The sequence below is a fragment of the Nothobranchius furzeri genome, chromosome 3 (assembly GCF_043380555.1).
Source record: "Nothobranchius furzeri strain GRZ-AD chromosome 3, NfurGRZ-RIMD1, whole genome shotgun sequence".
In the NCBI taxonomy this organism is placed as follows: domain Eukaryota; kingdom Metazoa; phylum Chordata; class Actinopteri; order Cyprinodontiformes; family Nothobranchiidae; genus Nothobranchius; species Nothobranchius furzeri.
The window spans coordinates 78,806,111-78,878,199 of NC_091743.1; the positions used below are offsets into that span (position 1 = coordinate 78,806,111).

Sequence of the window (72,089 nt, forward strand, 5' to 3'; positions counted from 1 at the left end):
AGAAATAATGTTTCCTCTATAAGGAACCCAGCAAATTGCATCAAGTCACTGACTAGTGCCAGTGACTTTACAGCAATCCTCATACTAAGCAAGCATGTAGCAACAGTGGAGAGGAAAACTCCCTTTTAACAGGAAGAAACCTCCAGAGAATCCTGGCTCAGTATAAGCAGCCATCCTCCAAGACTCACTGGGGATCGAGAAGCCAGAGCAGGCACACACACACACACACACACACACACACACACACACACACACACACACACACACACACACACACACACACACACACACACACACACACACACACACACACACACACACACACACACACACACACACACACACACAAGTAATGTGTCTATAGTTATATTGTGATGTCTTAGTAAATATTCTATTTGGTGAGAGATAAACTTTATTGTATTTATCCTAGTGGATCTATAATTAAACGGATAAACTAGTAGTAGCACATCCAACGTCAAGGAAAGCAAAAAGTTATTATCAGGAGAGGGAGAATGTTTTAGTGGTTAGCAGCAGTGTGCTAGTCGATGGCCCCCTCCATGAGGCCACCACAGCTCAGCAGAACATCGTTTTAGCTTCTTCTGGGGAGAAAAACACTTAGAGAAAATAAAGTTAACAGCTGAAATAGCAGGAAATAATACAGTTAAAGAGCAGATTGCAGAAGAAAGTAGTAGAGTGTGAAAAGTGGTCAGTGTGTCCTCCAGCAGTCTAAGCCTATAGCAGCATAACTACAGAGATAACTCTGGATAATCTATCCTATTCAGATGGAGGCATGTTGGAGTCAGGGCAAGGGAGAGCCATCTTTACCGACTGTAAACTCCACCTCCCTGTACTCACCCACTTGCCCAGATCAAGGCTAATGTGGCAGTGTGAGTGTCCTGTCACAGTGTCCCGATTGATCATGCGCCCTGGCTACTTGGCCAAGGGGATGTCCCTTTGGCTGACTGGTTAGAGCGTATGACTCTCACCTGGGAGTCTGGAGATCGAATCCTGCCCGGGCCCTCGTTTCTCCACCTTGCCACATTTGGCGTTGTTGGCAGGATCCATGTAGTACTGTCAAGTAGGTCCATGGATGCGAAGTTTGTGGCAGCCTGCGTGGGAGCACGAGGACGTGCTTGTGGAAAGAGGGGGGAAGATGTGGCAGTGTGAGTGTCCTGTCACAGTGTCCCGATTGATCATGCGCCCTGGCTACTTGGCCAAGGGGATGTCCCTTTGGCTGACTGGTTAGAGTGTATGACTCTCACCTGGGAGTCTGGGGATTGAATCCCGCCCGGGCCCTCGTTTCTCCACCTTGCCACACTAACATCAGATTTTAACCATAGGCCCTATCAAATAAAAATGTTTTGAGCCTATTCTTAAAAGTAGACAAAGTGTCTGCCTCACGGACTAAAGCTGGGAGCTGGTTCCACAGGAGAGGAGCCAACTAAAAGATCTGCCTCCCATCCTAATTTTAGATATTCTGGGAACCACCAGTAGACCTGCAGTCTGAGAGCGAAGTGCTCGGTTAGGAACGTATGGAACAATCAGATCACTGATGTATGATGGAGCTTGATTATTAAGAGCTTTATATGTGAGAAGAAGGATCTTAAAATCTATTCTTAATTTAACAGGCAGCCAATGTAGGGAAGCTAAGACAGGAGAGATATGATCTCTCTTTTTAATTCTCATCAGAACTCTAGCTGAAGCATTTTGGACAAGCTGAAGACTTTTAACTACATTCTGTGGACTTCCTGAGAGTAATGAATTACAGTAATCCAGTCTTGATGTAATAAATGCATGAACTAGTTTTTCAGCCTTCTAATCTTAGCAATATTCCAAAGGTGGAAAAAGAAAATCCTACAAACCTGTTCAACCTGTGATTTGAATGACATGTCCTGGTCAAAGATGACACCAAGGTTCCTTACTTTGTTCTCGGAGATTAATGTAATGCCATTCAGGTCAGGTGATTGGCTAAGCAATTTCCTTTTCTGGATTTCTGGTCCAAAGATGAGAATTTCCGTCTTGTCTTGATTTAAAAGCAAAAAGTTTAGAGTCATCCAATTTTTTATGTCAAGACAAGCCTGAATTGGTTGTGTTTTTGAAGCCGCCTACTGGTGGTTATGCGCAACTGCATGCAACGGGTCCTTCAGGCGCATTCACGGCCCCTCCCACCAAAGCAGTAATGAAAGCTGGTGGAGACCGTTGTATGCAGTTACAGCTCACACACACTGATAAACTATTGTGTGCTGGTTTTTATATCAGATCCTGCCAGTAAAAAGCTGTGAAGGGCAGGCCTGTGTCTGTGGCCTGATTGTATGTGTGCGGTGATTTGAGGCAACAAAAAGAAAAAAACTCCAGTTACCCTGGACGGACAAGAAGAGACGGTTACAGAAGCAGTACCTCGACTTGAAGCCTGAGCAGTGGGTGCTGCTTGACGAACTGAAGAAAGGGTTGAGACTGCTTCTGTTTACTTTAGTGGTCAACAGTACACAACCACTTCAGGTTTTCCACAGATCATCAAAGGTCTGGCATGGTCTGTAAACCACAGCCAGTTTGAGACGAGCGCAGGAAAAGATTTTATTGTGAATGCAGAAAATGGAAGAAGCAGAGATGGGGAAGCATGTGTACTGTTGTAGAAGGGAAAGAAAACAGTTGTTTCCTGCAGCTGCCCTGGATCTCAGATACAAAAAGTTAGTTGTTGTCACCTGAAGATGGCATCAGTCTGCAAGGGACCATCGAAGTGCTTGCTGTCAAAGAAGCAAAAGCTGGGACAGATAATCTCACACAACTGGAGAGTGCTGATGATTCAGGTGTAGGTAAGACCTCTGCTCTGGATGCCCTCCTTCAGTCTGACACAGAGCGATGATGAGAGTGAGCAGGAGGAGGAAGAAGATGCCCAGAACAGAAGGGTCCAGACAGTGAGAGGGGAAGTGCACGTGTATTTTGGTGAAGCTGCAATTTCTAAAAGAGATGATCCTTTCAAACGGTGGAGGGAAAGTCAGGGTCGTTTCCCCACTCTGTTTGCTAAATCCTTTCTGTGCATCCCTGCCACTTCCAAAGCCATCTGAACAAATATTCTCTGCAGCTGGGAACATCTGCTCTCAGAAGAGAGCAAGCTTTTCTCCTGAACATGTGGAAATGCTAACTTTCCTGAGTGTAAACCGGGACCTTGTGTGATTATTTAGATGGATACATTTCATGTGAGCTCAAGTCTTTTTGTATTTTAGGTTTTAGTTGCATACATGTGATCTGTTTGACATTGTAGCGTTTGTATTAATATGTCACAACAAAATTCATTAAAAGCAGTTTATAAGCTATTATCTTGTCTTTATTATTAGATGGCACATAACTGATCATCACATAGAACTAGAAGCTAATTAGAGCATCCTGGTGCAACAAACTGTACTTTTATGAATGACACGTAGGGATGGGTACCTTTGACATTTGAATCGATCCGGTACTAATTCCCGGTACCTACGAATCGATACCGGTACTTAACGGTACCAATTTTCGATACTTTTGAGTGTTTATTATTTTAATTCTCATTTATAATTAAATATATATTTTTCTCAATATATATCAATATTTGATATATATCACGATAAATAACATTCAACTGTTTGTATTTTAACATCGTCCTTGTAGTATTATAAGCTGATAATTAAACTAAAGCAAACATCTTTACTGTGAACTAAATTTACTGTGTATCTTCATTCCTTTTGCCGTCTTTTTTCATTTGATTTTTCCTACTGGGAAGTTAGAATTTCCGAGGAGAAAGCGAACGCACCATTAGCTGATAACATTGGTAGCAATGGAAGCTAGCATACCAAGCTAACATTATCTTAAACAGTTTATTTAGCTGCTGGAGCAGATTAAAACGATGATGCCACACTTAGATCGTTGTCACTGGTTTCGTCTTCACCCGTCACATTTAGTAAAGTGAAGCCAAACTTTAGAGCGCGTTCCTGTTCTTCTAGTCGGGGATTCGGAGTTCCGAGGAGAAAGCGAACGCACCATTAGCGAAACAGAAGCTAACATATCAAGCTAATTATATTTACCTACCGGAGCAGATTAAGATGAGGATGTCTCACTTAGATCGTTGTCGCTGGTTTCATCATCACCCAGTTACCCATCACATTTAGTGAAGTGGACCCAAGCTTTAGCCTGCGCTCTTTCTACCATGCTGCTCTGTTTACAACTGGTTCGCAGCGAGCGACAACATAAAGCTCTTGTGCATGCGCAGCTGTCTTGGCAAGTTCTCGCTATGATGGACGGGTACCGAAACGAGGCACCGTTTGAAATGACGCAAATCGGTGCTCGGTCGGTACTATGGAATTCGGTCGGTACCTGAAAAAGTACCGAATTCGGTACCCATCCCTAGACACGATTAGTCTTAATCGTCACCAAGCTAGCGACTAGTCGACTAATAAAATAGTCGTTTGTGGCAGCCCTAGTTAGGATGCCTCCTGGTTTTCCAGGCACGTCGAAACGGGAGGAGACCTAAAGGAAGACACTGAACACACTGGAGGAACTATGTGTCTCGGCTGGCCAGGGTATGCCTTGGGATTTCCCGCAGGAGTTGGTCCAAGTGGCTGGGGAGAGCGAAGTCTGGGCAACTCAACTTAAGCTTTTACCCCCATGCAACCCAACTTCACATAAGCTGAAGAAAACTGATGGATGGTTGAAATTAATTTATGATCAGCGCGGGCCCAATGTGTTTTCAAGCAGACCAGCAAGCTCTTAGAAAGAAAACAATCTTTTGTGTAGCGCCTCTCAAGATAAAAATCACGAGGCACTTCACAAGAAAAAAATACATTTAAAATATAAAATTATTTGTTTTTATTATTAAAAATATGATTAAATGGGAACGCCTGGCAGAAGAACCTGTTAAGACGGTATTCAACTCCCACCTCCGGCAGAGCTTTGACCGCGTCCCGAGAGCAGTGGGGGACATTGACTCCGAGTGTGCCTTGTTCCACTCTGCGATTGTTGAGGCGGCTGTTGCCAGCTGTGGTCGCAAGGTGGCCGGTGCCAGTCGTGGTGACAACCCCCGTACCCGCTGGTGGACACCAGAGGTTCGGGGAGCCGTCAGGCTGAAGAAGGAGGCCTACAGGGCGTGGCTGGTCTGTGGGTCTCTGGAGGCAGCAGACAGGTACCGGAGAGCCAAGCGGGGTGCAGCAGTGGCAGTTGCCGAGGCAAAATCTCGGGCGTGGGAGGAGTTTGGTGAGGCCATGGAGAAAGACTATCGATCGGCTCCAAAGAGGTTCTGGCAAACTGTCCGGCGCCTCAGGAGAGGAAGGCAGCAACTCGCTCACACTGTTTACAGAGGGGATGGGGAGCTGCTGACGTCAACTGGGGCTATAGTCAGACGGTGGAAGGAATACTTTGATGTGCTCCTCAATCCAACCTATGCGCATTCCGAGGAGGAACCAGAGCCGGAAGACCTGGGGATGGACTGTCCAATATCGGGGGCAGAAGTTGCTGAGGTAGTCAAACAACTACACAGCGGCGGGTCCCAGGGGCGGATGAGGTTCGTTCTGGTTATCTCAAGGCTATGGATGTCGTAGGGCTGTCATGGTTGACACGTCTCTGCAACATTGAGTGGTCATTGGGGGCAGTTCCTGTGGAGTGGCAGACCGGGGTGGTGGTCCCCATCTTTAAGAAGGGTGACCTGAGGGTGTGTTCCAACTATAGGGGGATCACACTCCTCAGCCTCCCTGGAAAGGTCTACTCCAAGGTACTGGAGAGGAGGGTCCGATCGATAGCTGAATCTCAGATTGAGGAGGAGCAATGTGGTTTTCGTCCTGGCCGTGGAACTGTGGACCAGCTCTATACCCATGCATGGGTGATGGGAGGGGGCATGGGAGTTCGCCCAACCAATCCACGTGTTTTGTGGATTTGGAGAAGGCTTATGACAGTGTCCCCAGGGGCACCCTGTGGGGGATGCTCCAGGAGTATGGGGTGGGTGGCTTTCTGTTAAGAGCCTTTCAGTCCCTTTACCAGAGGAGTGCGAGTTTGGTCCGCATAGCTGGTAGTAAGTCGGACCTGTTCCCAGTGAGGGTTGGACTCCGCCAGGGCTGCCCTTTGTCACCGGTTCTGTTCATTACCTTTATGGACAGAATTTCTAGGCGTAGCCGTGGTGTGGAGTGTGTCGAGTTTGGTGGCAGGAGAATCTCATCTCTGATTTTGCGGATGATGTGGTCCTCCTAGCTTCATCCAGCTCTGACCTTCAGCTCTAGGCAGAGTGTGAAGCGGCTGGGATGAGAATCAGCACCTCCAAATCTGAGACCATGGTTCTCGACCAGAAAAGGGTGGCTTGCCAACTTCGGGTCGGGGGAGAGGTCCTACCTCAATTGGAGGAGTTTAACTATCTCGGGGTCTTGTTCACGAGTGAGGGTAGGAGGGATCGGGAGATCGACAGGCGGATTGGTTCAGCATCTGCAGTGATGCAGATGCTGAGCCGATCTGTCGTGGTGAAGAGGGAGCTGAGCCAGAAAGCCAGGCTCTCGATTTACCGGTCGATCTACGTCCCAATCCTCACCTATGGTCATGAGCTTTGGGTAATGACCAAAAGAACGAGATTGAGGATACAAGCGGCCGAAATGAGTTTCCTCCGTAGGGTGGCCAGGCTCAGCCTTAGAGATAGGATGAGGAGCTCGGACATTCGGGAGGGACTCGGAGTAGAACCGCTGCTCCTCTGGATCGAAAGGAACCAGTTGAGGTGGTTTGGGCATCTGGTCAGGATGCCTCCTGGACGCCTTCCCGGGGAGGTGTTTCGTGCATGTCCTGCCGGCAGGAGGCCCCGGGGTCGACCCAGGACACGTTGGAGAGGTTACATCTCCAATCTGGTCCAGGAACGCCTTGGGGTCCTGCCGGAGGAGCTGGTGGAGAAGGCCGGGAGAAGACGGTCTGGAGCTCCCTAGTTGGGATGCTGCCCCCGCGACCCGGATAAGCGGAGGAAGATGACGACGACGATTAAATGAGAGAAAATAAACACTACACGTGGCAGGAATATCTGATAAGATAATCTTTAGAGCATCATCACATCCTGCCATGTGACCTTACTAAATAACCCGCCCTGCCACCAGAACCAGGTAGCAGAGTAATCCACCAACAGGGTTTCCCTCAGAAAATGAGTTAAGCCTGGCGGATTCGATCGTCGGGGGTGGTGGGGTTTGGTGGCACCGCAGCGCTCCTCTGACAGTGGGGGTGGGGGGTTGCACACGTTCCGCTGCTGTTTCTCACCAGTATCAGCTGATGGAGGGCTCTAGTTTCGTTGCGCCGTTCGGGTCAGCGGACACAATAGGGTGGGGGGTGGGGGAGGGGCATGAAGGTTAGCGTGGCGGGTGGCCAAGCAGGCTTATAAAGCGCTGGGATAAACCCTGCACCAAGGAAGTGGGCCACTCTGCTAGCCTAAGCACAACCATGACCTCTGACTTGAAGTGTCATTCGGATCATTTTACTTTCAAACGTAAAAAAACCCTTCCATTTTTAAGTGTGAATATTAGGACAATTTTACAAATGAAAATATATTTTAGGTAAATTTTATTGAACAAAAATGTTTTTAAAGATCATGTAGGAAATACATTATAATACAAATGTTGCACATAGAAGACAAACATAAGATCTAGAAAAAGGCATGAACATGACCAAGTACAGACCAACCAGGAAGGGCACAAAGACTTCATGAACATCAGAATCCTCTAAACAGACAAGGAAATCTGTAAGCTGGTCACCCACTGCTGAAATGGTCCAAGTTTAAAACAAGAAAACAGATATCTTTAGAGCAGTCAAAGGGTTTTGAATTCAATTATTTTCTTTTTTCCCATATTTTTTTGCTGACTTTGTAATTAAACAAAACTGATGTCTGACTAGAATTCCAATTTAGTGAAAGATATTTTCTTGGTTTCTGAAAAGACAATAGTTTATCAAATTGTATTGGTACATCTGGAGTTTGGAGCCTTTTCTTGATTAAAAAAATTTCAAGACAAACAAATGTTTTGTTTTCTCTCAAAGGCATTTAATAATGAGAAGTGGATGCTCCAGCAAAATGACTAAGATGGCTAATGGTTTAAATTTAGCCAAGCTACCTTTTTCTAAATATTAGTGCAGAATTTTTTTTTGTTTTAATTATGCTATGAAATAGGATTGTGTTTCAAAGAATGGACAGAAGTTTGTTACAAATAACATGAAGCTGGATGCAGGTTGTTTCTCACAGTATTAACACTTTGGAAAGCACAGAAGGCGGTATGGCATGCTCATTTCGACCTGCAGGGGGCAGCAGTGCTACCAATGCCTAATGAGAGGTTGCTGCTCTAAATGCACCAGTCTGAAATAGAAATAAGGGAAACTATGTAACATTCTGTGGCAGCAACATCATTAAGTTAGCACCCGTGTTAAAACCAGTCTGGACTAAACAAAAAAAAAAAAAGAAAACAATAGGGAAAATTTCACAGATGCTCTGAATGCTGCAGCAAAATAACAGTTTGTAGTTGGAAACAGAACTGCTAAACGCCTTTCTTCAAATTTTAAATGAGCCATATCAACTCTGCTTCTTTCTATCAATGTTTTGACAGCAAAAATGAGCTGGGCAAAACTTTTTCTGACATGGCAAAGTGGTCACAAAGTGAACCGTTTTAAGCTCACCCAACAAAAACATAACAGCACTTTGTTTAATGCTCACAAACTTAATCTAACGATAACCACTGTTTTTTTTTATTTGACGTGAACATTTTTACATTCCAGATCTTAGATTAGGCAAAATATCGGGATATGTTCTGAATCAAAAGACTGAAATTTGTAAAACACGGAATTACAAAATCTTAATCCGTAGTGGAAAGTTGTGTGAAAACCCAGAATAAAACATCCGTTTCCTTGAATTTCTGCAGGTAAGTAGGGCAAATATTCATTGCAGTCTTGCACTTTTGACTCATCAACTAAAGGAACACTTTGTGAATAACATTAGTTTTAACTGATCATTTCATGGGCAACAAAATCAATATTACAATAAAATAGTCCTCCTGATATTTACTGATGTTACAAAAAGGAAGACAAACTCATTAACCTTTCCCCCTATTTATTAAAGTTGCAATTTAATGGGGATTTTATACCTTCTTTCAACAATAGCTTCAACTTTCCTTCGGTCTACAAAATGATCTGGTGTGGCAGGAAAAAGCGCTGCAGGCAAAAACTAATAAAAAGTACTCAAATTCTTAACACTCTGCTTTAGTTTAAATTTTTAAACATCATCCTACACTTGACACTGGCTGAAGGGAAGGTACTTATCTTCTGTGAACATTGAGAGAAGCCAGAAAAGTCAAAGTAGATCTGTTGTTCTTATGTTTTGTAAACTTTATGTTAACAGTGAAAAACCCCTGCATTTGGCCAACAGCCTGCTAGGAAAAGCATCTTCCCAGATGTTTCTGTCAGGAAAAAGACTTCCATTTTCAACACCCAGCAGAGATCACAGAAACCCATGTAAGACATCTGCTAGGGACAAGAACACTGCCAGGTGGAGGCTAAACAAATGAAAAACACTAACTTCTGCTGAAGGAGAAGGTTATGAGTTGTGTGTTGGAGGCTTTCATTTCTTCTGAAACTTGAAGTCTCTCAGCAAGTGGTTAAGTGGTTGGATCTGAATCACAGGAGAAAGGTTCACCTGTAGAATTTTCTGTGCTTTTCTGCAAGCCTCGTCCACTGGGCGAGAGTCATCAATTTTTATCACTTTCTGCCGTAAACTTTTCTTGTCCCTCCAGCTACTTCTCTGTCGTGAAGAATTATTCATTTCCTTGGCTCCTCGAACATCTTGATGGAGGCCGTTCCCTCTCCAGCCATTGCTGGTCATCTCTGTGTGGGCCTGCGAGAATGTCCGACCATTGGCATAGAAAACTGGTGCAGAATCCCCGATAAGGGCGCCATCCAGCCTGATTGGGCAAGACAGGCTCTTCTGGCTGAACAAGGCCACAGCTTTGGTGGGTGCCCTGTCATCATTTTGAGAAGGCTGAGAAGGTATTCCTGAAAGCAATGGAGGGTGCTGCTGTGATGAGAACATAACAGAGCGTGTCTCGGAGTCCCAGACAGTTTGGATCTGGAGTCTTGCAGTGTGGAAGCCAGACAGGCCTTCAATATTAGTAAGCCTGAGGCATGGCTGCATGTCCGACTGCAATATCTCAACACTTCGACTAGGTGTCCTGTTATAGACAATGGTGTGGTGGTCTAACAACATTTCTGGAGGTCGAATTCCTTTAATCCTCGGATTGTTTCTCTCAGACGTGTTCCAGGATGGGTGCACCTCCCTCTTCTTGACCTGAGGCTTTCTCTTCCTTTTCTTGCTGGTAGGTCTAATATTCTTATTGGCCAACTTCAGCATATCTTCAGTGAGAGGTTGGCTTGTACAAGAACGGTACCTATAAACATCCTTGCTGAAGAGAACAGTGGGTCTGTGACCCTCCTCACTTAACTCCTGCAGAAATATTACAAGATCCTCTGTACTTGAGAGGTCTCGGGACATCGGGCTGAGGATCTTCAGAGCATCCAAGAGAACATTATGCCCTGCTGATGAGATCCGGGACCAGGTATGAACAGCCCTCTGCTCCTCATTGGCAAATGCCAATGGCCGTCTGACCATTGAACCTTGTGGTACATCAGCCATCTTTCCTGACCTGTGGGCAAAAAGACCAAGAATAAGTGTGTGTTAAACACAAAATCCACTCATTTTTAAGGTTTATTTGTATCAAAAAAACTAGGTGGATTTTTTATTTTGAAAGCAATACGCCATTTTCAAATAGGACAACATTTTGTGACGGAACATTAGCTTTCTCTTGTCAGGGGGAAAACCATTTTATAACAAGAACTGGGATGAAAACTAACAACTTTGAGAGACTTTATTGGGGTAACATCAATTCTTAGCTTTCGAGAATTGATGTAAGAAAAAAAAAAGAAAAAAGACCTGCATTTGTGTAGTGCCTTTCTGAATCAGAGGACTCCAATGCGCTTTACACTACAGTGTATCATTCATTCATTCACACACACATTCACACACTGGTGGTGATGAGCTACATTGTAAAATAATTAAAAGTCATCATGCTAGACCAGCCTCTCTCTGTGGTGGACCACACAGGGATCTGCGCGCTAGGAGCTGATACAGTTAATAAATGAATGCATAAAAAAAAAACATTGTCCAAAAGAGTTCAAATGATGGCAACTTGACTTCTTTCATTTCTTGAAGACAACAACACCCTCGGACAGAAATTGGGCCATCAAAACACCCAAACAGAAGCTATCATTGTGCATATACTATCCAAATTAGGACAGAATTAGCATTTGGTTTTTAAAGTTTCTCCTTTTAATCCCATCTAAAGAAACAAAAATATTCCTTGTAGTTCCACCTAAACAAAATTTCATTCTATTTTTAAAACAACTCAAAACTGTCAATCCCTTCTCTTGTTACTGAGAGACTTCCATGGTCATGTGACAAACTCACCCAATCAGCAGCATTGTTGATTTAATCACATGACCTGTAGCGGCCCATGGTCTGTTAGTCTGTAAGTAGATGAGTGTGACTTAGGTTCCCTATTTTATTTATCTGTTTAATTTTTTTTGTCTTTAAAATACCATCATTTGTCCTCGACTTTTTGTTTTTGTCTGAATGCTGGCATAATTTTAAAACTATTAGATATGATGTTACACAGCACTCAAGTAATGTTTAATTAAATATTTTGTTGCTGTTAGTGCAGCAATGCTTATGGACGGCTACTCAAATCAGTGTATTACTGCAACTGTGTGTCTTGCTGGCATGGCGATTCACAAATTTTGTGGCATTCTTTCCACCTTACTTGGTAGTAACATTGTGGCAAATGTCTGTCTTATAAACAACGATTACACCTTGGACACAGGGAGGTGTCATGATCACGTGAGGAGTTACTGCAGAGCTCTGACCGGCAACTACTGTATATTGATAGATTAAATTAAAAACGTAAAATAAGTTTCATTTTTGTAAACAGAATCAGCTGAAATGAGAAACTGGAGCAATGCAGCTATAGAAAAGAGCTTGATTTGTTAAGTTATTTGTGTTAAGTTTTTTTTATTTACTTATTAGGAACAATTTAAGTGTGTTTGCCATTCGTTGGTATATTTGGTCCGAGCCACCTCAACTGGCTCCTCTTGATGTGGAGGTGCGGCGAATCTACTCCGAGACCCTCCCGAATGACCGAGCTTCTCACCCTACCTTTAAGGGAGAGCCCAGCCACTCTGTGGAGAAAACTTATTTCTGCCGCTTGTATCTGCAGTCTCGTTCTTTCGGTCACTACCCAAAGCTCTTGACCATAGGTGAGGGTAGGAACGTAGATCGACCGGTAAATCAAGAGCTTCGCCTTCTGACATTCTCATTCAAAAATAGTTAACCTCTCTGAGGAGCTGACTGAAGAAGTGACATCTGAAATGTTTTGATAAAGCCCTCAAACATGTCAAATTCTGATTTGCCAAATTTATCAACACTGTGATTTTAATAAAACCAGAATTACTTCCCGATTAATTCCATTTCCAGCTGACTCCCGATTAGGCCAAATCAGGGAAAAAGCCTTTTTGAAACCATCCTCTCATTTGACCTCAGGTCAAAACCTCTCTGCAACACTGCGGGTGATATCAGACAAAACGGCTCTTCCAAGAGCCAACAAACAGCTTTAGATGCAAACAAGCATTCCAGCTTCCTGTCATCACCTGGAGAGATCTCAGACTAGATGGGTCCTATCGGAGCTAATCTACAGGTTCCTGATACAGAGAGGTCCACTCCACCGGCAGTGCCCAACATGACCTCTGGACCCCTTGGAGCGCATGAGAATCTCCACACAAGGGTGCGTAGATTCAACAGATTGCGTCATATGGTTTTTATAAATAAATCTCTCGCCTACCAAACAGACAGCCAAATTTATTTTACAACCCAGGCTCCACAAATTCTCTCAGATGCTTAAGAAAGGTTATGCTAAAACATTCAGCTTCCATTACATCTCATCCATCACATTAATTCACTTCATATCTATCATTTCATTCATACCTTGTCATGTATTATCATTAGTTTAGGGAAAAAGAAAAAAATGTATTTTTATAAACTATAGCTTAGGGTTTCTGTCTATACACCTTATCCTCCCTTGCTCATCCCCTTCCTAAGTATTCTGAAGGCTTCATTTCTGGTTTTTCATTTTTTGAAAAATGAGGCAGAAAGAGGTGTTGTCTGGCGAACCGCATGGTACACATGGAAGGGGCTGGGTGGAGTCAACACTCTTACTTGCTATGCTAAAAGTTCATGTTGTGTCATAATAGGCTGACTTTATTCTTTATGATCTCCAGGGCAAAACAACAAACACTGAGCAGCTTATTATTGTCCAGCAAATCATGCACACCTCAATTATGACACGTCTCTAAATAAAGTAAAATTTTCTGGTGCAGAGTGGAGCCAACCCATAGAAGCACCGATTTGATCTCATTTCAGAGAAAAATAAAACAGGTTAGATGCACCTAATACATAAAATTACTAACAAACTCAGGAATCTGTTCCTTTGCTTCATTGTTCTGGTGCTGAGAATATCACTAATGTAGATCAAAGGAGATACACAGATGAATGCACCTCTTATTTATTATTTGGAAACTACATTTACTGCAGCTGGCAGAGGCAGAGATTTTTTCTATTGATACACGGAATTTACAGAATCATTTTAAATTTTAATAGGGGAAGACTGCAGGAGGGAGCGGTAAAATACAGGGGGTCCCCAGCAAAAACAAGAAACTTTACGAGTCTGATGAAACCTTCTGGTGTTCCCTCAGGTAGTCACAGGGCAGCTCCAACGACCCAGTGGCTGTGCTGGGTCAATGTTATCGAGCTCAGTCCGGCTCGGCCGTGAACGAGCAGAGGCAACGTCGTGCTCTCCTTAAGAAGAAGTGTTATTTTCCCGATTCAGAAGAAGCGTCCAACGTGCTTTTACGTTTTCTCTGAGACATGTCACGTCGCTAAGTTGTTAGCGCAGTGCGCTAATGCGTCAATAGTGCAGCGTAGCCTGCTGGAGGTTTTAAGGGTTCAGATGAAAACACCCGACCTATCAGGCTGCTCACACATCGATCTTAAGTTGTCGCTGTTGCGCTCACGCCGTAATACAGTATTAGATGCGGTTAAAGTCAGACATGAAAAAATAAATACATTTTACATGAATAAGTGATGCTTAGCCTGGTTGAGGGAGGAAACCTGTCAAGATCGTCAACACTCGTTTATCTTAATGCTATTGAAACATGTAAACCAAAAAGCATTATATCCACTGCTACCTTTCTGATTTTAAACTCAGTAACTTATGCTGTTACTTCACCTTGCCCTGCCTGCTCCTCCTTGCTGCCCGCCGGCTGTGATCACAAGCGACAACATAGTAGTTCCCGCTGCTTCTTCGGGAAACAGCGCCCAAAAAATAAATAAATAAATAAAAAAACTTGGGATCTTGTAGGCGTGGCGGTGGGATTTCAGCCATGGCGGGCCGCCACAGCTACGCCTATGTAAGGGAAACCCTGAGAGCTCACGCTGCTTCCCCTTTAGTCATGCAGGGCAGTAAGTAAGTAACATGGCCTTTTTCTGGTAGACATACTGGAATATTCTCAAACAATTTAATCCGCTCTTCTTCAGCAGTCTTTTCAAACTCACATGACCGCTGTTGCTGCTGAGGATGGGGGAGGGGGGATTGGCAACAAGGCAATGAAGCGCTGTAATGGCAGAGAGTCCCTCCTCCTCTCCCTAGCTGGGAGAGGAGGGGCGGTAATATGACGAGAAAATAAACATTCCTCTCTACAATAGAATAAATCTATTGTATTTTTTCAGCCTTATATTTTATCCATCCATCCATCCATCCATTGTCTGAACCCGCTTTGTCCACGTAGGGTGGCGGGGGGGCTGGTGCCTATCTCCAGCGGTCAATGGGCAATCAGGCGGGATACACCATGGACAGAGAGCCAGTCCGTCACAGGGCAACACAGAGACACACAGGACAAACAATCATGCACACACACACACACCTAAGGACAATTTAGACAGACCAGTCAACCTAACAGTCATGTTTTTGGACTGTGGGAGGAAGCCGGAGTACCCGGAGAGAACCCACGCATGCACAGGGAGAACATGCAAACTCCATGCAGAAAGATCCCAGGCAGGGAAGCGAACCCAGGACCATCTTGCTGCAAGGCAACAGCTCTAACCACTGCGTCACTGCACAGCCCCTTATATTTTATATAAGGCTTATATAAGTTCACCAAGTTAACTACCACAGAGTGTTACTTTGTTACAAAGCACAAGTATTATGTTTTATTTATTGCTGCATTTTTATTATTTTAATATTCTTATAGGGATCTTCTGTCCCTAAACTTGTGTGTGTTGTTAGATTCCCCAGAGTTAGCTAAGTCAGAAAAAACATTTTGAAACCAGTTGTTTTAGCATTAAGCAACGGAAGGGAAGGCTTGCATTCACCTACATAAAAAGCACTACAATATATGTGAATTCACTTACATTGTTTTATGCTAAACTAAGAAAACCAACTGTCAATCATCAAAATTCTAGCAACGAAGAGGAGCACAACGGCCCCAACCCTAAAACCTTCGGCAAACTTTACCCATCCTGAGCTGTCTGGACTAGACAGCCATACTCAGTCACCACCCCCTTTGCAGCTACCAACATCCACCACCTCGTTCTAGGATCTCAGGATGGTCAACACCAGGCGGTGAGCAAATGCCCTCAAAATTTGACACAATAAGGTGTAAGGGTCAGCTCACAGCCTCTCAGTCTATGGTTCAAGATGCAGGAATGGATTCAAGATGCAGGAATGGATTGGCAGCCTTCCCACCATCCTGCTACAGTTTTGGTGTGGACCCTACCATACCTCACTTCACACGGAGAGATCCCGGTGAGTTTGCTCACCTCCAAATGGCTTCAGATAATAACCTGCTATGAGTAGAGAGCTCAGAATTAACTACCAAATCCCATTAGATCATGCAGCGGAAATCCACATTTTATATCCTAGAATAGATTTTAAGATCCTTCTTCTCACATATAAAGCTCTTAATAATCACGCTCCATCACACATCAGTGATCTGATTGTTCCATATGTTCCTAACCGAGCACTTCGCTCTCAGACTGCAGGTCTACTGGTGGTTCCCAGAATATCTAAAATTAGGATGGGAGGCAGATCTTTTAGTTATCAGGCTCCTCTCCTGTGGAACCAGCTCCCAGCCTTAGTCCGTGAGGCAGACACCTTGTCTACTTTTAAGAATAGGCTTAAAACATTTTTATTTGATAGGGCCTATGGTTAAAATCTGATGTTAGCCTAAATCTGGACAAGTGGGGGAGTACAGGGAGGTGGAGTGTACAGTCGGTAAAGACGGCTCTCCCTTGCCCTGACTCCAACATGCCTCCATCTAAATAGGATAGATTATCCTGAGTTATCTCTGTAGTTATGCTGCTATAGGCTTAGACTGCTGGAGGATACACTGACCACTTTTCACACTCTACTGCTTTATTCTACAGTCTGCTCTTTAACTGTACTATTTTCCGCAATTTCAGCTGTTAACTTTATTTTCTCTTTAAGTGTTTTTCTCCCCAGAAGAAGCTACAACGATGTTCTGCTGAGCTGTGGTGGCCTCATGGAGGGGGCCATCGTCTAGCACACTGCTGCTAACCACTTAAACATTCTCCCTCTCCTGATAATAACTTTTTGCTTTCCTTAATGTTGGATGTGCTACTACTAGTTTACCTGTTTAATTATAGATCCACTAGGATAAATACAATAAAGTTTATCTTTCACCAAATAGAATATTTACTAAGACATCACAAAATAACTATAGACACATTACTTGTCTCTCTCTCTCTCTCTCTCTCTCTGTGTGTGTGTGTGTGTGTGTGTGTGTGTGTGTGTGTGTGTGTGTGTGTGTGTGTGTGTGTGTGTGTGTGTGTGTGTGTGTGTGTGTGTGTGTGTGTGTGTGTGTGTGTGTGTGTGTGTGTGTGTGTGTGTGTGTGTGTGTGTGTGTGTGTGTGTGTGTGTGTGTGTGTGTGTGTGTGTGTGTGTGTGTGTGTGTGTGTGTGTGTACTCTGTCTTCTCGATCCCCAGTGAGTCTTGGAGGATGGCTGCTTATACTGAGCCAGGATTCTCTGGAGGTTTCTTCCTGTTAAAAGGGAGTTTTCCTCTCCACTTTCGCTTTATGCTTGCTTAGTAGGATTGCTGTATAGCTGCAATTTGCTGGGTTCCTTATATAGGAAACATTATTTCTGACTGGCTTAATGAACTGACCTGAATTGGAATATTTATTATGTGAAGTGCCTTGAGACGACTCTTGTCGTGATTTGGCGCTATATAAATAAACTTGAATTGAATTGAATATCCTCAGGTTAACTTTGTATGGATTTACACGGAAAAGAACAATAACATTTTCACACAAAGGGTTCTTTCACATTTAGCAGAAGAAAATAAAAAGGGGAATTTGAAACTGACACGCAGTTTGAGCATTCTGGTTAACTCCTACATTTTTCTCCCAGGAACGTAAATTTTACCAAGTGACTTGTTAAGCTGGACATTATCAGCACTTGGTCTGTCTTACCTCAACCTGCCAATAACTGACTCTCCCCCCAAGGCCGGGTGCTCGTAAAACTTCTCGAGTCATTCTGGAAGATTCCAGGATCTCGCTTTTATCAAAACCCTGGTATTTGTCTGTTTATCTATAATCAAAGAAGGTGTTTAGGTTGTTCAACCTTAAAATAGAAATCAAGGTGTTTTAAGTTAAAATATTATCAGCCACAGACCTAAACTGTTTGTTTTGTGTTTTCTTTTATGTTAAACCTCTGTCATTTGGTTTTTCTCCAGTTAAAATGCATGCTAATGGTAAAACTCTCCAGTTTTAAGACATGAATTTTATTCTTTCCCGTTTAAAGTAATACTTTGACGCTAAAGTAATACCTTTTGAGGCTTTATATGAATAACTGTGTTAAATTGTGATCATGGACTTTCCATCTTGGAGAAGGTAGAATTTAGTTGGAAGAGCCACAGTGCACTCCAGTGGTTTTTGAGTGAGATACAGGTGGGCGTGCCCAAAAGGTTATATAAACACCCATCCGAACCTCGTGGGGGCAAAAAAAAGGAAAAGCACATCCCTGCGGACTGTTTTCCATCTGGCCCAGCAGAACCAGGCGCTTTACAGTAATTAGCTCTCAAAAGTTACAGTAAAAACTTAGAAGCAACTCCATTGTTTTGTTTTGACTTCCTACATGAAACCGGAAGTCTGCGTTTTCGTCAAGTTTTCATATTAAGAGTAAGAGCAATTTGGAACAGTTTGATGATTCTGCTCCGTTTGGAATAATTTGGGGCCGCGATCTGAATTCCACGTTTCGAGGCCGCTGAAGTGAAGGTACCTTAAGTCCAGCCACTCCCAGGGAACGACATTCTCCTGAACCACAGACACCGTTGACCTAAGCTGAGGTCCTACGGCCCCTGAAGGCCGCATTCAAGCTTCTAGACCGGCTGAATCAGCCCACAGGACACCTTTTGGCGACGGAAAAAGGTCTGTGAAGCATCTCATCTAGCTGACTTTTGTGCTAAGCCCAATTAGTGAATTCAGATTAGTCCATTTCTTTATGGCGTGTTTTTATTTCGATCCCAGATTCACGTTAGCCTTCAAAATCCCCTTTCCTCTTCTGCCATAATGAGCCCTGACCACACTCACACACACACTCCTGTATTCCTATTCCCATACTCCTGTATTCCTATTCCCATAGGAACGCACACACACACACACACTCACTTGTTCTCCTTACAGAAGTTATTCCTAATATTTACTATAATCCTATGTGTCACCAAAGTTCCACTTTAAATACAGACTAGTTATGTCATAGCACTGCCATAAAGCCTTGAGTTTATCCACTTACTTCTTCTCATGCATGAAACAATAAGTTGTGTTTGGTAGGGCTGTTGCGGTAACTGCGAGAAGAAAATATCGCGATATTAAGAAACCCACCACGCTGCATGACGTGCCACCACCATTACCGCAATTGATTAAATCTCACAACAGCGCATGCTGAGAAGGATGGTTGCACTGGTATCAAAACGAAATGTTACTTCGCCCCTCTGGGAACATTTCGGCTTTCAGCCAAATGAAAAGGGAGAGCCAGAGAATTTAAATGAGGCAGTCTGTAAAATCTGCAGCAAAACGGTTCAAGTAAAACGAGGAAACACAACTAATTTAAGGGCTCACCTTGCGACCTACCATCCAGCTATCAAGGCGCGGCTGCCGTCGCCTCCTGCCACACAGAGCTGCGGGGCAGCTCATGCCGGTGCCAGCCGACAGCTTGGACTCGGCGAAGCCTTTTCTCGAGTCGGCAAGTACAGCAGAGACAGTGACAGACATAAACACCTGACAGGCGGTGTTACACGGTATCTGGTGGAGGAGATGGTGCCATTTTCTACTGTGGAGAAACCTGCATTCAAGTCGCTTCTTCAGAAATTTGACAAGCAATACGAGTTGCCAGGCAAAACCTACTTCTCCGAAACTGCGGTGCCGAAAATGTACAACACAGTTAGAGCATCGGTTCAGAGTGAGCTCAAAAGTGTGGACTTTTTCTCTGCCACCACTGACATGTGGTCAAGTGTGAATATGACCCCTTACATGAGTCTAACTGTACATTACCTGACCACAGACTGGACTCTTAAATCACGCTGCCTCGAAACAGTGTTTATGCCCCAGAATCACACATCTGACAACATCGCAGATGCTCTACGCAGCGTGTTTGATGAGTGGTCCCTGGTTGAGAAGAAGCTGGTGTGCATAACTAGGGTTGTCACGGTAACCGGTATAGCGGTAAACCCCGGTAAAAAAGTTGACAATAAAAATAACCGTCCAGTTTTTAAAAAACTATATTATCTCGGTGGGTTTACCGTGGCCGCGGTTTCAGCGCGGTGACCCTTACCAGCCACCGTCGCTTCAGCTGAAGTTCCCGCGGCGCGCACACGCACTTTTTAGTTTGCAACGGCACCAAAACTTTGAAACTGAAATAATGGCCGAAGGAGGAGACGGCAGCGCCCAGGACATCCATCAGCCCTCAAAGAAGACTAAATCGGAAGTATGGGCATATTTTGGATTTCTGAAAAATGCTGAGGGACAGTTAATAGAAGACTGCTATCCCGTTTGCAGAATGTGCAGGAAACAAGTGTCTGCAAAAGGCAGCAACACTTCGAATCTAATGGCACATCTGCGTGACCATCACCCACGTCTCCACAGCCAGTGCAAGGTAAGTCAACATGAGCATTTTAGCTTAAATGCATGACGCGAGGACTTTTGGCTGAGGGAGAATGCAACGAGTCACTATATACTGCAGCCGCAGCGTCCTCTGCCAGCATTTAAACCGTGTCACGGACACCCTGTTGCTGGATGAAGCATCTTATTTGTTGATGATGAAGAGAAATATACAATTAGTTCCTTGTCATTGATTTGTTTACTTGTTCAATGCCATTTATACTTGAACATTTGGATTTGATTACATAGTGTAGTAGTTATTTTAGTAATTTGTTTAAAGTGGCTATTTATTTTAAATACATATTTTTTAAGGTTGACTTGTACAGTGCTCAAGTCAAGTGTGGACTGGAGTTTTAGATTTTCATTTTGATAATGAAGAAAACAAGTATATGAGAAAACAAGTGGTGTTTCTTTGATTTGTTTACATATTGTTTATGTTTCGAATGTTTGGATTTGTATAATTTAAACCTGCACTGACTACTGTAACATGTTCCAGAAAAAGAAGATATTTGTTCCTTTACTTGTGAAAAGTTGCACTTTTGCTAAGGCTTTGTGTTATTTTAGGTTTAATAAACACTGTTAAACCTTTTCAAAACTATTTCAGTTTGTGTAGAACAGGACTATCAATGCTTTCTGAACATATGCAACACCGTTTAAAAAATACCGCGATAATACCGAAAACCGTGATAATTTTGGTCACAATAACCGTGAGGTTAAATTTTCATACCGTGACAACCCTATGCATAACGACTGATAACGGGGCAAACATCGCCGCAGCAGTGACACAATTGAGCTGGACTTGGCTGAACTGCTTCGGACATAATTTACACCTGGCAGTGACAAACGCAATGACAAGTGACAAGTTTAGTAATTAACAAACAAATTTGCTAAGTACATAAATAAAAACGGGGTGCAATAATATCGCATACATATTGAGCTGCCCTGACTCACCGCAGGGGGAATTCCTCAACCGCGACAACCCTAGTGTTTGGTTCTCTTTGTCAAGTGTCACAACTGATGTTTGTACTAAATTCACAAAACTTAAATCATGCCTGATCATTGCCTAGCGGTCTCGAGAATAGCCAGTGAATTCTGACAAGAACTCAGCTTTCAGACTAAAATGTAGTGTTAACTTTGAGAAAATATAAATATTAAATCCAGTGTCCCAGTTCACACAGACAAAACTGGGTGGTGCCCCAATTAATTAATATAAGATCATAAACAAGCTAAATCTACGCCACATTTGGAATATAGATATAAATCTATATGTATCGCTACAATCATCTAAAGTTGGATGAAGCTAGACTGGTAGCTGAGGCCTATTTGCCCTCTCCAACACCATTCACGGATATCATGCATGCTTTAACTAAGAGATTTGGACAGCCACATCAAGTTAGCCTTAAAGAAGATTGCCATCGTGATGGATGCACCTGACATTAGAAGAGGGGATGTGGTCACATTTGAGTGATTTTCACAGCAGATACAGTCTTTAATCGACATGTTGAGGATTCTGGGACAGGAAGGAGAGGTGGAACTCCAGTGTAGCTCTCATGTGGCTCGCCTACTCGGTAAGCTATTGTAAGGCAGTGACTGGAATAAGTCACAAGGTGTCGCTGTTGAGCTGGATATATATTGTAGATTTTAGCAATTTTGACCATTTGTCCTCTTCAGGACACCGTAGTTCAGTTTTATCGTTTGCGCGGGCGCCATTTTGGGTTCACTGTTTACTGTGATTTGTAAAGGTAAGCACTATCCGTGGTGTACTGCAATGGTTTTGTTTAAATGTGTTCCACTGTGTAAAACGGCGGTTTACTAAGCATATGGTGTGTTTGTTGGGAGGTTCATGTGTTGTCTGATAACAGTATGAGTAGTTTGTGTGCACGTTTCGTTCTGTAATATAAGCGGCAATTTCGAGTTATATCCCAGCTAGTTAGCATAGCCCCCATTCGGGCAAAGTAATGCATTAGCTGTTCAGTTACGGTTTGCTGATAATCCTGCAAACTGTGTTTTGGGTCATACTCATTTCTGAGACCGAAGAATTGTGTAAAGATGCCTTGACTACATGATTATTTCTTGTTTAATGTGTTTTATTTTATATTTGTTGTTGGCTTACGCTGTGATTTGATAATGATGCAGTGTTTACTGTGATTTGTAAAGGCCAGCAGCGGAGTCGGAGTGGCGTTTGCCCCATCATCTAAATAAAGAAAAAGACGGCGCGGTCCGAGCCACAAATTGAACGCCTGTGTCCGACTGGTCTCTCTATTGTGCACCCCAATCCAACACAAAATTACACAACACAGAGTCCGGGGTGTAGGGAGGCCCCTGCACGGGTTGGGTTACACTATCTTTGGAACAAAGGGCAGAATTCCATGCATGCTGAGGCACTCAACCTGCAACCACACCCTAGAAAATCTAGCAGATTGGTTGAAGCAAGAATCATGGTGCCACAATTATATCGAGCAAATTCCAGAAGTTAAAGAGGAGCGAAAGAGCCTCAAGTCCGGCAGGCAAACCGGGAAACATTACATTGTAGTGTTTTATGGGGCCGAGAATACAGCTTTGAGTTCAACCATTCAGCCAAAGGCATCAGCTTCAAGCAAGCCAGCCCCTTACTGCGCATTCTGTGACATTACCGAGCACCACCTGAATCAGTGCGCCAAGATCAGCAAGTTGAATAAAGTGCAGCTGGTTCAGTGGATAAAGACAAATAAAAGATACTGACTGACAGAAAACAAGACGGATAACCCTGAGTCAACCCTGAGTCTGAGTTGGCATTTCTCCACAGAGACAGTTGGCTATATGCACAGACCAGTTGAACCTGGGCCCCCCAACATGAGGAGAATATATAACATGCTTGCTAGCCAGTACGACCCCCTGGGTTTCATTCTGCCATATAGAGCTCCGGACCCCACGTGACTCTCAGTTAGTAGACGCCATATTGGCAGGTAAAAGAAGCTAAACAAGCACGGATCTAGCCATGAACGTGAACGGGATCAGCTTGAATTTTACTTCGTCTGAGTTTACTTCACACTTTAAAACCGCAGAAATCGTTTTATATAGTCAGAAATTAAATAGACTAAACATCTCCGACCCTTACCGTGCCCCTGGGATACTTTTTAAAACACCAGAAGCTGTCGGAGCGGACTTCTTACCGGACCTGGCCGGGGAACCCCTTGGGATTCCCCCGGAGGAGCTGGCCCAAGTGGCTGGGGAGAGAGAAGTCTGGGACTCTCGACGCTACTGCCCGCTCCGACGCCAGAAGCTGTCGGAGCGGACTTCTTACCGGACCTGGCCGGGGAACCCCTTGGGATTTACCCGGAGGAGCTGGCTCAGGTGGCTGGGGAGGGGGAAGTCTGGGCCTCTTGACGCTACTGCTCCCGCTACCCAACTCCGGATACGCGGATGAAAATGGATGGATGGACAAATAACAGATTTACATGTAAGTAGTTTAAATAGAGTGCTGTGCTGTTTGAATGTATAAACTGAACGCCAAGAGAAATCACTAGTCTGTTTTCCGTGAATAAAATAAATATGTCAGGCAGGAGCGTCTCAGGATCTGTCTGAGATCTGTCTCGGTGAGACAGATAATAGCAATCCAAAGTGCTTTTTATGTGTGATCAACCATTGCTTAAAAATTAAATACAGCTTAGCCGGTTGATTGCTGTGATCATAAAACACGTAAACGGCAGCACGCAGAACTCACGAGGCAACGTTTTACGTGATGTTTACTTGTTGCTATGAGTAATAAGACAGAAAAAGCCACGCCAAAATAAGTTTAGGAAGCCCACTAAGAATCGTAATAAAAGCATTTAAAATAAACACCATACACAGTTGAGGAAACGTTGGTTTGAGTACCTGATATGAAGTGGTCGCTGCATAAGCGAAAACCTTTACTCTCGGGATCCCACAGCTTCATTTTAGCCAGGTCACTAGCGCGTTTTATTACAATGATCCAACGTTTGCGGTGCTCCGGATCTTGGGGAATCCTGTAGATGGCTCATTCCTTATGTTGTCCGTGTCTGTTCTGCATCCTGGGGCACAACAGGAATCTACCATATTTCCTGTCTGATTGAGTTTTCTGACAATAACAAATAGTCCAGCTGCCGGCTTCTACCTGCCAATATGGCGCCGTTTCGATTTGAACTGTTGCATGCCGGGAGAAGTGACGTCAACTCCCGGAGCTCTATACAACCAAGGCGAAGATGTTGGTGAGATCTCTGTGGGATACAGAGGTTGGGATGACCCTCAACTTCCCCCTGATCTCCTGCAACGATGGGAAGCTTGGGAGCAAGAGTTGGAACTCCTCCCAAAAATCTAGTTCCCGAGGCCATACAGACCTGCTGAGATGTGTGAGGCAAAGGACAGAGAACTACATGTGTTCTGCGATGCTTCAGAGCACGTGTATGGAGCAGTAACTTAAGAACATTGGGAGTGGATGATAGGACTCATGTGGCTTTTGTGATGGCGCGTTCTGGGGTTGCCTCTAAGCGCCTCCACTCCATACCATGACTGGAGTTGTGTGCAACCCTCCTCGGAGCGCAGATTGTTCACCTACTCTGGAGTGGCATTGGGCAGCCAAAGTCAGTTCCCTTACTGCTGAGCATTATCGTCAAGCAGAGGTACATCTACTAAAGGCAATACAGCAAGACTGTTTCTCAGAAGAACTAAACCTCCTGAAAAAAAGGAAACTGCTACCTCGAAGCAGCCGAATGATAGCCTTATCACCTGAGCTGGAGGAGGATCAGGAGCTTATTAGAGTCAGAGGTCGCCTAAGATGAGCAGACGAAATAGACTTATGCAGTTAAAATCTGAACGTGCTGGAAGAAGCCCTTCCAATTACTCAGCTGCTCATCTGGGATTATGAGATTTGCCTAAAACACCCATGATTTGAGTGGGTGTTTGGAGAGATGAGACGGCAGTACTGGAACCTGGGAGGCTATCCGTTGTTATCAGAGGACTTGTACCAACTGTCAAAGATGGAAAGCAAAGCCCTGCCTTCCACAGATGTCAGATCTGCCAGTTTCACCAGACTCCACCTTTCCAAACTGGCTTTCTACTCAACAGGGACTGATTGTTTCAGGACGTTTGAGTTGAAGGTGGGACGACATCTGGAGAAAAGATGGGGCATAATTTTCAAGTGCTTGACGGTCATATCTGAACACCTGGATGTTCTTTCTTCACTCGACACTGACTCCTTTCTAATGGCCCTGCGTCATTTAACTGCATGGAGGGGGACTCCAGCAGAGCTTTACTTTGACCAGGGGACTAATTTCAAGGGGTCAAACCGAACTCCAGGAAGCTTATTTGGCTATGACATTGGAGCTCCAGCAGCTTTTGGCGCAGCAGAAAATCCACTTCCACTTCAACCCTCATCTCTACACTTTAGAGACATCTGGGAGCGGGAGATACACTCTGTGAAATCAGTCATGTACGTCATGGTGGGTGCTCAATCTGTGCAAGGAGGTTCTAGTGGTGATAGTGGTGGATCCTCGTCTTCCAAGGGCCCTCTAGCCCATTGGACGAGAAGTCAAGATGCACACCACTGCAGATAACACGTGAGGTCAGCTGACGTTGGAATTAAGGACAAAGTGTTCACCAGGCCTGCAGGTCTGGTGGTACTGCCTGCGCTTCCGGTGGAGTTTGAGAACTCAATGAAGTAAACTTTGCATGCTGAAGATTCAAATATATTATACATTAAGAAGCGGCTGTAGAAAAGGGCTTGATTTATTAAGCTATTTAAGTAAAGTTTTTTTTAATTTACCTGTTAGGAACAACTTAAGTGTGTTGCCGTTTGTTGGTATATTTGGTCCAAACGGGACACCGTAGTTCAGTGCGCAGCGAGATGATGACGTCACACGCTTGGTTTTAACGTTGTAGTAGTTTTACAGCAGCGGTATCACTCAGTGACTGTTATAATTTGCCTCTAATGAAGCTTAGTTAGTTGTTAAAGAGATCTTCCAGAAGTGTCTATGCGTCAACAAAAAGTGAGTACTATATTGACCCTTAATGTGGCTGATGTTTAGTTACAATGTATGGCCAGAGGTTAATACTAACCGCTAAATAGCATGGACTGGGAAGAAATGTCCTGGTCATATAATTATGACTAAGTGTTTATTTCTGGTTCAAGTTCATTTGTACTTGATATTACATTGTTCATTTAGGTAGAATGTATAAGTAATTAATTAGGGACTCAGTATAGTTTTAAGAAGAATTATTATTTATGTACAGTACAGGTTGTAGACATGTTTAGAAATAATAGATTATAAAGATTTGGGCTGTGTCTCAATTCAGGGTCTGCATCCTACGTCAGCCGGATTCGTCGGCCGGTTACGTCACAGCGCCGCGACTCGGCCTGTCCCAATTCGAAGACTCCTTCAAATGCGGTCGATGAATGCGGCCTTCTTTTCGCCTGAATGAAGGATGGGTCCGGTGTATCCTTCAATAGGTAGCATTTCCCAAGATGCCTTGCAGGCCGGCCGGCAGAAAAACTTAAAAACAATGGCGGACAGCGAAGCGGGAGCTGTTGGAGAGGATTGCGCATATAAATGTCAGTATAAACTTGAAAACTCTTAGGTTAAGGGCTTTTTGTGACACATGAACGTTATTTTAGTTTGAAATGTTACAGTAAAAGTGCTTGTATTGCGATCTCGGCTCGTATGTTCGGCCGCTCGGTGTCGTACTTCTCCCGCTACGTTTTCCCCCTGATTTTAATAGAAGTTTGTATTTTAGGGACAAAAGAGAAAACCAGGGAATTTATTAAGCTTAGGGCTGAGATGGACCACATGATCACCGGAGCAAAGTATTCGGCGGCTGTGGCATGGAGGTACAATAACAACTCATATTTTAAAAACTGGTTTCAGTTTATTTTTTTCTGCGAAAACATGAAAGGAATAACCCGTTGTCCTCTTTTCTCTTCCTGTTTCTTTTCTTACATGTTTGTTAAGACTATTCTGGAGAAAATGGGCATCCAGGGGAAGGTGACAGCGATGACCAGCTTCTGGAGCTGATCAGGGAGGATATGAGGCTGCAGAGGGAGGCAGAGCAGCAGAGGGCACAGAGAGAAGGGAGAACTTTGACAGCTTTTTACTTTGCTAGAAAAAAATGGTTAATAAAGATTAAACATGTACATATAAATGAAATATCTAAATAAAATCAGTTCTGCATTAAACTCTTGAATTTTAATTTTGTTTACAAATGAGAATTGTTTACTAGAGGGTATCCGCTGGGTCTTGAAAAGTCTTAAAAGGTGATAAATCGGTTTTGGTCAAATTAAGACCCTTAGAAAGTATTAAACTATTATCACATCTTTGCTCAGGCTCAGCTTGTCGAAAGTATTTTCTCTGAATTAGCTCTCCAACGGTCAAGGAAATGATTAAAAAGCTAAATAAAACTTCGAGCTCCATCGTTTAAAGTTCCTTCTCCCTTCTGCTCAGCGGTTCCACGGTTGCTAGGCGACGGAACGTTCGCCGAGGGAGGGGCAGGAATTCATGAAGGCTAGGCCTGTCCAAATTCACAGCCGTTAACATCCGGTCTACCCGGCCGATGGAGGACCTAGCCCACGTCGGCCGAGTAGGCTGGGTCCTTCGAAGGATGCAGACCCTGAATTGAGACACAGCCTTGATATGTCTATTTACAGAGAAACCAAGTGCACTCCTACATCCTAGTCCATGTACTGCTTCAGTCAACTAAGGCCTAGTCCACACGTAGCTGTTTTTTTTTAAAAGCGGATATCCGCCCCTCCAAAAACTTGCATCCACACCACCTCGTTTTTAAAAAAAATTCTGTCCACACGTACCCGGATAAATACGTTGTTAAGGACAGACCCTGGCTGTGGTTGACAGGCAGGTCACATGTCTGACAAAGACCAATGAAGCGTTGCTAGACCAACATTCAGAGCTAAATAATTTTGTCTAGGCTACAATATTTAATGAGCATGATGGCTGAGTAAATAGGTAGCCTAAGTCACGCCCATCTACTTCTGGACCATGGGTCCTCGGAAGAACGAAAAAATGAATGCAAGTCAATGGGGCTAAAAAGGCTTTTTGTAATCCCGCTTGTTTTGTGCCATGGATTTCACGTATGATGTCCATGAATTTTTAAAGACACATTTTGATAACAAGAACACGGTTATTTTCGAATGGGGGAAACGCAATTTTAGGTTTTGTGTGAAAATAAGTCCAGGACTACAAATGCGCGTCACAAAAATGACGTCATCAAACCAGACAAGGAGAAAACTGAGGAAAAAGGGCTGTTAGTTCAGCAAACTTCCCACAGGAGGAAAGAACCACCATAAATCTGGCCATTTGGTAAGTAGCAGTTATGTCAGGAGAGAGGAGATTATGTGGTGATGTCACATATGCCACGTGCCGATTTCTGATTTGTAGTCTTGCTATTTACAAACATTTAAAAGCTAATAAATCTCAAAGTACGTGACTGGTGTGGTCGAAACACCCATCATTAGTTTTCATTTAAATTGCGGTACAACATACCGTATTTTCCGGAGTATAAGTCGCACCAGCCATAAAATGCATAATGAAGAAGAAAAAAACATGTCACACTGGATTATAAGTCGCATTTGGGGGGGGGGGGGGGGGGGGGGGGGTTATTATTTTTCTTACAACATCTGAGACCAAGCATTTCACATTGCAAGACAAGTACCGGTAACTAACAAAATAAACAACCAGGGGGCAGCAGCGTACCACGGTCTCCAGCAGAGGATGGCAGTGTTTCACACCCTCCCAGCGGGCGGGAAGAGCTCAATCCTGGGCCGGAGCCAGCCTGCAGCACCCCGCCACAGGCTGCAGCAGGCGATGGTGGTGTTTGAAACCCTCCCAGCGGGACAGGGGAGCTCATTCCTGGGTCGGAGCTGCCCGACCCGCAGCTGCTTGCCACAGGCTCCAGCAGGTGATGGCGAGGTACAGGAGCTGAAACCTGGACCGGAGCCAGCCCGCAGCAGTGCGGTATACATAATTTGGTATATAAGTCGCAGGACCAGCTAACGCGTCCACCTCGGAACCGTCCAAAGGTGCGGTGTCCGTTCGGCCTGCCTTTTCAGGTAACGATCTTGTCAGTCTTCAATCCCAGGACACTGCTATCAGCAGGATGATCAGGTACATTTCTGATCCTAAAAGCCAGCTACCGACTTCCATCGAGCTTGACTCCGTTCCTGAGCTTCGGTCTCTCTTTCGCGTTCGGACCACGCTGAGGATGGTCGAGGGGTTGCTGATGCACACCGCCAAGCCTCCTTTGCCGCCTGTCCTCGTCAAGCCAAAGCCACTAAGGGGGGGCATGATCACGCAGGCTCATGACTCTCCCTCCGCCGGACACAAAGGTGTCAAGGCCACGTTCGGTGCCCTGAGCCAGGTTGCTTATTGGCCGGGGATGCGTCGCGACATCTCGGACCACGTCGAGCGTTGCTTGGTTTGTTGTCAGTTTCAGCCGTCCAACCCTACGCACAGAGCTTCCCTACAGGAAAGAGGGCCGACCACTCCATGGTCGGACTTGCAATTGGATTGGGTGGGGCCTCTGACCAAATCCACCAGGGGAAATAAATACATGTTGACTGTCACCTGTGCATTCACCAAATGGGTTGAATGTCTGCCGGCACCTGATGACACGGCAAAGACGACAGCGATCCTCTTGATGAATCACGTTTTTGCCCGCTTCGGTCTGCCCACGCGGGTCGACTCGGACAGGGGTACTCATTTCACCTCTGAAGTGATGAAACATCTGTGGGAACTGTTGGGTGTCAAGGCTAAGTTCCACATTAGCCACCGCCCCCAGTCTTCTGGACAAGTCGAAAGGGTGAACCGCACAGTTATCGGCATGTTGAAGAAGTACGTGTCAGCTAACCACCGAGACTGGGATGTGAAGTTTCCGTTGGTCCTCATGGCCATACGGGCTACCCCCCATGAGTCTACAGGTGTCTCCCCGTTTGAAATGATGATGGGTAGACAAATGACCCTACCGCTTCACCTGCTGTATCAACCGGTTCAGCCCGACACAGCCCCGGCTTGTACGAGCGACCAATACTTGCAGGACCTGAAAGCCCACCTGCTTGCAGCATTCTCATTTGCACAGGCATCTCTGGAGAAGTCGGCTGAAGGCAGGAAATCTTATTACGATAAGAAGGCCTCACATTCCGAACTCGATGTAGGTGATGAGGCCTGGTACTACATTTTCGCTCCCAAAACGGGTAACAATAAGGCGACCTCGGGGAAGCTGGCTAAGAAACTTTTGCCCAAATGGTCGGGTCCATACCTGATAACAGATAAGCTCTCTCCGGTCGTGTATCAGATCAAGATTACCTGAAAAAACAAGGCGCCCGTCTACAAATGGGTCCACAGGGACCATATCAAATTGCACAAGGGTTCCACAGATTTGGCCGATGCCAACAACAACAATTTACCGACTTCAAAAGGGGGGTGAAAAATACGTCCCGTTGGTTCCACGGATTTCGTTCTCAGGTTACACAAATTTGTTTGTTTGTGAGTGTGCATGGTTGTGAGTGTGCATGGTTGTCTTTCATGTTATACATCACGTGCAGACTTAGAGTGTGTTGAGACGAACATGCTGTGGGCTCCTGGAGTCAGGTAAACGGCCAGGTAACAGTGAGTGGGTTAGGCCACATAGTACTGTTATCCAAAATTTTGTTTTTGATCTTTACTAATCATAATTCCTTATGGGTACATTACCATGAAAGTGATTACTAACTCCACTGATTTACATTTTAGTATTGATTTACATTTCTGTTTTTTATAGTGTCTTTGACAGGTTGATTGAAAAGTGAATGTTATGATTTTCTACGTTGATTTACCTTACAGGACTATACCCAATTTTGCCCCTATCCTGACAGAGTGTATTTCAAGTGAGGATTCACTGATACCAGCCAGGGTTCTTTCATTTTCTGCTTTACGCATCATCCTTTTTGCATCTCACACAGAGAGGGCTGCATCCATTTCTTCACTTAAAGGGTAATTCACATAAAACTTACACATAGTACATCAGGTGCTCATAGCGTTAGGTTTTTACTTGTTTGAGGACATGAAACGCAATCTTGTCGTGTCTACATTAAAAAAGTGCGACTTAGTCCGGAAAATACGGTATGTGCGATCCAGGGTCTAAGGAAAAGCGGATTAGAAAATAGTGAGTGTTTCGAAATACCAAGGAACCTTGCCTTGATGTCTTGGCCCCGCCCTGGTTGCCTAGGAGATACGTCATCTGGAGCCGCCAAGACGTGTTCCAATGTTCATGTTCTACCGAGGCGTGTTCTTCGTTTGTTAGCCGTTTAGCTGGCTGAGCGAGGATACACGGGAGGTGTCTTGTAGCCTAGCCTTGGACAAAAATTACCCAGAATACACCGTGGTATTTTCAAAAGAACGGCGGATTATAAGCCAGCAGCTACTTTGGGGACAAATTTCAAGTTTAAAAGTAAGTCAACTAATTTAAAATGTTTTTTTTTAAGATCCAAAGAAGTTATCTAAGGTTTGTTAGTTCCTTAGTAGTTGCAGCTTTGGTGGCTAGCTGGTAGTAACTCAGATATATACACAATTTAAAAAGTAAAAGGCTTGTTACATAGAAACTAATACCTATACAATATAACGTTGTCTCCCGTGTCATGTGACGTTACGTGACCGCCGTGGAAGCTGCAGTCACGTGATGCAAGTTCCATTTAACCGTTTTCTTTGACCAAGGAAGGACAGTGGCCTCGTAAGTAAGGAGTCTGGCCTCGCAGGGCCAGGCTTTTTGACACTGAGAAACACCAAGCCCCCACAATGCGGCTCAAAAATTGAGGCCAACCCAGAAATACCAAAAATTGCAGTTCCACCCTCATCCACTGGGGGCTGGTGGAAGCGAGCAAATCCTCATTGACTCCCATGTTAAAATTACGAATTTCACAGCAGAAATAAACATGTTTACAACCTGGTACCAAAACATGTTTTTGGTTTAAATTATCTAGTTTACACTCATGACAACTCTGAGGGGGGTGAATTTTTTTCTCACTCTTCTGTTTAAGTGTATTAAAAGCCTAAAATTCTGTACAATTAATGAGCATCCGACCCACGTGACCGCCGCCTCAGACCCACGTGACCACAGAGCTAGCTACGTGGAAAGGCCTCAGTAGAGCCTCGGTCCGGCTTGGAATCTGTTCCGGGATTTTGAGTCTGTGTTTGTGTATTCTTTGTTGGATATTTTTTGTGCAATTGTTGGACAAAATGACTTGCTGTGGCATTAATTGCACTAATAGAGTGTCCAAGGAGTCTCCACTTCATTTTTTTCGGTAAGTAAAATTATATTTATGTATTTTAGGTCACTGTCGAGCTGAGCTTAGATTTTAACTTGTACTGTTTTAACCATGAAATTTAAATGTAATAGGGTAAAACCCAGTGCATTTAACATAATGCTGCACTTTAGAAAATGGGTTGAAATATAACATGTTGGTGGAGCTGGGTTCCGACTATCGGCTTGTGGAGCTCTCGGGAGACCTCTGTTTTCCACCCGTTCTCGCCTCCCCGCAGCTCAGCGCATCTCTGTCTGATCGCGGCTTCTGTCTGCTGCGCGGGCTGTCGGCTTGTGAAGCTCTGGATGGAAACCAATGTTTTCCACCCGTTCTCCCCTCCCCGCAGCTCGGCACATCTCTGTCTGATCGCGGCTTCTGTCTGCTGCGCGGGCTGCTGGCTTGTGGAGTTCTGGGATGGAAACCTTTCCACCCGGTTTTACCCAGCGGCAGCTCTGCGCATCTCAGATCGCAGCGGCGCTTGTCTGCTGTGCGGCTGCCGGCTTGTGGAGGTCTCGGAGACCTCTGTGTTCCACCCGGTTTTATCCAGCGGTCAGCTCGGCGTATCTCTGACTCAGAAGCTTTGGTGTTGTGCACAGTTAACTCCGGTTGTAGCTAGGTTGCTACCTCCGTTAGCTTAGCTCCCACCTCCGCATTAGCTTTGGGTTAGCTTCAGGTTAGCTTGTAGCTAGTTCAACCGGGTGTCGTCAGTTGATCCCAGCCTTACAGCCCCACCCTCAGCTCCACCTCTCTTCCCTTTTGTGGAATTGTCTGGGCTTGACGGAACCTGTGACACGGTCAAAATGGCGGTGGAGGCCACCTCCCATTTGGCCTCAAAAACGTGTTATTGGAGCCTATGGAAATGAATTGTCCAGTATATATATGTCGATGATAAACACCCAGTGTTTTTAGCCCAGTTGGCTTGCATTCATTTTTTCATTCTTCCGGGGACCCATGATGAGCCGACCGGAAAGGGAGGAGACTTATTTGGCTCCCTATATGGCAGTGAAAAATAACCCACACCAAATAATAACACACAATAACCTGGTATAAATAAGGTGTTCTCTAGATGAAAATAACTAATACTTTCATATTTAAGTAAGCTTCTCTTAGGTGGCTTATTAGCTAATGACGCTTCGCAGCTCACGAGCACCTTACGAACGTGGTCGATTTAAAGAACGCCGCTTTCCTACGCAATTCCACCAAATTTAGCGCATTCGCGTAGCTGCTGCAGAGAAAACTGCGACGGTGCTATTTTCCCACGGACTCGAGGGCTGCCGGGTAGGAGAAATTCCCAGAACACCGGCAACAAGCAATGGTGGCCTAACTGTGCCCAGCTTTCGTCCCTGTGTCCGAGCTGCTCTGAGGCTGCTTGAGATCCTACTGCCAGCCGGGCCGCAGCTCGGCTGGGGCTCATCACCGTCCGACACGTTTACCGAGCTGAAAACGTTGCCGACATAAACGAAACAGTCCTTTAGGGAGTTGGCCAGGGTGAAACAGTACCTTTTAACAGCGCTGTCTCGGCATCCTCCAGTTGCCTGCACGTCGAAGCTCCACGGTAAAATGGCTGCAACAACAGCGGTGTGGACGACAGACTACAGGGGAGGCGGAGGCTACTGGGGACGGAGCGGGGAGGCGGGCTCAAGTAAACCCGCTGAGGGGTGGGGGTGGGTAAAAAAATCCTTCATCAAGACAAACACACATTCAACAAAATGTAAATACAGCTATCCGTGAAAAATTAAACAATTTTTATGGTCAAATATTTTACCCAGATATAAAAAATAATGTTGATATATGACGTCACAGCCGGGAGATGCTTGTTAAAATCCTAGTAACGCTTTACAATAATTGTCCCTTTATTAATGTTACTTAGTGCATTATTAAGCATTAACAAAGTAATAAATCAAGTATTAACAACTGCTAAACCGTATGTAATGCACTAAGCAGATACGATATAAATAGACACCCCCAACCCTTTCCCTGGCCTTTTGTCCTAACATGAATAGAATAGAATAGAATAGAATTTATTGATCCCACAGTGGGGAAATTCACTTGTTACAGCAGCACCAACATTTAGAATGATTTGAAGAAAAATAATAACAAAGGTACATGTATATACACCTTGGCAGTAAGCTATTAAGCTGTTAAGGACACTTAATGATTAACAATATTGGTACCAATAATAAATGGATACTTTGTTTAGTAATGCTTCATGATGCACTAAGTAACGTTAATAAAGGAACCCTTATTGTAAAGTGTTACTAACATTTTGTGTTTGTGCCTAACAAGTATAGTAGCCTTTATTCTGGACTCTTAGTCCAATTCACAAGAAGTATAGAGACGTTGTACAGATAAAATATAAATGCTAAAATATAAGACAGAAAAATCATGACAACAAGCGCTGAATAACGCCGGGGACACACCGGCCGCGGAAGCGCGGCGAAGCGCCGAGAAGCAAATCGCTCACGAAATTCGGCCGCTGCTCGCCGCTCCTCAGTTCAGATCAGACGCGCCCCAGTCGAGGCGCGCCTCGGCTCAGCTGTAGTTTTTCTTTTAAACACTTGGTGTCCTCCATTTCCTCTCTGCCTTTTCTCAGCTCTTTTCCTCTACGTTTGAGTGTGTGTGTGTGTGTGTGTGTGTGTGTGTGTGTGTGTGTGTGTGTGTGTGTGTGTGTGTGTGTGTGTGTGTGTGTGTGTGTGTGTGTGTGAACCTATGGTATGAGTTGTTTCTGCCAGTTGAATCTCTTGGAACCCGCTCCAATTCTGCAGCTGTATCCTAGCAGTTTCTTCCGAAATGGGTACGTAAATAACCATGTTTTTCGGGGGTCGTACAGTTCCTTGTGTTTCTCAACTTCCATAATTAATTTAAAGTCATCCATCTTAACTGCTTGCCTCAGACTTTCTGCCTCTCTGTCCTGTTTGCTCCGGTGAAAAGACACCCAAAACCACACACCCCTTCACGTGGTCACACACGCACACAAGTTCGATGTGTGTGTATGTGTGTTCGTGTGGTTTTTCTGCAGTGTCTGATTACGAACACATTTGACTATTGCGGAATTTTATTTTGAAATGCTTTATTTTGTTAACTTTACCGGCCTGCCTCTTATGTCTAGGTTTGACTTCCTGCCAGAATTGACGCGATTCACCCGCGGCTTGCGAAAAAAATAGAGACGGAGCCAAAATGATCGCTGCACTGCGCGGGCTGGAGTGCCGGCGCGCGCCGGCGCGAGGCGATTCACAGCGCGAGGCGGCCCATGTGGTCCATAGAATAGCTTAACAAGGGCGCCGGATGAAGGCGGTGCCATTTTCGCGGCGCTTCCGCGGCTAGTGTGTCCCCGGCGTAAGCTTGTTTTAAGGCAGAAGCCATCTGGCACTCCACTTGACGTTCTGCTGCCTCGCCTCTGGAAGGCTGCCTTTCCTTGTGTGGCAGTGTGAGTGTCCTGTCACAGTGTCCCGATAGATCATGCGCCCTGGCTACTTGGCCAAGGGGATGTCCCTTTGGCTGACTGGTTAGAGCGTATGACTCTCACCCGGGAGTCTGGGGATCGAATCCTGCCCGGGTCCTCGTTTCTCCACCCTGCCATATTTGGCGTTGTCGGCAGGATCCATGTAGTACTGTCAAGTAGGCCCATGGATGTGAAGTTTGTGGCACCCTGCGCGGGAGCACGAGGACGTGCTTGTGGAAAGAGGGGGGAAGATGTGGCAGTGTGAGTGTCCTGTCACAGTGTCCCGATAGATCATGCGCCCTGGCTACTTGGCCAAGGGGATGTCCCTTTGGCTGACTGGTTAGAGCGTATGACTCTCACCCGGGAGTCTGGGGATCGAATCCCGCCCGGGCCCTCGTTTCTCCACCCTGCCACACCTGTCTTGGCCCATCACTTGGTCAGATTATCAATGGGAGCCTCAGCACAGGTGTGGTCCCAGCTGCTTTGAAAGCAGCAGTTATTCGGCCAACCCTGAAGAAACCTTGTGCTGATGTCTCTGTGATAGATAATAACAGGCCTATCTCTACCCTGCCTATTACATCAAAACTGCTTGAGAAGGTCGTTTATCAGCAGCTGGTCCCACATTTAGCTGACTCTGATCTGTTTGAGGTTTTCCAATCAGGGTTCAGGTCTGGACATAGCACAGAGTCGGCTCTACTGAGGGTCCTAAATGACATCTATCTATCACTAGATCAGGGTACATCTGTGGTGCTTCTGTTGTTAGACCTGACGGCAGCCTTCGACACAGCTGACCACACGGTTCTACTGGATCGCTTGGAACGATGGGTTGGGATGAAAGGGTCTGCTCTGGATTGATTTAGATAGTATCTCCACAACAGGACATTCTGCGTTAAACTGGGTGATGTTTTTTCTTCTTGGGAGGAGCTCCGCTGGGGGGTCCCGCAGGGATCGATCCTTGGTCCTCTTTTGTTTGCCATTTATCTGCTTCCTCTGGGGTCAATCTTTCGTAAACATGGCCTATCATTCCATCTCTATGCTGACGATTGCCAGATTTACTCTCCATTGTGTCAGGAGAAATGTCACTATCCAGTACTTTGTGTCCTGCATTAACGAGGTGAAGTCTTGGCTAATGGCCAACGTTCTGCATCTGAATGAGGGAAAGACAGAGCTCATTGTTTTTCACCCCAACAGCAGGAATGTGGATCGTCATGTTGATCTTGGCCCTCTTTATCCCTACTCAAAACCAGTTGTCACCAGCTTGGGGGTGAAAATTGATGCTGGACTTAAATTTGATGCTCACATCAACTCTGTGATCCGGTCCAGTTTCTTTCACCTGAGACGCCTTGCTAAAATCAAGCCTATGCTGTCATGAGCCCACCTGGAGCGGGTACTGCATGCATTTGTAATTTCTAGGCTTGATTACTGCAACTCTCTATAGACCCTTTTATGGTTTGTAAACAATATGACGTCAGCGAGAATGCGTGCGCAGCTTGCCAACAGAGAATGGTGTTGTTTCAGGCTTTATCAAGCTACGCTGCAGGGTTATCACCGGCAAATCTTGAATGTTATATTATTAAACTCACTTTAACGAATGGCAACAGACTCCCGGATCCCTGTGGCATTACGGAATGGGTGGAAGATGTAGGTGCGTGGCCAGATATCCAGTGGCCCGATATATATACGTTTTTAGTGGAGAGGCCCAGTAAGTACACACGTGAGAAGCTACGGGCATACAAATCGTTAGATGCATACAACTATGTTGTCTGTGGCCACGTACAGAAAGTAAAATATCACGACATAGAGTCTGAGTTTTGCGTCTTGAAGGCAGAAGTCCTTCCTAGCCAAAGACAAGGACACAAGACTGCTATGTACAAGGCTTGGGTCATAGTAAACAAACCAGAGAACTACATCTTCACAGCCAACTGTACCTGCATGGCAGGGTGAGTATAGCATAGGTTACTTTTTTTAGCGTGCTCAGAGTACAATCGTGTTCATTTTAGAGAAATACAGTTTATACTAATATGCAGTGGGAAAATACAGATGAATTAGAATGAAATGTTAATTTGAAGCATGAAATAAAGCATATAAATTTGTTTAATTCTGTCATTTTGATGTTCCAGACTTGGGTCATGCTGCAGCCACGCAGCAGCAATTTTATTCAAAGTTGAGCTTTGTGTTAGGATGGGAAAAACAGAAAAAGGCTGCAGTTACATCTCAGGCATGTGCATGGAAAGACCCTTCAGAATTCTGTAAAGTTTCAGTCCACTGCTTGAAGAGAAGCGATTCTGGCATCCATACACGCAACAACCCGACATTTGTATGTGCTCAGAACTTCAAAACAAAGGGTTTAAAACGCTGTTTTAGTATCGAGTGTGAATGAGGAAGCCTTCACTCTCGTTGCCAGACTGCGCGCGCAACTTTTGATGACGTAGGTAGTAAAAGGGTCTATGCAGGTTTGTGTCAGTCATCACTGCGTCGCCTACAGGTTGTGCAGAACAGCGCAGCCAGGTTCCTGACTAGGACCAGGAAACGGGACCACATCAGTCCGGTTCTGGCCTCCCTGCACTGGCTTCCGGTTTGCTATTGTGGCAATACGGGAGTGGTCTATGACCTGTTGACGCCAAGGATGGCAATTGTACCTGCTCGAGTGTAATTTCGTTAACAACGCCACCTTGGGAATTTCACCCAAGGAATTAAAGCATGTAGATTAATTTCACTTGACAGTAGACGTGGTTTCAGAAGTTACAATGAATTTATTTTATTTTATAGAAGAAACAGTTTAAAAGACATTTTAAAAACTGGCCATGTAAAATACCATAAAAAATACTAAAATTAATGCCCCAAAAGAAACTGAACTAATGAAATGTATTGAGAAAAAAAAAGAAATTAATTTAACTCACTGAAATTAATTCATGAAGTCCCAAAAAAATGAGAGTTAACTAAACACAGTTCAACTACAAATTTAAATAAACAAAAAGGTTAACAAGCAGGACTGAGGCTAGTGATGGAGGCAGGTAACGCGGGGCAGAGAAGCCCCAACACAACAAAAATAATAAAGAACGTATAAAAGATTCACCCCTGGCAGTGAACATTCATACCAACGTGAGAAAACCAGCACCACCACACGCACACGGGACCACCACCTCCGAGGCCACACCCCACACCTCCTGCCTCAGCCTGCACAAAGAAAAAAAAAAGAGATTAAAAACGGTATAAAATTTGTACAATATGAATCAGCTGTTCTTCCTCCTGGACTCCGGCCACAGCCAGGGAACTTCCTTCAAACAGCTGATTTAAAATGTAGAAAAAGGAAACAAAACAAAACAGCGGCGCCTCCCGCTGGACCACGGAGAAATCTAGAAGGACAAGGAAGAGGTAGAAATTAACAAACTAACAACTGACCAAGTGTGGAGACGGCGCAGCACACACCTACCGGTCCTCCCACTGATGACCCCTGAGTAGAAGGGAACTCCCTGCCCAGCAGCAATGGGGATTCAATCTTTCCCTGGTTTTACAAAGAGCTGATGTTAAGATTGTTTGACTCATAGGTTATCTACCTGCAGAAGGTATGTACCGTTTACTAATGTTTTGTATATCAAAGGCAAGCGATGATGTCACACCCAACACTGATTAATTGCCCAAGCTGCAGAGTGCACAACACAGTCTGAGACACAGTAACTCTACTGCTAAACAGAATAGCCATCCAGGTACATACCACAGTTGGAGCAGAGCCAATCACCCCAAAAATGCAGCCAAAGGACACGGGCTGGTAACACGTAATGGTACACTTAAAACCAGCTGTTTCCTGAAATTACTTCCTTGCCGGAGGAGCTCCCCTTTTATAGCCGGAGCGCCCTCCTATGTATGGAGGGCGTACTGTTCTAAACCAATAAACTTGGAGCAGGTATTTCGTACTGCTACACTATCGTTCACACTTCAAACTCCTCGTCTTTGTTTTTAATTTCTTCCAGGGTGGTGCTCCCCCCTATCTGGCCACTCTCCTGGACAGACATTCCCCATCACGCGCTCTGCACTCCTCTGACCAAGGCCTACTCGCTGTCCCTCGTTCTAGGTGTCGTACTCGCGGGGACCGAGCTTTCTCTGTCCTAGCACCGTCACTCTGGAACCAGTTGCCACCCTCAGTTAGGCTGTCCCCATCTCTGCCGGTCTTCAAGAGTCGCCTAAAAACCCACCTCCTCTGCTTGGCGTTTCCTGAACGTGTTTGAATTTGGCCCTCTTTTATGTTGATTTTATTTAATAGTTTTCAATGGTTCACTCTATCCCTTGCTTTACACATTTGTCCTGCACTAGAATGTTTCACCTTTTTTGTAATTTGTAATCTGTATTTTGAATTGCTTTTATTTTCTTATTTATTCACTATATTTAACTTTCTGTACCATGTTCAGCGCCTTGGGCTTCCTGACAGGGTTGCGGAAGGCGCTTTATAAATAAAGCATTGATTGATTGATTGATTGATTGAACAAAAACCTAGAGACAACATGTTGTGTTCTGAACACTAGGTGGCAGCAGAGTGATACATGTCGATATAGAGATGTAGACAAAGAGCTGGAGTTCGGTAGCCTAGTGAACTAGACCAAATTCTTGCTTTGCAAAGAATGGTCTAGGCATGCTCCATTGGAACCTCAGCAGCTCCTACCAGGACTCTGGCTAGCCAATCACAGCTCTCTAGAGGGGTTTCAAACACACAAAGAGCTGTGATTGGTCCATAATGGTGGGCCAGTCATAGTGCTCTATCTGCTTAGTGAACAAATCACAGAGCTTTATCCGCTTTGTGGGCCAATCAGGGCACTCTATATGCCTGGTGGGTGGGATGATGCAACAGAGTGAAACAAGAGTATGTCACATTCATTGTCCAGTGGAATGCAGAGATCATTTGAAAGACAACAGTAGAACCCGCCCCACAACCAAGAGCCGTCAATGGAGCATGGCCAGACTAAATAATACATTTATTTAGTCTGGCTTGCCAGGCTAGGAGTTCGGCTCAAGCCCCCATAATTCTGCAGCAAATATGAAGCCAAAGAGGAAGTGGCAAAAATTGCAGTTCCACCCTCATCCACTAAGGTCTGGCAGCAGAAGAGAGCAAATTCTCATTGACTCCTATGTTTAAAATGCCCATTTCACAGCAGAAATAAGTATGTTTACAGCCTGTTAAAAAATTATTAGATATAGTTTACATTAATGACAACTCTGAGGGGGTGGTGGATTTTTTTGTAACTCTTCTGTTCAAGTGAGATTTAATGCTTAAAAATCTGAATAATTAATTATATCCACGGCGTCACGTTAATAGATATTTGGCCGTTTCGACTAGGGCTGGGCGATATGACGATTTTAGACCGTTTTACGATCTACACATCTGACGGTCTGTCATTTTTGAGAGACCGTTTTATCACGATTCACAGCTCTGCTGTTGAATTTCTGCCTCTGAATGAAAAGGGAACTTACCCCAGGCGAATGACACGCCTTTGTTTGACCCTTAACCAATCAGAGTGAGTCATAGTAATATATTAGTGCCCCGCTTGTTTTCACCTTCACCTGTGTGTGAACAAACATGGCTTCACCGCGGCTGAGCGACAACGAGGTTTTCGTTCCGAAGAGGAACGCAGGGTTTCCTTAGCGCACAGCGCTAACAACTTAGTGACGTGACATGTCTCGGAGAAAGCGTAAAAACACGTTGGACGCTTCTTCTGAAGCAGGAAAATAACACCGATTCTTAAGCAGAGCACGACGCCGCCTCGGCTCGTCCACCCTCTGCCGAGCCGGTGTCGGTACCGGACTGAGCTCGGTCACTGGGTCGATGGAGCTGCCCCGTGACTGCCTGATGGAAAACCAGCGGGTTTCATCAGACTCGTAAAGTTTCTTGTTTTTGTTAGGGACCTCTGTATTTTACCGCTCCCTCCTGCAGTCTTCCCCAATTACAATTTAAAATGATTCTGTAAACTCCGTGTATCAATAGAAACAATCTCTGCCTCTGCCAGCTGCAGTAAATGTAGTCTCCAAATAATAAGAGGTGCATTCATCTGTGGATCTCCTTTGATCCACATTAGTGATATTCTCAGCACCAGAACAGTGAAGCAAAGAAAGATTCCTGAGTTTGTTAGTAATTTTATTTATTAGGTGCATCTAACCTGTTCTATTTTTCTCTGAAATTAGATCAAATCAGTGCTTCTATGGGTTGTCTCCAATCTGCACTAGAAAATTTTACTTTATTTAGAGACTTGTTGCAGAAAATATTCAGAATGCGCAGTTATTTGCTACCACAAGCGATCTCTGGTCCAGCCGCACGTCAGAGCCATATTTGAGCTTAACTATCCACTACATGAGCAACTGGGAGCTACATAGTATTTTGAACAAGTTAATGTTTGCACAATACGTTTGCAATTGACATGTTTGCACTTTAAATACGTTTACGATTTTAATTAATGTTAAGTTACTTGAAAAACTAGAAAAACTGATTTTTGTAATTGTTTCTCTCAGGGCTTTTATCATCTCTGGTGTGAGTTTAAAATATAAGTGTGCTAGCACTGTGCTGATTATCCCTAATATGAATAAATGTTTATTTATTCAATGTTTCTCTTCTTTAATACGCAATTGAAGTTATGCTATTCATGGATAAAAAAATCGTGATAAAATCGAAATCGTGATAAAATATTGGAAAAATCGTGATATTCTATTTTTGCCATATCGCCCAGCCCTAGTTTCGACTCTCTGAACTTTAGTTTTCTCTGTGTGTTTGTGTTCATGTTTGGATGCTAATCATGGAATGAGTTGGACAAAAGGGCAAGCTGTGGTTTCTGCTTCTTTATATCAGTAAGTAAAAATGATATTTCTGTACTTTATTTTGTTGGTTGAATGGGGAAATGCTGTGTCATTTAACTGCTTGGTCAAACATGTTAGTGGGACCGCATAAGAACATTGAGCGAGTGCCTAGCTTCTCCTGTCTCATGCCAGAGAACAGCAGGCGGCTACCTCTTCACTTTTCCCCTGGGCAGCCGGACCAGCTTCGAAGCAAGGCTGTAGTCATGCTGGATCTGTGAGGGCAACCACAGAAACACTGCAGCTCTTTTTATTAACGCTGCTTCACTTTTGAGACGCTCAACCACGTTTTTCTAGCTGAAAACACCCGGAAAAACTGTTAGCTTCAGGTTAGTATGTAGCTAATGTCCCGCTGATCTCCGGCTCCCAGAGAAGGGAACATCAACAATGGCGGACACGTGACTTTTTCACCGCAGTTGACCAACAAAGCCTGATATCCTCACTTAGTAATGATTTTGTTACTAAGCAGGCTGAAGGTGCCTTTACTTTGGAGTAGCTCTACCGCGTTTTTCTGGCCGAAAACAGCCAGAAAAACTCCATTAGCTTTGGGTGAGCATGTATAGCGTCCTGCTTATCTCCAACCGTGGAGCAAGAGTTGATGCAAAAGGCTATGGCGCCCGGTTACGATCTCAGTCCATATTAGGTCTCCACAGGCAATAAGCATGACTACAGCCTCACACAGGAGTCAGTCTGCTGTGTGGGTGGTATACCACGGCCCAAGGAGCCCTTCTTAGCTTCTTGGTTTAGCCAAGTTAGCTAGTAGCAATACTGGTTAATTTGTTAAAACCCTGTTCCAAATGTACCAGCCTCACCCTTAGCTCCACCTCTTTTCCCATTTTTGGATTGTCTGGGCGTGACGGTACCTGTGACATGGTCAAAATGGTGGTGCTGGGAACCTCCCATTTGGGCACAAAATCTTATAATTCGAGCCTATGGACACAAATTGTCCAGTATATATGTTGATGGTTTTGCTACAGAGAAGCTCAGATGGATGCCATGCAGGTTATTCCTTCTTCCTTTAAAGAGATCCTTCACTCATACTTTTTTAACTTAAGCTAGAGCTTTAACATTGATTCTCAGATGAATGTGTAGAAATAAATAAATAAAATGTATGAAAGTGCACAAAAAGTCTCACTCAATACTATTATGAGTCCTCCTAGTTACACTTCATTAATATTTGAATACTTGATACGGTTTTTAATTTTAAGTTCCTCTCCAATGATTTCATATATTTTTGTTTAATAATTGTGGAATTATTGTTATTTTAACCTATTTTATTTCTTTCTTTAGTTGTGTATCTAGATATAATCAATCGGTCCTTAGTAAATGGATATGTACTGCAGGATTTTAAGGTTGCTGTAATCAAACCTCTACTTAAGAAACCTTCTCTGGATCCAGATGATCCAATAGGGAGTCTAAGTCACTTTTGCATCATGGGTCCCCGGAAGAACAAAAAAATGAATGCAAGTCAATGGGGCTTAAAATGTTATTTTCTAATTCCGCTTGTTTTGTGCCATGGATTTCACATATGATGTCCGTGAATTTTATAGACATAATCTGATACCAAGAACGCGCTTATTTTCGAACTTGGGGAAACGCAATTTTAGGTTTTGTGTGAAAATAAGTCCAGGACTACAAATGCACTTCACAAAAATGACGTCATCGAACCAGAAACGAAGAAAACTGAGGTAAAAGGGCTGTAAATTCAGCAAACTTCCCACTGGAGGAAATAACCGCCATATATCTGGGGCCTCATTTATCAAGCTTGCTCACGTACAAAACGGGGTCTGAAAACTGCGTAAGCAACTTTCCACGCAAGCTTTGGGATTTATTAAAGAAAACTTAGCGGAAAAATGTCCGCAACTTTAAGTTGACTAAGGACCTGGCTTACGCACATGTTGGACACGGAGAGCACCTGCAGTGCTGCTGCTGAGAAGGATAAAATTATGAAATCCTGCAGTATTATCACTTGTACTGCTTCATTTTCACACAGAACAAGACCCCCCCCCCCCCCCACACACACACACACACATACGCGCGTGCACGCACACACATGCGCGCACACTCACTCACACACGCACGAGTGCACACACACACACACACAGCCTGAAGCGCAGAATATGGAATGCAGAATATCAGCAGGGGGACAGATTGAGACAGAATGTCATGTATCTGTGACGGTGTGTGTGTGTCCTGTCACTGTGACCCGATTGATCATGCACCATGGCTACTTGGACAAGGGAGATCTCCGTTTGACTGACTGGTTAGCGCGCGTGACTTTCACCTGGGAGTCTGGGGATTGAATCCTGATCGTATCTTTTTTTTGTTATATCCGCCACAGATCTCTCTGAAGAACTCAGAATTGACGGCTTCAGCAAGCTGTGCCACTCCGTGGATTTTCTCTTATTTGTTTTGCAAAAGCACTTCCTTTCATTTCTCCACCTCACCCACAAGTACCCGAGTTTCTGCTTGTGAAATTACGCTTCCTTGATCTGCGGTCATGATAGAAATGCTGCAACAAGCCGGCTTATGTATATGCATGAAATCCACAAGGCACTTTGCAATGACCATTTACGGCAGTAAGTGGGCATGGTGAGGGCGGGATGTGACAAAAAAGCAGCTGAGACCATAGTTTCCGATTTATGAAGCAGAGATTGCGTGCAGCTGTGAGTGCTCCATGTTTGATAGATCACAAACCTACTTGGCGTAAGTACATTTTTTTGCTGAGCTTAAGTATGGTTTTAGTAAGGATTCTATGCAATGTTTGATAAATGAGACCCCTGGTCATCTGGTAAGTAGCAGCTGCTTTGGGGAGAGGAGATTATGTGGTGACGTCACATATGCGACATGTCGATTTCTGATTTGTAGTCTTGCTAATTATGAACGCTTACAAGCTGATAAATCTCAAAGTACGTGACTGGCATGGTTGACACACACATCATTAATTTTCATTTAAATTGCAGTACAACATATGCGATATATATATATATATATATATATATATATATATATATATATATATATATATATATATATATATATATATACATTGCCAAATCACGACAAGTGTCGTCTCAAGGGACTTCACACAGTAAACATTCTGTTATAGAAATTTTACGTTTTATTGTTTCTTGATCATTAATCCTATTAACTGAATGTATTTCTCTATGCCTGAAAGCATTCTCATTCATTCAGACACACCCACACATTCCTGTAATCATCCACACGACACACACACACCATTTACACACACACACACACACACACACACACACACACACACACACGCACACACACACACACACACACACACACACACACACACACACACACACACACACACACACACACACACACACACACACACACACACACACACACACACACACACCTTCTATTCCTTTCTTATCTCATGTTATAAATAAACTTGAAGGGCTGATGTTCTTTGCAGTGTAAGCCTCAACCCTTTGCTTGAGCACCTACCCTGATTTGCAAACAGTAACTTGTGTGGTTATTTATTTCTCTTTTCTCTTTGCTGCAGGAATTAGGTGATTAAGAAAATCCCTAACACATTCCAATTCAGTTCAGTTCATTAAAATCCAATCATTAAAATGCTTCCTATATAAGAAACCCAGCAAATTGCATTGAGTCATTGACTAGCGTCAGAGCCTTTAAGGCAGTCCTCATTGGATCAAAACTCCCTTTTAACAGGAATAAATCTCCAGAGGATCCTGGGTCAGAATAAGCAGCCATCTACCATGACTCACTGGGGATCGAGAAGACAGAGCAGATACATACACACCAACTGGACTCCTGTGCTCATCATGGATTGTCCATAATGTCCATGTTCAGACATAAAAGTGTCCATATGTGCTCTTGGCACCAGGATACCTCAGGCTGCAGCTCAATGATCAACTTTGTTGTAGTCTCATCTGCTCTGCGGCCGCATGTCTTGGACACTCAGGTGAAGAGAGGCGCGGAGCTGTCAACTGACCACTACCTGGTGGTGAGTTGGCTTCGATGGTGGGGGAAGATGCCGGTCAAACCTGGCTGGCCCAAACGTATTGTGAGGGTCTGCTGGGAACGTCTGATAGAGTCTCCTGTCAGAAGGTTTCAATTCTCACCTCCGACAGAACTTCCAAAAGGTTCCACGGCAGACGAGGGACAATGGGTCCGAGTGGGCAATGTCCTGTGCTTCCATTGAAGCCGACCGGAGCTGCGGTTGCAGGGTTGTCAGAGCCTCCAAGGGCCCGTCGCCTCCTCCTCTGCCGCAGACGCAGGCCTCCAAGGCCCAGTGTCATGCTGACAATCCCTGAACCCGCTGGTGGACACCGACGGTTAGGGATGCTGTTAAGCTGAAGAAAGAACCCTATAGGTTATTTTGCCCTATGGGACTCCAGAGGCAGCTGATGGTTATTGGGAGGCCAAGCGAAATGCAGCCCGGGTGGTCACAGAGGCAAAGACCCGGGCAATAGAGGAGTTCAGTGAGACCATGGAACAAGACTTTCGTATGGCTTTGAGGAGATTCTTGTCCACCATCTGGCACCTAAGAAGGGGAAAGCAGTGTGGTACCAACACTGTTTATAGTGTGCTGCTGACCTTGACTCGGGAAGTTGTGGATCGGTGGGCAGAATACTTTGAAGGCCTCCTCAATCCCACTGGCACAACTTCCAGTGAGGAAGAAGAGTCTGGGGACTTTGGGTTGGGCTCTCCAATCTCTGGTGCTGAGGTCAATGAGGTTGCTAAAAAGCTCCTCAGTGGCACGGCCCCAGGGGTGGATGAGATCTGCGCAGACACAACCAGTAGGCTTTGATCACTGGACCTCAGAGACCTGCTGGGGGTGTGGGGACTAAGAAGATCACCGATGTAAGATGGTGCTTGTCCATGTAATGATCCACAGTGGATTATTCATCCATTCACACACACATTCATACACTGATGGTGATGAGCTACGATGTAGCCTGGGGGCGCACTGACAGAGGCGAGGCTGCCAAGCATAGGCGCCACCAGTCCCTCCGACCGCAGGCAAGGTGGGTTAAGTGTCTTGCCCAAGGACACAACAGCAGGATTCTCTGTCCGGAGCCGGGATCGAACCGGCAACCTTCCAATTACAGGACAACCCGCTCAACCTGTTGAGCTAATGCTGCCAAACAATCTACCTGTGTTTTGTGGATTTGGAGAAGGCATTTGATCGTGTCCCTCGGGGGGGGGGGGGGGGGGGGGGGCTGTGGGTGTACGCTGAGAGTATGGGGTACCAGGCCCTCGGATACGGGCTGTCAGAGCTTGGTCTGCATTGCCGGCAATAAGTTGAGCTTGTTTCCAGTGAGAGTTGGACTCCACCAAGGCTGCCCTTTGTAGTGATTGATGTAACCCAGAAGCTAGAACCTTAATGAGGTATTAACTAATTGGCTTACTAATATGATCCATCCTCAATTTAGATAAAATATAAAATATAAATTAAGGAAATTAACAATACTAATTAATAGATATCTAATTAACTAATAGATAATTTCATAATGAATTATTGGAAGGGTGAATAACTAAAATAACGAGTTTAATATTAAACATCGGTTAAAACAAGAATCTTGAACATCACTAACAGAAACAGAAGAGGAAAGCTGTATACTATTGGTCCAGGTGGGAATCTGAAATTTCATTGGCTGAGAGAAATAAGTCCCGCCTCCGCGAAATAAAACCGTGCGACGCAGCTGAGCGAGAGGAGAGACAAACGGCTGTGCAGCACGCAGATACAGAAAGCAAAGACTGAGCGGTTAGAGAGAGAGAGAGAGAAAAAAAAAAAACAACGGTCGAGGCCGTGAAGAACCCTGATTTGGGTGCCGCATAGATAGAGGGAGAGGCGGACTTGACTCCTTCTAATAAGAGCTAGGAACTTGGAACCAACGCGATTTGTGTGGAGACGACAGAGTGAACCAATCCTCTGTAGGAGGGAACCGTTGGAGCGCGTTGGCTGGGTTTTTTTTTTCCTTGGGTTTGATCCCGACTCCTATGATCACTCACTTGGAACGAGAACTGGATTTCTTCCTGACGAGGGAGATGGCGAGCCTTAACCACTGAACGAACCAGGACATCTCAAGTAACTGAAGAGCAGACTGCTCTCTTCTGTGAACAATCTCAACGGTGCGGTAGGAAAAAATCGCACCACCGGACTCTGACTTTCACCCCAAGCGTGGGGATTTGACTTGACGCCGGCTGACTTGTGACTCATATGATCAAATCTCATACCGAGCATTTTACTATTGTCGATTGTTTTCATCTGTTTTTGTGTGTTATCTTTATGTGTTATATTTCCCATTATTATTAAAATTTAGTATATAAACCGTTTCATGCTATACCCGTGACTCCAGTCATTCTTAAACAACCTCCAATTCTCCCCGAACCTAATTATTGGCCCATTTGTTTATTTTTTCTTTTAATTATCTTATTGTATCCTGTAATCCGGTTACATAAAACTTGGCGAGCCAGCCAGGAGAATTGTAGAGTTGTTACCTTAGCTAACCATTGACTGACATCATAAGAGTGCCTGGAGGTCACAGTGGTTTGCCATTTTGGCATTATTGGTACTTTTGAGTGTTTTAAAATGGAAGTTGTGAAAACAGAAAAGGTCAAAGTTTCAAATGCTGTTTTAATCAGTGGGTTAACTGATACAGACCTTGATAACGAAGTCTTTGGGTTTATGGAAGGATTCGGACCAGTTAACAGGCGCATTAAGTTACAAAACTGTGATCAGATTATTGTGGAGTTTCAACATGAAGCCACTGTTAAGGAATTAAAGAAACAATGTTTACCCTATGACAAACCTTGTACTAGGAACCCAGATGTTTTCTTCCATATTCAAGACCTAGCCAGCGCGTACAGTCTAGAAACTAGCACATCTGCCACTGATGCCTATCTGTCAGAGCTCAGGGACATAGCTGCGCGTAGCAATCAATCATTTAAAGACCTTCTAATGGAGGAACTGGCAAAAATTGGGGAATCTTTAGGAAGGGATACCCATGCATCTGAACCAGTCACTGAACCAGAGCCAATGCTCCATAGTGACCAAGTTACATATTCCCTGCCTTTAACACCAGAAGTTAACTATATGAACAACTCAAAGGACAATTGTCCACCTACAGAGACTGGAAAACAAAACCCTTGCATTCCACCAAATCTTTTAAACACACCTGAGGTTCAGCGAGTTATTGTGGAACACATTGTTAAAAGCAGTGAGGTTATCCCTCCGCCTACTTCACAATACAGACTAAAACCGTTCTCAGGGCGAGTTCCACACCCTTCTTTTGAAACTGACTATGATACTTGGCGTAGTAGTGTAGTGTTATGCATAAATGATCCTTCACTCACCAAGTCCCAAATTGTACGAAGAATCGTGGAGAGTCTGTCAGCCCCAGCAGCGAGCATCGTTAAAGCTCTTAGTCCAAAATCCGACCCGGAAACGTACCTTGAACATCTCGATTCAGCTTACGCAGCTGTCGAAGACGGCGACGAGCTCTTTGCTCGCTTCTTAAACACAAACCAGGACAGTGGTGAAAAACCTTCCGATTACTTTCAGAGGTTATACACCTTGTTAAACCTAGTTATTCAGAGGAATGGAATTTCCTCCAGTGACGCCGACCAGCAGCTGCTCAAGCAGTTTTGCAGAGGCTGTTGGGACAGCTCGCTGATTTCAAACCTGCAACTCGAACAAAAGAAAGACAACCCGCCTCATTTTACAGCACTTCTCCTCAAACTGCGCACTGAAGAAGACAAACAGGCTACTAAAGCAGCACGCATGAAACAACACTTAGGGGCACAACGAACTAGAGTGTATTCAAATGTGCAAACAACATGCTCTCAGAGTAAAAACACTTGTGAACTGGAAATAGATGATAACTGTGATGACTTACGCAAACAAATCGCTGAGCTCAGGAGCCAAATTGCACAGCTTAAGGTTAACAACACAGATAAAAAGGCAAAGAAAACTCAAAAAGAGTCAAAACCCCGTGTGGGGACTAAAATTCCAGATGAGCCCAAACAGATTCAGCAGATAACAGCAGTGGTGCCCAGACCAAAGCCTGGATACTGTTTTAAGTGCGGAGAAGATGGGCACATAGCTTCTAGCTGTAGCAACGAGCCAAATCCAGCACTAGTTGCAACTAAAAGACTTGCTCTTAGACAGAAGCAGCGCGAGTGGGAGATGTCAAAGCCAATTGCTCAGTCTCCTTTAAACCGGTAGAAGCTCCTATCGTGGGACAGATAGGTGCTAAAGTAGAACCAAGTCCCTCTAAGGAAAGGACAGAGAGACTTTTTTGCAAGCCAGTTCATGCTCATTCAGTGCCAAAACTTCCCAAAAGATTAGTGGGTGGGCGATGCACAGCTACAGTCTCAGTTAACAGTGTTGAATGTAATTGTTTACTGGATTCAGGGTCCCAGGTAACCACCATTGCCAATTCTTTTTACCAAGAACACTTACCTGACCTCTCAATTAAACCCATCAGTAATCTGTTAGAAGTCGAGGGCGCAAACGGTCAAGCAGTTCCTTATTTAGGATACATAGAGATAAGTGTCACATTTCCAAAAGAGCTCGATCAGTCTGGACTTGAGTTACCTACCCTTGCGTTAGTGGTTCCGGATATAAGCTCAAACTCTGATACACCACTACTCATTGGCACAAACACACTCGATCCTTTGTATGAGCAATTGTCTGCCAATAACTTACCTGATTCCAAGGCACTCTCTTATGGGTACCAACACGTGCTAAAAGCCTTAGCAGTCAGAAAAAAACAAAGCAAAGATGGACGAGTTGGTGTGGTGAAGCTTCGAGGGAGAACCCAAGAAGTTCTCCCTGCAAATAAAAAACTGTTACTAGAAGGGTTTATGCAACCCAGCCAAAACAAGCATGAGCCTTATGCACTCATTGAACAACCCACCAATGGTTCTCTACCAGGGGGTATAATTGTAGACTGTTGCCTCATTTCCTTACCTTCACATGGTCCATACAAAGTACCTGTTGTACTAAGAAACGAAACTAACCATGACATCACATTACCCACTAACTGTGTGATCGCTGAGTTAGTTAAAGCCGATCGTGTTATGCCATATCCAGAACCTGACAAAAGTGATCAGAAAGTACTTGCGGCGTGTAGTTCGCAGCAACAGACTTCACCTTCAAACCCTCCTCTCAGTTTTGACTTCGGTACTTCGCCCTTGTCCGAAGAATGGAAAGGGAGGATCACCAACAAACTTAACACTTACTCCGATGTGTTTTCGCACCACGATCTTGATTTTGGTCATACACAACAGATAAGACATCACATCAACTTAAAAGACGAGACCCCATTCAAACAGAAATCTCGGCCGATCCATCCACATGATTATGAAGCCGTGAGAAAACATTTGGAAGCCCTCTTGGAAACCGGTATAATAAGAGAGTCGGAGTCTCCATTTGCCTCACCAATAGTGGTAGTTCGGAAAAAGAATGGTGAGGTACGTCTATGTATAGACTATAGAAAGCTTAATCTGCAAACCATTCGCGACGCATATGCCCTGCCTAACTTGGAGGAGTCCTTTTCTGCTCTCGCTGGATCACAGTGGTTTTCTGTGATGGACCTCAAGTCAGGTTACTATCAAATAGAGATGTGTGAAAAGGATAAACCTAAAACTGCTTTTGTTTGCCCGTTTGGGTTTTATGAATTTAACCGTATGCCACAAGGAATAACAAATGCTCCAAGCACTTTCCAACGGGTTATGGAAAAGTGTATGAAGGACATTAATCTGAAGGAAGTGTTAGTTTTCCTAGACGACTTGATCGTCTTTTCCAACTCCTTGGAAGAACACGAAACCAGACTTTCTCACGTTCTTGAACGGCTTAGAGAATACGGACTCAAGCTATCACCAGATAAGTGTCGTTTTTTCCAGACATCTGTGCGTTATCTTGGACATATAGTATCTCGAGATGGCATAAAAACCGATCCAGATAAGGTGGAAGCACTCAAAACATGGCCGAAGCCTCAGACTTTGAAGGAACTCCAATCTTTCTTAGGATTTACCGGTTATTACCGACGCTTCGTTAAAGATTACTCAAATATTGTCAAGCCACTAACATCTCTCACGGCTGGTTATCCACCCAAACGGAAAAACTTTAAAACACCACCATGTAGATCAAAGTACTTGAACCCCAAAGAACCCTTTGGGAATCGTTGGAGCCAAGACTGTGAGAAGTCCTTTCAAACTATTATTGAAAAACTTACCACTTCGCCAGTTCTTGGCTACGCTGACGCAAAACTCCCATATCTAGTACACACAGATGCTAGTACGACCGGACTCGGTGCAGCGCTATACCAAGTGCAAAACGGTGTCACACAGGTAATCGCTTATGCAAGTCGCGGTTTAAGCTCTAGTGAAACTAGGTACCCTGCGCACAAGTTGGAGTTTCTAGCCTTAAAGTGGGCCATAACAGATAAGTTTCATGACTATTTGTATGGGAACACATTCACTGTCATTACTGATAATAATCCGTTAACTTACCTCTTAACAACGGCAAAACTCGATGCAACGAGCTATCGTTGGCTAGCTGCGTTGTCCACCTATAATTTTGACATCAGATACCGTGCAGGTACACAGAACGTTGACGCGGATGGCCTGTCTAGGAGGCTGCATGATAAACCTGAAGACAACTCAAAATTCACTGAGGAATGCCAACGACTAGATGAGTTCCGATCTCATCTTTTATCCTCTGTCAAAGAAGTCGAGCTTCAACTTCAAGCCGAAGCAGTGAAGGCAACATGCCAAAAGCACATGGTCTTGGATGAGACTGATTCTCCTTGTGGTTTAGTTCAGTCACTTGCCATGTCTGCAGCGGCCATTCCAGACCTATTCCAGTTGGAAGACAATAGTGACAGTTTCTTTGCTGTGCCCAAGTATAACCATGCTGACCTTGTCTCCTTGCAGAGGAAAGATCCAACCATTGGCCGAGTCATTCAGCTGCTTATGACTGACAATAAACCGCCAACTGATACTATTGCAGAACCCCCGGTGGTTCTTAACCTTTTGAGAGAGTGGAAACGGTTTGAGTTTCAAAATGATTTACTGTACCGGAGACGCCAATTAGGACCAGAGACATCATTGCAGTTAGTCTTGCCTGATTCATTACGTTCAACAGTCATGCAAAGCCTACATGATGATATGGGGCATCTTGGGGTTGAACGTACGACAGATCTCATTCGGTCCCGTTTTTACTGGCCAAGAATGGCTAGTGATATCGAAATCAAAGTTAAAACTTGCGAAAGATGTATCCGTCGGAAGGCCCTCCCTGACAAAGCTGCTCCAATGGTGAGTATTACCACCACCAGACCTATGGAGTTAGTTTGCATGGATTTTCTCTCCATAGAACCAGACAGTAAGAACACTAAAGATGTCTTAGTGATTACAGACCATTTTACAAAGTATGCAGTGTCCATCCCAACCAAAGATCAGAAAGCCACCACCGTCGCGAAGAACCTGTGGGAACATTTTTTAGTCCACTACGGGTTTCCTGAGCGTCTTCATAGTGATCAGGGACGGGATTTCGAATCACGTACAATCAAGGAACTTTGTTCTTTACTTGGTATCCGTAAAGTCAGAACGAGCCCTTATCACCCTCGTGGCAACCCCGTTGAACGGTACAATCGTACATTACTCAGCATGTTGGGAACTTTACAAGCCACTGAGAAACATCACTGGCGCGATTTTGTAAAACCACTTACTCACTCGTACAATTGTACAAAAAATGACGTGACGGGATACTCTCCCTACGAGCTAATGTTCGGTAGGCAGCCTCGGTTGCCTATAGATATTGCCTTTGGGTTACCGCATTTGAACAAGCCCTCTATAACTCATTCTCAGTATGTTAAAGAACTGAAGAGTCATCTGGAACAGAGTTATGACATTGTCATAAAAAACTCTCAAAAAACAGCGAGGAAGAACAAAGAACGGTTCGACAGAAACATTCGTGAGTCCACACTAGGTGTGGGAGATCGTGTTTTAGTCCGAAATCTTCGCTTAAGAGAAAAGCATAAATTAGCAGACAAATGGGAGCAAACAGTGTATATAGTTCTCAAACAGATGGAAAACTTGCCAGTATACACTGTAAAACCAGAGAACGGAGAAGGACCCAACAGAACACTCCACAGAGATCTTTTACTGCCTTGTGGTTTTCTCTCTTCATTAGAAAATGAAACAGAACGCGTTACGAAACCTAGCAGACCTCATACAAGACAGAGTTCAGCCTTAGAACCTGACCCAGATGAGCCACTTGACGAAGAGGTAGATGAGTTTTATTACTCTGATCTTCCACAAGTGCTAAACCGACCATCCTATCAAATAGCGGTCACCTTGCCAAATAGGGAACTCATAGCAGATTCAGGACCGGTAAATAATATTCAACAACAAAACACACTATCCTTACACACAGGGGATCGCAAGGAACCAACCTTAGCTGGTAATGAAAATGCTGAATTGTCCTTACTTGACAAAGGCATCAACACCGAAACATTCTTACCTGACAGAATGAGTGAAACTGCGACATTCTTACCTGAAAGAGTGAAAGAAGCAGCAACATACTTACCTGAAAAAACGAAAAAAAACGAAGTATACTTACCTGACGTAGAAACGGGGGATGAAACTAACACAAACCTACCTCAATTGGATGGTGTCCTAAAGTCGCAGCAACGTGATGTAAGTTTTGAACCCATCATACACGATCAGACACATACATCTGAAAAGACCAAAGTCTTAGAGAATAGCTCATCAGCTCTGTCGGAAACAGAGAGCTCACTTCGTCCTGTCTCAGTTGAGAATCAAACCGAAACGGATGAGCATGATACTGTGCAACCAGAGATGTATGTCAGGAGATCTGAACGAAGTAGTCAGCCTCCTCAAAGACTAACTTACTCTCAATTGGGCAATCCACTAGTGACCGTAGTTAGGTCCCTTTTCCAAGGACTTAATAAAGCTTTTATTGACTCTCTTACTCAAGAAGTTGTGTACCCCGTAGAAACAATGCACAGGGACGTGCATGATATTTAATGGGGGAGGATGTAACCCAGAAGCTAGAACCTTAATGAGGTATTAACTAATTGGCTTACTAATATGATCCATCCTCAATTTAGATAAAATATAAAATATAAATTAAGGAAATTAACAATACTAATTAATAGATATCTAATTAACTAATAGATAATTTCATAATGAATTATTGGAAGGGTGAATAACTAAAATAACGAGTTTAATATTAAACATCGGTTAAAACAAGAATCTTGAACATCACTAACAGAAACAGAAGAGGAAAGCTGTATACTATTGGTCCAGGTGGGAATCTGAAATTTCATTGGCTGAGAGAAATAAGTCCCGCCTCCGCGAAATAAAACCGTGCGACGCAGCTGAGCGAGAGGAGAGACAAACGGCTGTGCAGCACGCAGATACAGAAAGCAAAGACTGAGCGGTTAGAGAGAGAGAGAGAGAAAAAAAAAAAACAACGGTCGAGGCCGTGAAGAACCCTGATTTGGGTGCCGCATAGATAGAGGGAGAGGCGGACTTGACTCCTTCTAATAAGAGCTAGGAACTTGGAACCAACGCGATTTGTGTGGAGACGACAGAGTGAACCAATCCTCTGTAGGAGGGAACCGTTGGAGCGCGTTGGCTGGGTTTTTTTTTTTCCTTGGGTTTGATCCCGACTCCTATGATCACTCACTTGGAACGAGAACTGGATTTCTTCCTGACGAGGGAGATGGCGAGCCTTAACCACTGAACGAACCAGGACATCTCAAGTAACTGAAGAGCAGACTGCTCTCTTCTGTGAACAATCTCAACGGTGCGGTAGGAAAAAATCGCACCACCGGACTCTGACTTTCACCCCAAGCGTGGGGATTTGACTTGACGCCGGCTGACTTGTGACTCATATGATCAAATCTCATACCGAGCATTTTACTATTGTCGATTGTTTTCATCTGTTTTTGTGTGTTATCTTTATGTGTTATATTTCCCATTATTATTAAAATTTAGTATATAAACCGTTTCATGCTATACCCGTGACTCCAGTCATTCTTAAACAACCTCCAATTCTCCCCGAACCTAATTATTGGCCCATTTGTTTATTTTTTCTTTTAATTATCTTATTGTATCCTGTAATCCGGTTACATTCTGTTCATAGGTTTTATGGACATGATTTCTAGGTGCAGCCAAGATGTTGAGGGGATCTGTTTTGGTGGCCTAGGGATTGAGTCTCTGCTTTTTGCAGATGATGTGGTCCTGTTGGCTTCTCCAGCTCTCATTGGAGCTGTTCGCAGCAGAGTGTGAAGCAGCTGGAATGAGAATCAGCTCCTCTAAATCCAAGACTTTGGTATTGAGTCGGAAAAGGGTAGAATACCTTCTCCAGGTCAGGGATGAGGTCTTGTCTCAAGTGGAGGAGTTTGAATATCCCAGGGTTTTGTTCATGAGTGAGGGAAAGCTGGAGCGTGAGATCAATAGGCAGATTGGTTCTGCATCTGCAGTGATGCGGGTGCTGTACCGATCTGTCGTGGTGAAGAGAGAACTGAGCTGGAAAGCAAAGCTCCCGATTTACTGGTCGATCTACGTTCCTACCCTCACCTATGGTCACGAGCTTTGGGTAGTGACCGAAAGAACGAGATCACGGATACAAGCTGCCAAAATGAGTTTTCTCCGCAGGATGGCTGGGCTCTCCCTTGAGGAAAGGGTGAGAAGTTCGGTAATTCGGGAGGGGCTCCCAAAAAAATAAGAAAAAATGTATTGACAACGAGATTGAAACACTGGCTGTCGAAGTGCAAAAGAACGTTGCAGAGGTTATAAACACGGTCGGAACAGAGGAGGTTCTCATCGCGAATTACAAAAACGAATGAATGTGATAAATCGTAGAGTAATGGGTTGTCATTTACATTTTACATTTAAGGAGTCGTTCTGTTTGGAGATTTTTATTTGGAAGTAATGTCTGAGAGTGCAGCATCCTTTGAGCTGTCATCCGTCTGGTTAACTTGGCAATGCAGTGTGTATAATCAGGGAGCAGAGAAGGTTCTCGTAGTTGTAAAAAAAAATTAACTGGAATCGGATTTGCGCTGTTGATCTGCTGCACTACTAAGTGTTCTAAATCCCAAGTAAAAAAATTGCGCACACATTTTCAAGTTACCACACATTTCTTTTAACAACGGTAGTTTTTGCGTCTTTACTGTTCCCCTGCTTCAGCCCCCCACCCCCCCACCCCCACCCCCACCCCACCCCCCGCGCAGCGGCCGCAAACTCACTGGTGCGCCTGCAGCCTCTCAGAGTTCCTGCTGATCTAAACATTGAAAGAATTTTCTGTTCCTCACTTCGGATTACCTTCAATGGTGTCTGTTTGTTGCAACCACCAGGTACAAAAATGAACGTGCTTTTATTTGACTATTTTTCTTTCCTGTCTGTTTATTATCTTCCTGAATCTCCTCTTAATCCTAAAGAAAAACTGCTACCTGGCTTCATATATATTCATCTCATGAATTACCTTTGAACTGCAGTTCAAAAAGATCTACCGACCGCAAAAACAGAAGAGTGCGCGCCGTGCGGTGAAGTCACCAGAGGACGAAACCGATGCGCTCTGTTCTGCAGCAGTGAAATGCATCAGGCACAAATAAAAGAAAGTGTCACACCCTGTCCTGTCTCACCGTTTGGTTCAGCCTTGTGTCTCCGTTTATTGCTCCCACCTGCCTCTCGTTTCCTAATCACCTTAGCTCCCTGCCCTAGTGTATTTAAATCCCTTCTGTTCTCTGTTGTTTGTTGGATCATTGTTTCATTGTCCTGCGTGCCTCTGATTAAAGTGTTGTCAAACGTTCTTACCTGTCTGCCTGGTTTCCTCACCCGCGTTGGATCCTCACGTCTTCTCCGCTCCATTCGCCGGCATGTGTGACAGAATGATCTAACCACAACCCGTTAAAGGATCCAGCAGGGAGATTCTCCCATGGCAGTGCCTGCTCCAGTTCCTCTCCTCCGACCATCAGCTGGCTTCTCCTTCTCCAGCTCCAGCTCTGCCTCGCCACCGCCGGTGTCCCCAACCGTCAGCCTCGGGGATCCTCGCCGCCCTCCCCGGAACCGGATGGGAGTTTGGATGGGGAGACTCTCCTGGATCGCTCCGGCTACGAGGGCACGAGGCTGGCTGTCTGTTCCCCGGGAGTCGGTCCACAGCATGGGGAAAGACGCCGGACTCCACCACAATCCGGTGTCCCGGGACGGAACTGTGAGCTTTCCGCTGCCTCTGCCCGGAGCAGCAGTTTGTACACACCCCCGGCCAGACCACCAGTCCCGTCTCCTGCCGAACCGGCGCCTCCGTCGTCTGCAAGCGGAGGAGCAGCACCCGCAGCCCAGCTGAAAGAGCTCCAGGCGGAGCTTGGCCGGATCCGCCAGCTCGTCAGCCTCCAGGAGTCTCACCTGGACGCTCTAACCTCCCCAAACCGCCAGGAGAAGGTCTCAGGCCAGCATGCAGCTCCCTCATCTCTGAGCCAGAGGAGCAAGCCCGGGGTTCACCCAGTGGAGCTCGCCGGTCTCCGGGCTGAGCTGGTCCAGCTCCATCAGACGCTCAGCCACAAAGAGCTTCAGCTGGACGGTCTGTCCTCCCTCCTCTCACCGTTCCCAGCACCACCTGCTCTGTCGCAGCCTGCTCCAGCAGTGGCCCGGGTGGACGCCCCGCTTCCAGATCCAGCGGTGGTCCCGGAGGTCGCACTGCATCTGGTCCAGCCGGTCCAGGGAGCCCCTTCCGCAGCGGCTACGCCTCCACTCCAGACATCAACGGATCCGGCCCAGAAGCAGATGGGTCGGGCACAGAAGCAGACGAGTCGGGCCCAGAAGCAGATGGTTCGGGCCCAGAAGCAGCCGGTTCCAGTCCAAAAGTCGGTGCTCCAAGGATCGATGGTCCAGAAGTCGAAGGACCAGAAGTCGAAGGACCAGAAGTCGATGCCCCCGGACCAGAAGCCGACGCCCCCCGGACCAGAAGCAGACGGTTCCAGTTCCGGTCCAGAGGTCGACGGTCTAGAAGTCGAAGGACCAGAAGTCGACGCTCCCGGACCAGAAGCCGACGCCCCTGGAGCAGAAGTCGATGGTGGTCGACGCCCTGTCCTGTCCTGTGGTCGACGCCTCTTCCAGTTCTGAGGTCGACACCTCCTGGTGTTCTGAGGTCGACGCCTCCTCGTGTTCTGAAGTCGACGCCTCCTCATGTTCTGAAGATGACGCCTCCTCGTGTTCTGAAGTCGACGCCTCCTCGTGTTCTGAAGTCGACGCCTCCTCGTGTTGTGAAGTCGACGCCTCCTCATGTTCTGAAGTCGACGCCTCCTCGTGTTCTGAAGTCGACGCCTCCCCGTGTTCTGAAGTCGACGCCTCTTCCTGTTCTGAAGTCGACGCCTCTTCCTGTCCAAAGGTCGATGCCTCTTCCTGTCCAAGGGTCGACGCCTCTTTCTGTCCAAGGGTCGACGCCTCATCTGATGTCGACGCCTCATCTGATGTCGACGCTCGTTCCACACCAGAGGTCGACGCTTGTTCCACAGCAGAGGTCGACGCTCGTTCCACACCAGAGGTCGACGCTCGTTCCACTCCAGAGGTCAACGCTCGTTCCACTCCAGAGGTCGACGCTCGTTCCACTCCAGAGGTCGACGCTCCCCCTGGTCGGACGTCTCCGCCGTCTCCGGTTCCAGTGGTGGTTCTGGAGGTTGCACCGTATCTGGTCCAGCCCTTCCATGAGGCTCCGATCCAGCCCGCAGAGACTTTGTCTCCGGTCCAGCCCGTCCAGGGGGCCCTGTCTCCGGTCCAGCCCGTCCAAGGGGCCCTGTCTCCAGTCCAGCGTGTCCAAGGGGCCCTATCTCCGGTCCAGCCCGTCCAAGGGGCTCTGTCTCCGGCCCAGCCCGTCCAAGGGGCTTTGTCCCCGGCCCGGCCTGCAGAGCTCCTCTACCGTAAACGCAGGCCTCCAAGGGCCCGTGGCCTCCTCCTCTGCCGCAGACGCAGGTCTCCAAGGGCCAGTCGCCTCCTCCTCTGCTGCAGACGCAGGCCTCCAAGGGCCCGTCGCCTCCTCCTCTGCCGCAGACGCAGGCCTCCAAGGGCCCGTCACCTCCTCCTCTGCCGCAGACGCAGGCCCCCAAGAGCCCGTCGTCGCCTCCTCCACTGCCGCAGACGCAGGCCCCCAAGAGCCCATCGTTGCCTCCTCCACAGCCGCAGAGGCAGGCCCCCGGACTCTGCTGGTTCCTGCCTGCTCTTCATTGGGCCCTCGGTTCCTCTTGGCCCTCCCTCCGGGTCCCCTCCTCCCGCCTTGCTCATGTGGGCGTCTGGAATCCGCCCTTTGGGGGGGGGGGGGGGGGGTACTGTCACACCCTGTCCTGTCTCCCCGTTTGGTTCAGCCTTGTGTCTCCGTTTATTGCTCCCACCTGCCTCTCGTTTCCTAATCACCTTAGCTCCCTGCCCTCATGTATTTAAACCCCTTCTGTTCTCTGTTGTTTGTTGGATCATTGTTTCATTGTCCTGCGTGCCTCTGATTAAAGTGTTGTCAAACGTTCTTACCTGTCTGCCTGGTTTACTCACCCGCGTTGGATCCTCACGTCTTCTCCGCTCCATTTGCCGGCACGTGTGACAGAAAGCATAAAAACGATATGAGCCGACATAAAGGATCGCGTGTTAAGATTGTTTTTGAGGTGGCGACACTTTGATAATGTTACTGTGGCCGTGCTCAGGACACATTTGTCTGGAGCGCGTCAACGATCAGAGCTTTGCGCCACTCAGCTCATATTAATCCCTGGAGAGTCCACATAAATAATGTAATATAAGTAGAAACAGGATCGTTTTGGGGCTCTCCCTGGGTGTGGAAGTTGAGGGCTTCCAGGAGCTCCCTTTAGCTCACCTGTAATTCGAATCCTGCGTATAGCACAAGTTGGTCGCGTGATTTGCCAGATCCTAGCAGACAGTTGCCAGAACAGTCCTTTCAAAATAAAATAGTTCCCGGATCTTGTGCCAGCAAGATCCAGCTCAAATTAAGCACTGCATACATGCCTTTACAACTTATAGGTTGAAAAAAATCAAATGAGTTGAATGAACAAGATGTTTAAATCAAATGTTTGAATAATCTGTGCTTTAAAATTAATATTGTTCCTGCAGTGATCCAGTTCAGATCATAACTACACCAGATCAGTATGTGTTGATTTAACAAGTTATTCTATCAGTACTCATACACACTATAATAAGACAATTAGTAATGTTTAACATCCACTTCGGAGAAGTGTTTAAAAGATTCTCATTCACACAAAGAGTTAACCATCTTTTTATCTGAAGGAAGGTGCGACCTCTGAGGTATTTTTGGTAATGCCCTCAAACGTGTCAAATTCTGATTTGCCAAATTTATAAAAAAAAAGGGATTTAATAAAACAGGAATAACTTCCTGATTAATTCAGTTTCCAGCTGACTTCTGATTCAGCCAAATCGGTGGAAAAAGCATTTTGAAACCATCTTCTCTTTTGACCTCGAGGTCAAAGCCTCTCTGCAACGCTACAAGTGATTACAGACACAAAGGCTTTTTTAACAGGACCTGTTGAAAAAGGGACAGTGTGTAGATTGTAAATAGGTGAAATATATAATTTTAGTTTGATATTGATTTTGTTTGTTTGTAGGGTTATTGACTGACAGACCATCAATGTGTATATGTCCTTTTATATACCGGTATGTTTAAGAATGGAGCAGGTATTATAAGATTTTTCTTCTTCCTGCTCCTTTTCAATCATGGTCGTGTTGTAACATCCGTCTCTTTTAACGTATTGTTTAATTGAGATGTGCACAGCCATGTGCGAAATAAATAAATGAAATACCTTGTCTTGTATAATCATTAGTTTAGGGAAATAGAAGTAAATTCATTTTTGTAAACTATATACTGATTCTGTCTGAATTAACATGAAGTGTGTTTATGGTCCAGGTAAAAATAACTATAATCTTCTGATTAAATATTGAAAGATCAGTCAGATTGATATTTCATATTTATATGGAATGATCACTTCTGATCGATCATTTGTTACATATGTAGCCCCTCCTTACACTACATGCCACTAGACGCTGTAGCGCAGGGGTGTCAAACTCAAACTCACACGGGGCCGAAATGAAACTCTGGGACGGAGTCGAGGGCCAAACTTACTATTTTTTGAAAAAGTGACGGCAAATTTGCTCATTTTCTTTATCAACATATATGCAATTTTGAACCTTTAAATTTGGAAACAAACTTATTTCTGCATTAACACTGAATGTGGAATAACCATATTACACACGAGCAAGTCAGTTTTAATAAAAGGCATCAGTGGTATTCATTATTTGTGGTATATTCAGCATTTTTTAAATCTATTCAGGATTTATGTTTTCTTGTTTATTCATTTTTCTTATTTCTTCTTCTTCTTCTTTTCTCCTGTAATACGTGTCATCGCTGCTGTGACGTCTAGCTTTCCCCACTGAGGAACAATAAAGGGATTTTCTATTCTCTTCATCTATCTGCAGTCTTTCCACTTCCTGTTTACTGTAGGTTAAATCTTTTCTCAAGGGCCAAGAACAAAATAAAAACATAATTTTATCTTAAATGAAAATGCAACATCTCACCTGTTAACTTTCATGTTTTGGAGCAGAAAAAGAGCATAAAATCAACATATTTAAAGCTCAGTTTTCTCCACTGGTTTACTGTGATGCTCACCTGTTCCAGCCAGATACCTGAATCATGGGGTTGATCTGAGCTGAGGAGGAGACTCCTGTTCTTTTGTTTATCTTCATCATAATAATGACAACATTAGATGACAACAGGTGCTCACATAGGTTTGTGCTGATGAACATGTCTGAGCAGCTTGACCATGTTGTTGTGTGTCAAGGAGGAAACACAACGACAGCAGCCACAGAGTCATGCTGGTTTGAGCGTGTCGCTGCTCGTTGGGAGTTATATCAGCTCTGTCTGGACATTAGTTGGAAAACTTTCTCTTTCAGTCGTGAACACATTACTGGGCGGCTCCGTTTCTGGGCTTCAACATCAGAAAATAGCTGAGTGAACTCGGCGCTGAGTGAGAGGAGTGTTTAGTTTGTCCGAGACAGCGGAGCTGCAGACACCGGCAGCAGGCGCAGGAAAAAGAAAACACACAAAGGAGGGGGCGTGTCAGCTCCGCGCTAACGCCGCAAAGCATCATGGGAGTTGAAGTCTTTGTGGTAAAATCGGCCAGCGGGCCAGTTTTAATATATTTTTGATATTTATCTCGCGGGCCACATAAAAATGCGCATCTGGCCCGCGGGCCTTGTGTCTGACATGTGCTGTAGCGTTTCTAAATTGATGATTTTAATCTGTTATGACCACGAAGATGTAATGTTCTATATAAATATAAAATATTAACCTGCGAGGTCTTTATTGTAATTATTCAGAAGATTCTAGGATGTGATTCAGAAGATCTAGGTTCTTTGCTTTTTCAGTGGTCAACCACGCTTCGTGTTACTTCAAGAAAGAGTCAAGTTTATAAAAGTAAGAATTTATTTTACTAACAATTTAAAACATGACTAATGAATTAAGCATTTAAGGTGAATGAGTGGAACTAAGGTGCTGAAGTAACCAAGGTGTAAATGTGATATAGATCAGAGCTTCCTTATCAAATTAAGCTGAGTTCTGGTGAAATGAATTTGGAGTGCGTTAAGCTTATGAAGTTATTATCAACAAAATGCATCCAGACGCAATCTCTGTGTTATACCTGCCCTTTTGCTGACCCTTGTCAGGATCCGGAGGTCAGATGACCTCGGGGCACCCAGGTCCAGTATTTTGACCACACGGTAGCGACTTTCCCCGGTCCAAAAGATGTCAACAGGCAATACAGGATGGAATCAGCTTGCGTCTCAGGGATTCTCTTAAGGAGTTGAACAATTCAGCTTTGTTCTTCCGGAAGTGTTTCTCGTCAGCTTTGCAGAAGACAAAAGGTTATTTCGACGTGTAAAAATCTTGGATGTTTCTAGAGTATTGCAACAGATGGCCAGTCTGAACGAACTCTTCAGTACTTCTCCAGAACTCTCTCGAACTGAAGAATCCTCAGTCTGTTGTAGTTTTAAAGTTTAGCTGTTATGATTTGGGCAGCCAATCAGAGGCTGACAGGAAAGTTGATGTTACCAAGGCAACACAGAAACACGCCTTCTTCAATATGGAGACTCTGATCTGTGTGAAAGGTCTAGCTATGAGGAATGAATTTAAAGAGCAAGTCATCCCCAAATAAACGTTTTTTTTTTTTTTGCTTATAAACTAAATAAACGAGTGTCTAATCGTGCTGCAGACACATGTACAGTAATCCCTCGCTACTTCACGGTTCGTTCATCGCAGATTCGCTGCTTCGCGATTTTTTCTTTGGAGCATTTTTCAGGGGGAATTCGCAGATTCGCGGTATTTTTCACTGATTCGTGGTATTTTTCTATGCGAAATATCAAGAAATTCTTGTTTTTTTTTCATCAATTTCATCATAAAATGTACTTTTTGTAATAAAACTAAAAAAAAACAAGTAAAAAAAATTTTTTCTTGAGTTTTACCCACAAAAAGAGAATGTGATCATACGATAATTCAGTATAGTACTGTATGTCAGACAGGTCGGCTGGATTCGGGAGTTGAGCTTGTACGGAGCGTGGTTTCACAGACGTGGAAGTGATAGCGTCGGTGAAACGCCGGTTGATTTAGGAAACCCCCGAGCGTTCGAGCGTCAACGAAGTGACACGGAAATGCCGGGCTTTCCAGAAGTAAGTAAGATAACTTACTATGAGCTGATAGTTCCTTGGATTGATCGGTAGGGTGGAAACTCTGATCATGAATCTGAAGAAACGATGACTGAGTGGTGTGCTGGAAAGGCGACTTCCGTTTATAGCCGCGGTTTGTGACGTAGGTGCGACGTGGAGGGAATCCCCGCGAGGGGCATGCTGGGAGTCCCTACTTCGCGGATTTTCACCTATCGCGGCCAGGTCTGGAACGCATCTACCGCGATAAACGAGGGATTACTGTAGTCAATAATTTGGCACTTCAGTGCATCATAGTTAAAATTTAAATATTCTGCCTAAAACTGACAGTGTTGTGCCATCGTCAGGTAAAAACTCTGCACTGTATTCGAATTTAAATCTGCCACCGCTATTGGCTAAGAGGTATGCTATGATGTAAACTGGTACATTATGATGTCACAATGCTGTCGTAAGCCTGTGTGTGTGTATATTTGTTAGCAGCTCTGCCCTCTCAGTCTGCCAGGCAACAGCATTTGTTGCATTTTTCAAACATGAAGTGGGAGTGGAGTTAGACTCTGGTAGGGGGTGACTTGCTCTTTAACTTAGCCGTACTTGTTATTGTGAAGCAGGTGTAAGGACCTTGTCGTCAAAACATGGTGAACACAGTCCAGTAGATAAACATAACATCCACTCAGTGAGTAAGATTAATCAAGTATTTCATTTCATTATACTATTTTACCACAAATAATAATAAGCAAATGTTTATTTAATGATTAAATAGATTAAAAGTCATAGACGAAGTTATTGATGATTTATTATAATAACTCTTGCGTTTAGCAACTGATCCGAGCTGGGTCTTCTTTCTTCTGGTGCTGAGACCTTGAGGAAGTAAGTTAACGTTATGATTTAGACTTGTGGAGTCTGAATCCCAGCTGGTGTGAAGGCAGACTTGTTTAAAAGGAACACGAACACAAGCAATGTTGTGTCTCCTTGATGACCAGATGTTGAGTAGATGGTGGAAGGTCAGGCTGTACCTAAACTGACCATTGCTGGATGCTACAATGCTGTTCCTACGCATGGTCAGAGCTGTTCTTACACAATGCATAAAAGCGTTCCCACACATGAAATATGCACAGATCTGCCTTTTTCATGTTTTGTTCCACAGATGTGGAATTACCTACCAAGCACTACCAGAACAGGGTCCTTCTTGTTGATTTTCAAGAAACTGCTGAAGACCCAGCTCTTCAGAGAGCATCTTCTAAACTAGGACCCTCCCTGCACCTGTCCCCATTCTACTGCACACTCCTTGTTCACTTCCCTCTATGATTGATTATGCTGCCTCACTGCTACCTAGGATTGACTGAATAGTGTTTGTCGTTAGCCTCAAGGGCAACAGATGGCTTGATTATCACCTGTAAGTCGCTTTTGACAAAAGCTTCTGCTAGACATAAACACAGCACCGGCGGGGTAGAAACAATGCTAGTGTGTAAGTGGGTTTGTGGACTCGGTGGTCTCCTGTAAAACGCAGCTGAAAACTCATGTGTTCCGGCTTTGGTGGGACCTCCCCTCATCATCTTCTTCCTCACTAGCTTCTCTTCATGTTGCTGTTTCTGTTAGTTTTGTCCTCTTCTGGAACCCGTGATTACCTATTTTACATTTAATCATTTTAAAAATCAAAATTGGTTTAAAAATAGCTCAATTTTAATTGTTTATGTTTATTTTTGTCATTAGGCGCGTTTCTTTTTCCTCCTCCAACCACACGATGGCGCTACCAGAAAAGTACGAGGCGCAAAAAACGGAACATGTTTTGTTTATTTAAGCTTACATCCGGTTATTTACTGGTCTCCGAAGTTCTGTCTCGATTCCGCTAATGGTTCTGCTACAAACACGGCTTTATGTTAGTTTCCTAGTGTTGGACCAGCCAACAAAGTTCTGTTCACAGTTCCGTTCTGGTTCGCCAGCCGGGACGTCCGGGAAAGCACGGGCGCTGCGTGATCTGTTCGCTACCGAACCGAACTCTGGACAGCTAGCTGGTTCGTTCAAACATCATGGCCAGTGAGAACACCGGAACCGAGGAGGAAACTGGATCTGCTGCTGAATCAAACGAGCACGACTACGCCCACACTGCAGACGGTACTCTACCCGAACCAGAGCCGCTCTCTTCCGGTCCTTCACCCGAAACCGAGCAACAGAGCGCACCAGTTCAGATCTTCGCGCCTCTGTCGCAGGACCATCCAGAACCGGCGGTGGGTGCAGAAGTGGACTGCCCCAGTGGAAACGAAGTGGCACCTCATACCGGAGATCTTGGTGCAGACGCGCTATCCCCGTCCGGTCCGCGCCGAGGTCCGCGGCGGCCCAAACGGCCAGAGGACCAGAACTGTTCCTGCTGCAAGGTGGTGTTCCAGCGACAGGGACGCTCCTTCAACCGGAGGGCGGTGTACACCTTTACCACCCCGGAGACCGTTCGGTGGGTCTTCCCGGACTCTGTGGTGACCGACAGGTCGTTCCTATGTGAAACCTGCGCCCAAATCATCAGAACCAGAGGAAAGCGCAAACAAAGCGGAAAGCGCTGCATGTGGCTGAAACCCCCAAACATCAAAAAGGTTAGTGGGTCTGGTCGCCACCTGACACCTGGGTCACCAGGTCCTTAGAGTCTGGACACACCTTTGTCTTTAGAACCAGACCTGTAACGTTCACAAAACGGACCAGAGAGTCTGGACTAGACTGGATCAGAGACCAAGATGGAGCAGCTGGTGGCACTGGGGTCTCATAGCCAGAAGGTTGCATGCTTCTGGTGAAGAGCATGTTCTCCTCATGCATGTGTGGAGTTAGCGTGTTCTCCTCATGCATGTGTGGAGTTAGCATGTTCTCCTCATGCATGTGTGGAGTTAGCATGTTCTCATGCATGTATGGAGTTAGCATGTGCTCCTCATGCATGTGTGGAGTTAGCGTATTCTGAATGTGTGGAGTTAGCATGTTCTCCTCATGCATGTTTGGAGTTAACGTGTTCTGAATGTGTGGAGTTAGCATGTTCTTCTCATGCATGTGTGGGGTTAGCGTGTTCTCCTCATGCATGTGTGGAGTTAACATGTTCTCCTCAAGCATGTGTGGAGTTAGCGTGTTCTCCTCATGCATGTGTGGAGTTAGCATGTGCTCCTCATGAATGTGTGGAGTTAGCGTGTGCTCCTCATGAATGAGTGGAGTTAGTGTGTTCTGAATGTGTGGAGTTAGCATGTTCTCCTCATGAATGTGTGGAGTTAGCATGTGCTCCTCATGAATGGGTGGAGTTAGCATGTGCTCCTCATGAATGAGTGGAGTTAGTGTGTTCTGAATGTGTGGATTTAGCATGTTCTCCTCATGCATGTGTGGAATTAGCGTGTTCTCCTCATGCATGTGTGGAGTTGGCGTGTTTTCTTCATGCATGTGTGGAGTTAGTGTGTTCTCCTCATGCATGGGTGGAGTTAGTGTGTTCTCCTCATGCATGGGTGGAGTTAGCGTGTTCTCTACGTGAATGTGTGGAGTTAGCGTGTTCTCCTCATGCATGGGTGTTGTTAGCGTGTTCTCATGTGTAGGTTTTCTTCTGGGGTCTCTAGTTTTCTCCCACAGATCATAAAAGATGAATGTTGGGATAACTGGAGACTCTTGTCCCTATATGTGTGGCCTGTTGTTTCTCTGTGTGTTCTCTTGATGGACAAGAGACCTGTGCCGGTGTCTCCCGTCCCTCAACCTTAATGAACATATTGTTTTTCTTGTATCATGCAATGTTCATAGGTACATGATCAAATGACTTGTTGGTGCATTATCTTGAGTTTTAAAGCTATCAGCAAATCTGCAGAACAAGCTAACTTAAAACATTTATTTTTCATTTCTCTTATCTTTCTAACATTTACAAATATTTTGTGATGATAGAAAATGTAATGAGGTGGTTCTTTCATTTGTTTGAAAACCTTAGCCAATAACAAGTCTCCGACCAAAAGCAACTATTAGACCATCCAGTTGTCTGTTTCACAAATTCGCTACACTTTTATTTTATTTATTATTTTCTTTTTATGTCTTTTATCATTATTATATTTTTTACCACACATATTTTGCACACAAATGGTTTTGCAGGGATTAAGTAGAGTTGTAGTAAAGATTCTTTGTGAAGAGGTTCAAACGAAGGTAACTGGACTTCTTTGATTTCATGAAGATGGTCTCGCTTATCATCCGAGGAGTTTTGTCAATTCTGATTGGAATATGGGAGAGTCATAGCCTGGCAAGCCAGACTAAATAAATGTATTATTTAGTCTGGCCATGCTCCATTGACGGCTCTCGGTTGTGGGGCGGGTTCTACCGTTGTCTTTCAAATGATCTCCGCATTCCACTGGACAATGAGTGACATACTCTTGTTTCACTCTGTTGCATCATCCCACCCACCAGGCATATAGAGTGCCCTGATTGTCCCACAAAGCGGATAAAGCTCTGTGATTTGTTCACTAAGCAGATAGAGCACTATGATTGGCCCACCATTATGGACCAATCACAGCTCTTTATGTGTTTGAAACCCCTCTAGAGAGCTGTGATTGGCTAGCCAGAGTCCTGGTAGGAGCTGCGGAGGTCCCAATGGAGCATGCCTAGACCTAACTTTGCAAAGCAAGAATTTGGTCTAGTTCACTAGGCTAGGAGAGTCAAGGTTGTAAGCTGTAGCTGTTTGTTATTTTCTTAACGAGCAGAAACTATTTATGGATACCCCTCCTCTCTACCCCCTGAGTATTTGAGTTGCTGCATTAGCTTATTATGATAGAGTTACCAACAGGGACAGATAGTAAGTGTTGTCCTGACTAGAGAATGCATGAGATAAGGATGCATCATGAATTTAGTTTAACAGGATAGATTTTTTTTCTTTGGACAAGAAATAATTGCTGGTAATATATTGTGGATGATAGGATGTGAGCCGCCTCTAGATATAATTTTAATAATTTTACTTCAATTCTAAATATATAATTAAATGAAAGTGCCTGTGGGACATTTGAGACACGTATCTCTAGCTCTCAATTATAGATTGATAGACAGAATGGAATTTTAAGGTATTTTTTAAGATTCTGAAATCTTTTATCCTATTTTCTGTGAAGGGGTATGATTTTAAATCTATTTATTTTAATGGTAAATAACTTTTAAAACGTCTGAATTGTCAAAATAGAAAAAAATCGTGATAAAATCTTGATCGTGATTTTGCGAAAAGAAAATTGTGATATGATTTTTTTTTCCCATATCGCCCACCCCTAGCCTGTCTGGATATTCATGTCTATGTCAAATCTAGCCAACCCCCTGTACATACTTTTACATCCAAAAAAGGAGCGCCAGAGATTTTTTCCCCCACAGAAAACGACTCATAAGGCGTTCGTTTATACTAGACCACTGAATATTCATGGAAGTGAGTTGACGGCAACCTCCAGCTGGGTTAGACTCCCGTTGGTGGACAGAGAAGAAGAGGAAAGGCAAGATTGTGGAACAGAAGATTTCTGAATGTTTCTTTACTTTGAAGATGGAAACAAAAGAATGTAACAGACCAAACACAAACAAAAGTGGTGGACAACTAAAGGAAGTCTGGAGGTGTGATTGGCTGTCTGAGGTTCTGTGCTCATGCAGCAGTTTGAAGTGTTTTGTATGAAATTTTTATCTTTAAGTATTAAAAGTTTTCTTTTTCCAGGTCAAAGACAAGCAGATTTTGGGACGAAGGATGGGAAAGAAGAGTAAAGCAGCACTGCTGGTTAGCAAGTCAAGCTACAAAGCTGCCTTTCAAACACTCTGGTCATCCAAAGGTGCCCGGAAACCCATGATGGCGTTCTGGAGCAAACAGCTGAAAAACGAGGTGGGGATGTGGTTTCTGTGGTCCTGTGTGTCTTCTAAACCAGCTGTTGGTTCATCCCTTCTTTTCGTTATCCAGATGAAGACATTGTCACGGCAACCAGACAGTCCCTTCCACCAGAAGGTGTCGGGCAGGAAGCCGCTGTCTTCCTTCCCCTGGCGACGATGTCTGAACTGGGCCCAAGAAAAGGCTCCGCTTGTCATTGCCTGTCTTCGCTCCATGTTTCCAGACATCAACGCCCTCTACAAAAGTAGCAAGTGAGTTAGCCTAACACCTTCCTGCACCATCTGGATATGTATAATTACCCTCATGTGTTGTCCAGACTGTTTTTGTGGGCTGGGGTCTGAATCTGATGAGCATCTGTGTGTCTGTCAGCCAGCTGACGGAGGAGCAGGCCATCACCCTGTTGGAGCGTCGGACTGTGGTGGCACTCTCCATTCCACTCTTCACTAGAAACATCTGGAGAAACAATTTTCTGCAGGCTGCTCTGGGGGCGGAGCTACGGCTGCAGGGCTGTTCTGGCTCTGCCCTCGACACCCTCAACACCATGGGGTTGTGCCAGAACAAAGACACTGTCAGGTTGCTCCTCCACAAGCTGCAAAATGGCAAAGATGTGGTGAGTGTGGTACAAAGTAAGAACCAGATTA

General features: G+C 44.8%; 2 protein-coding genes across 6 annotated transcripts in view; one reads left to right on the top strand and one right to left on the bottom strand.

Annotated features, from left to right (window-relative positions):
• Nucleotides 1-7,525: 7,525 nt before the first annotated feature.
• Nucleotides 7,526-39,871, bottom strand: ccdc71 (coiled-coil domain containing 71). Of its 5 annotated transcripts, none has more exons than XM_054733524.2 (4): nucleotides 39,733-39,871; nucleotides 39,451-39,522; nucleotides 39,094-39,194; nucleotides 7,526-10,658 (listed from the first exon to the last, which is right to left on the bottom strand). In XM_054733524.2, the coding sequence occupies exons 3-4, from the start codon at nucleotides 39,111-39,113 to the stop codon at nucleotides 9,581-9,583; spliced, it is 1,098 nt and encodes a 365-aa protein (XP_054589499.1). In that variant the 5' UTR covers nucleotides 39,114-39,194; nucleotides 39,451-39,522; nucleotides 39,733-39,871; the 3' UTR covers nucleotides 7,526-9,580. The 5 variants fall into 5 exon arrangements, with proteins under 5 accessions (XP_054589499.1, XP_054589520.1, XP_054589475.1 ...); XM_054733545.2 differs by having other exon boundaries at nucleotides 39,116-39,373; XM_054733500.2 differs by having other exon boundaries at nucleotides 39,094-39,373.
• A 27,544-nt stretch (nucleotides 39,872-67,415) lies between these two features.
• The window catches only part of LOC107395042 (uncharacterized), an 11,280-nt gene continuing 6,606 nt past the window's right edge, over nucleotides 67,416-72,089 (top strand). Inside the window, exons 1-4 of the mRNA XM_015974306.3 lie at nucleotides 67,416-68,197; nucleotides 71,284-71,445; nucleotides 71,521-71,699; nucleotides 71,818-72,058. Of these exons, the coding sequence (XP_015829792.3) occupies nucleotides 67,643-68,197; nucleotides 71,284-71,445; nucleotides 71,521-71,699; nucleotides 71,818-72,058 (1,137 nt within the window). The 5' untranslated portion in view covers nucleotides 67,416-67,642. The remainder of the gene's footprint in view (nucleotides 68,198-71,283; nucleotides 71,446-71,520; nucleotides 71,700-71,817; nucleotides 72,059-72,089) is intronic.

Bases quoted from the DNA above. Each gene is read 5' to 3' on its own strand.
- ccdc71 (XM_054733524.2), bottom strand. From the start codon at position 39,113: ATGAATGTTCACTGCCAGGG. The intron at 10,659-39,093 runs GTGAATCTTTTA...TTTTGCCCACAG, and splicing joins ATGAATGTTCACTGCCAGGG to GTCAGGAAAGATGGCTGATG.